This window comes from Lepisma saccharinum (assembly GCF_977018435.1).
Source record: "Lepisma saccharinum chromosome 12 unlocalized genomic scaffold, izLepSacc3.1 SUPER_12_unloc_1, whole genome shotgun sequence".
In the NCBI taxonomy this organism is placed as follows: Eukaryota; Metazoa; Arthropoda; class Insecta; order Zygentoma; family Lepismatidae; genus Lepisma; species Lepisma saccharinum.
Window position 1 is genome coordinate 2268531 of NW_028142891.1, and position 72089 is coordinate 2340619.

Consider the following 72089-nt stretch of genomic DNA (forward strand, 5'->3'; position numbering starts at 1 on the left):
TTTTAAAAAATGGGATAACGCCGCCGGGAATTACATATTTAAAATATATATATACAGGGTATTGAAATATGTGATCATTGAAGTAAATGTGATTTGCTTGCTGTTCTGCCTCGTTATTTTTATCGTGATTTACTATGTAAGCCAACCTCTTGCGCAGAAATGTTAATCGCCACTTTACCAAGAGTTTGAATTTGGATTCAATTCCTCCATGTGCCTGAATCAAACCCTTGTTTGTAGTAGCTTATAAAAGTGTACCTCTATTATGCAATTTTTACATTCTCTTATAATGTTGACTTTCTATTTTCAGAAGGAGAGACCGGGTAAGAGGAAGGCATACAGATGCCCCTTCTGCGTGAAATATCATTTTGTAACTGACCTAAAGGGACACTTACTGAAAGTACACCACCTTACCGAAGATGATGCTTCCTTCATCGATAAATCAAAAGCCGAGCACAAGCCACCTAACAAAAACTATAGGGGTGGGAAGAGGAGACCCCAGAAAGGGTGTCTTATTGGAGGTTGCGGGGCAATAGTCAGAAAATACGACCAACACCTAGTAGAAGTCCATCACATGAGGAGAGGAACAGAACAAATGAAGAATGAGTTGACATTGATTAACCCAATGAGACCGACGACGTAGGGAAAAATGTCGATATTTACATTGAGGAAAAAAAGGTCCTTCCTAGGACCAACAATTGACAATAGGAATTGGATGAACTTGTCTACTAACACACGTGCAAAGTAATCGAGTATTCAAATGCCGTGTTCAAATGTTTGTTTGGATTAACCAAAAAAATGGTAGTGGTGAACAAGTTGTGTGTTAAATAGGCATCAACCAAACAATTTTTCACCAGTACCAAAATATTTGGTCAAGTTCCATTTGTTTGTCGTAAACAATTTTTTGGTTACCAAAACCAAATATTATTTTGGTAAGTCTAACAAAATTTAGCACATTTTTATAGGAAAACCAAATAATTTATTCATAATTTATTATGTTATAATCTGGCTAATTATAGCTAGGGTGGAGAGTTTGTAGAAACTAACTTATCTCAAAATACGCATTCAGAATAGAAAGTCACAGGAACTAAAAGTTTTAGCTTTTACTTATATAGTCCAGAATCAAAAGAGGTTGCTCGTGGGAGATGCATTTTTATTCACTGCAGTGCATTTTCTTATTTAATTTGATGCTCTAATGTTCAAACATCTTTCGAAGAGTGTTAAGCACAATTTTGCACTATGATTACAATCAAATGTACCAATATTTGTTGTACGAAAACTTATGTTTCCTATACACATTTTTCGACAGAACCATCTAGCGGCCGGTGCAGGAAACTAAGTATAAATTAAGCTTTTTTTCAGAATATTAGGTTACACAACATGAACATGTATAATATGAACATGTATTAGTTAACCAGCATAAGATCGCCAAAAGAGAAGTCATCAGGAAAATTAACAAAAAATTCGAAAGGAATGTGTATGAGGCAGCCTATATATGCACAGATAATAGGAATAAACTTAATAGGGATGACGGAAACTTGGAAGACGGTTGGATAAACTTTTTTAAAAAATGGGATAACGCCGCCGGGAATTACATATTTAAAATATATATATATACAGGGTATTGAAATATGTGATCATTGAAGTAAATGTGATTTGCTTGCTGTTCTGCCTCGTTATTTTTATCGTGATTTTCTATGTAAGCCAACCTCTTGCGCAGAAATGTTAATCGCCACTTTACCAAGAGTTTGAATTTGGATTCAATTCCTCCATGTGCCTGAATCAAACCCTTGTTTGTAGTAGCTTATAAAAGTGTACCTCTATTATGCAATTTTTACATTCTCTTATAATGTTGACTTTCTATTTTCAGAAGGAGAGACCGGGTTTTGTAACTGACCTAAAGGGACACTTACTGAAAGTACACCACCTTACCGAAGATGATGCTTCCTTCATCGATAAATCAAAAGCCGAGCACAAGCCACCTAACAAAAACTATAGGGGTGGGAAGAGGAGACCCCAGAAAGGGTGTCTTATTGGAGGTTGCGGGGCAATAGTCAGAAAATACGACCAACACCTAGTAGAAGTCCATCACATGAGGAGAGGAACAGAACAAATGAAGAATGAGTTGACATTGATTAAACCAATGAGACCGACGACGTAGGGAAAAATGTCGATATTTACATTGAGGAAAAAAAGGTCCTTCTTAGGACCAACAATTGACAATAGGAATTGGACGAACTTGTCTACTAACACACGTGCAAAGTAATCGAGTATTCAAATGCAGTGTTCAAATGTTTGTTTGGATTAACCAAAAAAATGGTAGTGGTGAACAAGTTGTGTGTTAAATAGGCATCAACCAAACAATTTTTCACCAGTACCAAAATATTTGGTCAAGTTCCATTTGTTTGTCGTAAACAATTTTTTGGTTACCAAAACCAAATATTATTTTGGTAAGTCTAACAAAATGTAGCACATTTTTATAGGAAAACCAAATAATTTATTGATAATTTATTATGTTATAATCTGGCTAATTATAGCTAGGGTGGATAGTTTGTAGAATACGCATTCAGAATAGAAAGTCACATGAACTAAAAGTTTTAGCTTTTATTTATATAGTCCAGAATCAAAAGAGGTTGCTCGTGGGAAATGCATTTTTATTCACTGCAGTGCATTTTCTTATTTAATTTGATGCTCTAACGTTCAAACATCTTTCGAAGAGTGTTAAGCACAATTTTACACTATGATTACAATCAAATGTACCAATATTTGTTGTACGAAAACTTATGTTTCCTATACACATTTTTCGACAGAACCATCTAGCGGCCGGTGCAGAAAACTAAGTATAAATTAAGCTTTTTTTCAGAATATTATGTTACACAACATGAACATGTATTATATGAACATGTATTAGTTATCCAGCATAAGATCGCCAAAAGAGAAGTCATCAGGAAAATTAACAAGAAATTGGAAAGGAATGTGTATGAGGCAGCCTATATATGCACAGATAATAGGAATAAACTCAATAGGGATGACGGAAACTTGGAAGACAGTTGGATAAACTTTTTTAAAAAATGGGATAAAGCCGCCGGGAATTACATATTTAAAATATATATATACAGGGTATTGAAATATGTGATCTTTGAAGTAAATGTGATGTGCTTGCTGTTCTGCCTAGTTATTTTTATTGTGATTTTCTATGTAAGCCAACCTCTTGTGCAGAAAGGTTAATCGCCACTTTACCAAGAGTTTGAATTTGGATTCGATTCTTCCATGTGCCTGAATCAAACCCGGGCCCTCTTGTTTGTAGTAGCTTATAAAATTGTACCTCTATTATGCAATTTTTACAATCTGTTATGATGTTGACTTTCTATTTTCAGAAGGAGAGACCGGGAAAGAGAAAATACTACAGATGCACGGTCTGTGTAAAAGATCACTACGTTACAGACATGAAAAGACACCTACTAAGAGTGCACCGACTTAGCGAGGATGATGCGTCGTTCATCGACAAGTCCAAAGCAATTCACAAGCCGCCTAGCAAGAACTACAGGGGGGGGGAGGAGACCCCAAAAAAGATGTCTCATTGGAGGTTGTGGGACCCTAGTAAGAAAATATGACAAGCATCTAGTCGATGTACACCACATGGAGAGAAAAACAAAAAAAATGAAAATGGCATTGAAGATGATTAAACCGTTGAGACCGACGACGTAGGGAAAAATGTAGATATTTACATTGAGGAAAAAAAGGTCCTTCTTAGGACCAACAATTGACAATAGGAATTGGACGAACTTGTCTACTAACACACGTGCAAAGTAATCGAGTATTCCAATGCCGTGTTCAAATGTTTGTTTGGATTAACCAAAAAATGGTACTGGTGAACAAGTTGTGTGTTAAATAGGCATCAACCAAACAATTTGCCACCAGTACCAAAATATTTGGTCAAGTTCCATTTTTTTGTCGTAAACAATTTTTAGGTTACCAAAACCAAATATTATTTTGGTAAGTCTAACAAAATGTAGCACATTTTTATAGGAAAACCAAATAATTTATTCATAATTTCTTATGTTATAATCTGGCTAATTATAGTTAGGGTGGAGAGTTTGTAGAAACTAACTTATCTCAAAATACGCATTCAGAATAGAAAGTCACATGAACTAAAAGTTTTAGCTTTTACTTATATAGTCAAGAATCAAAAGAGGTTGCTCGTGGGAGATGCATTTGTATTCACTGCAGTGCATTTTCTTATTTAATTTGATGCTCTAATGTTCAAACATCTTTCGAAGAGTGTTAAGCACAATTTTGCACTATGATTACAATCAAATGTACCAATATTTGTTGTACGAAAACTTATGTTTCCTATACACATTTTTCGACAGAACCATCTAGCGGCCGGTGCAGGAAACTAAGTATAAATTAAGCTTTTTTTCAGAATATTAGGTTACACAACATGAACATGTATTATATGAACATGTATTAGTTATCCAGCATAAGATCGCCAAAAGAGAAGTCATCAGGAAAATTAACAAAAAATTGCAAAGGAATGTGTATGAGGCAGCCTATATATGCACAGATACAGTAATAGGAATAAACTCAATAGGGATGACGGAAACTTGGAAGACGGTTGGATAAACTTTTTTAAAAAATGGGATAACGCCGCCGGGAATTACATATTTAAAATATATATATACAGGGTATTGAAATATGTGATCATTGAAGTAAATGTGATTTGCTTGCTGTTCTGCCTCGTTATTTTTATCGTGATTTTCTATGTAAGCCAACCTCTTGCGCAGAAATGTTAATCGCCACTTTACCAAGAGTTTGAATTTGGATTCAATTCCTCCATGTGCCTGAATCAAACCCTTGTTTGTAGTAGCTTATAAAAGTGTACCTCTATTATGCAATTTTTACATTCTCTTATAATGTTGACTTTCTATTTTCAGAAGGAGAGACCGGGTAAGAGGAAGGCATACAGATGCCCCTTCTGCGTGAAATATCATTTTGTAACTGACCTAAAGGGACACTTACTGAAAGTACACCACCTTACCGAAGATGATGCTTCCTTCATCGATAAATCAAAAGCCGAGCACAAGCCACCTAACAAAAACTATAGGGGTGGGAAGAGGAGACCCCAGAAAGGGTGTCTTATTGGAGGTTGCGGGGCAATAGTCAGAAAATACGACCAACACCTAGTAGAAGTCCATCACATGAGGAGAGGAACAGAACAAATGAAGAATGAGTTGACATTGATTAAACCAATGAGACCGACGACGTAGGGAAAAATGTCGATATTTACATTGAGGAAAAAAAGGTCCTTCTTAGGACCAACAATTGACAATAGGAATTGGACGAACTTGTCTACTAACACACGTGCAAAGTAATCGAGTATTCAAATGCAGTGTTCAAATGTTTGTTTGGATTAAACAAAAAAATGGTAGTGGTGAACAAGTTGTGTGTTAAATAGGCATCAACCAAACAATTTTTCACCAGTACCAAAATATTTGGTCAAGTTCCATTTGTTTGTCGTAAACAATTTTTTGGTTACCAAAACCAAATATTATTTTGGTAAGTCTAACAAAATTTAGCACATTTTTATAGGAAAACCAAATAATTTATTCATAATTTATTATGTTATAATCTGGCTAATTATAGCTAGGGTGGAGAGTTTGTAGAAACTAACTTATCTCAAAATACGCATTCAGAATAGAAAGTCACAGGAACTAAAAGTTTTAGCTTTTACTTATATAGTCCAGAATCAAAAGAGGTTGCTCGTGGGAGATGCATTTTTATTCACTGCAGTGCATTTTCTTATTTAATTTGATGCTCTAATGTTCAAACATCTTTCGAAGAGTGTTAAGCACAATTTTGCACTATGATTACAATCAAATGTACCGATATTTGTTGTACGAAAACTTATGTTTCCTATACACATTTTTCGACAGAACCATCTAGCGGCCGGTGCAGGAAACTAAGTATAAATTAAGCTTTTTTTCAGAATATTAGGTTACACAACATGAACATGTATTATATGAACATGTATTAGTTATCCAGCATAAGATCGCCAAAAGAGAAGTCATCAGGAAAATTAACAAGAAATTGGAAAGGAATGTGTATGAGGCAGCCTATATATGCACAGATAATAGGAATAAACTCAATAGGGATGACGGAAACTTGGAAGACGGTTGGATAAACTTTTTTAAAAAATGGGATAACGCCGCCGGGAATTACATATTTAAAATATATATATACAGGGTATTGAAATATGTGATCATTGAAGTAAATGTGATTTGCTTGCTGTTCTGCCTCGTTATTTTTATCGTGATTTACTATGTAAGCCAACCTCTTGCGCAGAAATGTTAATCGCCACTTTACCAAGAGTTTGAATTTGGATTCAATTCCTCCATGTGCCTGAATCAAACCCTTGTTTGTAGTAGCTTATAAAAGTGTACCTCTATTATGCAATTTTTACATTCTCTTATAATGTTGACTTTCTATTTTCAGAAGGAGAGACCGGGTAAGAGGAAGGCATACAGATGCCCCTTCTGCGTGAAATATCATTTTGTAACTGACCTAAAGGGACACTTACTGAAAGTACACCACCTTACCGAAGATGATGCTTCCTTCATCGATAAATCAAAAGCCGAGCACAAGCCACCTAACAAAAACTATAGGGGTGGGAAGAGGAGACCCCAGAAAGGGTGTCTTATTGGAGGTTGCGGGGCAATAGTCAGAAAATACGACCAACACCTAGTAGAAGTCCATCACATGAGGAGAGGAACAGAACAAATGAAGAATGAGTTGACATTGATTAACCCAATGAGACCGACGACGTAGGGAAAAATGTCGATATTTACATTGAGGAAAAAAAGGTCCTTCCTAGGACCAACAATTGACAATAGGAATTGGATGAACTTGTCTACTAACACACGTGCAAAGTAATCGAGTATTCAAATGCCGTGTTCAAATGTTTGTTTGGATTAACCAAAAAAATGGTAGTGGTGAACAAGTTGTGTGTTAAATAGGCATCAACCAAACAATTTTTCACCAGTACCAAAATATTTGGTCAAGTTCCATTTGTTTGTCGTAAACAATTTTTTGGTTACCAAAACCAAATATTATTTTGGTAAGTCTAACAAAATTTAGCACATTTTTATAGGAAAACCAAATAATTTATTCATAATTTATTATGTTATAATCTGGCTAATTATAGCTAGGGTGGAGAGTTTGTAGAAACTAACTTATCTCAAAATACGCATTCAGAATAGAAAGTCACAGGAACTAAAAGTTTTAGCTTTTACTTATATAGTCCAGAATCAAAAGAGGTTGCTCGTGGGAGATGCATTTTTATTCACTGCAGTGCATTTTCTTATTTAATTTGATGCTCTAATGTTCAAACATCTTTCGAAGAGTGTTAAGCACAATTTTGCACTATGATTACAATCAAATGTACCAATATTTGTTGTACGAAAACTTATGTTTCCTATACACATTTTTCGACAGAACCATCTAGCGGCCGGTGCAGGAAACTAAGTATAAATTAAGCTTTTTTTCAGAATATTAGGTTACACAACATGAACATGTATAATATGAACATGTATTAGTTAACCAGCATAAGATCGCCAAAAGAGAAGTCATCAGGAAAATTAACAAAAAATTCGAAAGGAATGTGTATGAGGCAGCCTATATATGCACAGATAATAGGAATAAACTTAATAGGGATGACGGAAACTTGGAAGACGGTTGGATAAACTTTTTTAAAAAATGGGATAACGCCGCCGGGAATTACATATTTAAAATATATATATATACAGGGTATTGAAATATGTGATCATTGAAGTAAATGTGATTTGCTTGCTGTTCTGCCTCGTTATTTTTATCGTGATTTTCGATGTAAGCCAACCTCTTGCGCAGAAATGTTAATCGCCACTTTACCAAGAGTTTGAATTTGGATTCAATTCCTCCATGTGCCTGAATCAAACCCTTGTTTGTAGTAGCTTATAAAAGTGTACCTCTATTATGCAATTTTTACATTCTCTTATAATGTTGACTTTCTATTTTCAGAAGGAGAGACCGGGTTTTGTAACTGACCTAAAGGGACACTTACTGAAAGTACACCACCTTACCGAAGATGATGCTTCCTTCATCGATAAATCAAAAGCCGAGCACAAGCCACCTAACAAAAACTATAGGGGTGGGAAGAGGAGACCCCAGAAAGGGTATCTTATTGGAGGTTGCGGGGCAATAGTCAGAAAATACGACCAACACCTAGTAGAAGTCCATCACATGAGGAGAGGAACAGAACAAATGAAGAATGAGTTGACATTGATTAAACCAATGAGACCGACGACGTAGGGAAAAATGTCGATATTTACATTGAGGAAAAAAAGGTCCTTCTTAGGACCAACAATTGACAATAGGAATTGGACGAACTTGTCTACTAACACACGTGCAAAGTAATCGAGTATTCAAATGCAGTGTTCAAATGTTTGTTTGGATTAACCAAAAAAATGGTAGTGGTGAACAAGTTGTGTGTTAAATAGGCATCAACCAAACAATTTTTCACCAGTACCAAAATATTTGGTCAAGTTCCATTTGTTTGTCGTAAACAATTTTTTGGTTACCAAAACCAAATATTATTTTGGTAAGTCTAACAAAATGTAGCACATTTTTATAGGAAAACCAAATAATTTATTGATAATTTATTATGTTATAATCTGGCTAATTATAGCTAGGGTGGATAGTTTGTAGAATACGCATTCAGAATAGAAAGTCACATGAACTAAAAGTTTTAGCTTTTATTTATATAGTCCAGAATCAAAAGAGGTTGCTCGTGGGAAATGCATTTTTATTCACTGCAGTGCATTTTCTTATTTAATTTGATGCTCTAACGTTCAAACATCTTTCGAAGAGTGTTAAGCACAATTTTACACTATGATTACAATCAAATGTACCAATATTTGTTGTACGAAAACTTATGTTTCCTATACACATTTTTCGACAGAACCATCTAGCGGCCGGTGCAGAAAACTAAGTATAAATTAAGCTTTTTTTCAGAATATTATGTTACACAACATGAACATGTATTATATGAACATGTATTAGTTATCCAGCATAAGATCGCCAAAAGAGAAGTCATCAGGAAAATTAACAAGAAATTGGAAAGGAATGTGTATGAGGCAGCCTATATATGCACAGATAATAGGAATAAACTCAATAGGGATGACGGAAACTTGGAAGACAGTTGGATAAACTTTTTTAAAAAATGGGATAAAGCCGCCGGGAATTACATATTTAAAATATATATATACAGGGTATTGAAATATGTGATCTTTGAAGTAAATGTGATGTGCTTGCTGTTCTGCCTAGTTATTTTTATCGTGATTTTCTATGTAAGCCAACCTCTTGTGCAGAAAGGTTAATCGCCACTTTACCAAGAGTTTGAATTTGGATTCGATTCTTCCATGTGCCTGAATCAAACCCGGGCCCTCTTGTTTGTAGTAGCTTATAAAATTGTACCTCTATTATGCAATTTTTACAATCTGTTATGATGTTGACTTTCTATTTTCAGAAGGAGAGACCGGGAAAGAGAAAATACTACAGATGCACGGTCTGTGTAAAAGATCACTACGTTACAGACATGAAAAGACACCTACTAAGAGTGCACCGACTTAGCGAGGATGATGCGTCGTTCATCGACAAGTCCAAAGCAATTCACAAGCCGCCTAGCAAGAACTACAGGGGGGGGGAGGAGACCCCAAAAAAGATGTCTCATTGGAGGTTGTGGGACCCTAGTAAGAAAATATGACAAGCATCTAGTCGATGTACACCACATGGAGAGAAAAACAAAAAAAATGAAAATGGCATTGAAGATGATTAAACCGTTGAGACCGACGACGTAGGGAAAAATGTAGATATTTACATTGAGGAAAAAAAGGTCCTTCTTAGGACCAACAATTGACAATAGGAATTGGACGAACTTGTCTACTAACACACGTGCAAAGTAATCGAGTATTCCAATGCCGTGTTCAAATGTTTGTTTGGATTAACCAAAAAATGGTACTGGTGAACAAGTTGTGTGTTAAATAGGCATCAACCAAACAATTTGCCACCAGTACCAAAATATTTGGTCAAGTTCCATTTTTTTGTCGTAAACAATTTTTAGGTTACCAAAACCAAATATTATTTTGGTAAGTCTAACAAAATGTAGCACATTTTTATAGGAAAACCAAATAATTTATTCATAATTTCTTATGTTATAATCTGGCTAATTATAGTTAGGGTGGAGAGTTTGTAGAAACTAACTTATCTCAAAATACGCATTCAGAATAGAAAGTCACATGAACTAAAAGTTTTAGCTTTTACTTATATAGTCAAGAATCAAAAGAGGTTGCTCGTGGGAGATGCATTTGTATTCACTGCAGTGCATTTTCTTATTTAATTTGATGCTCTAATGTTCAAACATCTTTCGAAGAGTGTTAAGCACAATTTTGCACTATGATTACAATCAAATGTACCAATATTTGTTGTACGAAAACTTATGTTTCCTATACACATTTTTCGACAGAACCATCTAGCGGCCGGTGCAGGAAACTAAGTATAAATTAAGCTTTTTTTCAGAATATTAGGTTACACAACATGAACATGTATTATATGAACATGTATTAGTTATCCAGCATAAGATCGCCAAAAGAGAAGTCATCAGGAAAATTAACAAAAAATTGCAAAGGAATGTGTATGAGGCAGCCTATATATGCACAGATACAGTAATAGGAATAAACTCAATAGGGATGACGGAAACTTGGAAGACGGTTGGATAAACTTTTTTAAAAAATGGGATAACGCCGCCGGGAATTACATATTTAAAATATATATATACAGGGTATTGAAATATGTGATCATTGAAGTAAATGTGATTTGCTTGCTGTTCTGCCTCGTTATTTTTATCGTGATTTTCTATGTAAGCCAACCTCTTGCGCAGAAATGTTAATCGCCACTTTACCAAGAGTTTGAATTTGGATTCAATTCCTCCATGTGCCTGAATCAAACCCTTGTTTGTAGTAGCTTATAAAAGTGTACCTCTATTATGCAATTTTTACATTCTCTTATAATGTTGACTTTCTATTTTCAGAAGGAGAGACCGGGTAAGAGGAAGGCATACAGATGCCCCTTCTGCGTGAAATATCATTTTGTAACTGACCTAAAGGGACACTTACTGAAAGTACACCACCTTACCGAAGATGATGCTTCCTTCATCGATAAATCAAAAGCCGAGCACAAGCCACCTAACAAAAACTATAGGGGTGGGAAGAGGAGACCCCAGAAAGGGTGTCTTATTGGAGGTTGCGGGGCAATAGTCAGAAAATACGACCAACACCTAGTAGAAGTCCATCACATGAGGAGAGGAACAGAACAAATGAAGAATGAGTTGACATTGATTAAACCAATGAGACCGACGACGTAGGGAAAAATGTCGATATTTACATTGAGGAAAAAAAGGTCCTTCTTAGGACCAACAATTGACAATAGGAATTGGACGAACTTGTCTACTAACACACGTGCAAAGTAATCGAGTATTCAAATGCAGTGTTCAAATGTTTGTTTGGATTAAACAAAAAAATGGTAGTGGTGAACAAGTTGTGTGTTAAATAGGCATCAACCAAACAATTTTTCACCAGTACCAAAATATTTGGTCAAGTTCCATTTGTTTGTCGTAAACAATTTTTTGGTTACCAAAACCAAATATTATTTTGGTAAGTCTAACAAAATGTAGCACAGTTTTTATAGGAAAACCAAATAATTTATTCATAATTTATTATGTTATAATCTGGCTAATTATAGCTAGGGTGGAGAGTTTGTAGAAACTAACTTATCTCAAAATACGCATTCAGAATAGAAAGTCACATGAACTAAAAGTTTTAGCTTATACTTATATAGTCCAGAATCAAAAGAGGTTGCTCGTGGGAAATGCATTTTTATTCACTGCAGTGCATTTTCTTATTTCATTTGATGCTCTAATGTTCAAACATCTTTCGAAGAGTGTTAAGCACAATTTTACACTATGATTACAATCAAATGTACCAATATTTGTTGTACGAAAACTTATGTTTCCTATACACATTTTTCGACAGAACCATCTAGCGGCCGGTGCAGAAAACTAAGTATAAATTAAGCTTTTTTTCAGAATATTAGGTTACACAACATGAACATGTATTATATGAACATGTATTAGTTATCCAGCATAAGATCGCCAAAAGAGAAGTCATCACGAAAATTAACAAGAAATTGGAAAGGAATGTGTATGAGGCAGCCTATATATGCACAGATAATAGGAATAAACTCAATAGGGATGACGGAACTTGGAAGACAGTTGGATAAACTTTTTTGAAAAATGGGATAAAGCCGCCGGGAATTACATATTTAAAATATATATATACAGGGTATTGAAATATGTGATCTTTGAAGTAAATGTGATGTGCTTGCTGTTCTGCCTAGTTATTTTTATCGTGATTTTCTATGTAAGCCAACCTCTTGTGCAGAAAGGTTAATCGCCACTTTACCAAGAGTTTGAATTTGGATTCGATTCTTCTATGTGCCTGAATCAAACCCGGGCCCTCTTGTTTGTAGTAGCTTATAAAATTGTACCTCTATTATGCAATTTTTACAATCTGTTATGATGTTGACTTTCTATTTTCAGAAGGAGAGACCGGGAAAGAGAAAATACTACAGATGCACGGTCTGTGTAAAAGATCACTACGTTACAGACATGAAAAGACACCTACTAAGAGTGCACCGACTTAGCAAGGATGATGCGTCGTTCATCGACAAGTCCAAAGCAATTCACAAGCCGCCTAGCAAGAACTACAGGGGGGGGGAGGAGACCCCAAAAAAGATGTCTCATTGGAGGTTGTGGGACCCTAGTAAGAAAATATGACAAGCATCTAGTCGATGTACACCACATGGAGAGAAAAACAAAAAAAAATGAAAATGGCATTGAAGATGATTAAACCGTTGAGACCGACGACGTAGGGAAAAATGTAGATATTTACATTGAGGAAAAGAAGGTCCTTCTTAGGACCAACAATTGACAATAGGAATTGGACGAACTTGTCTACTAACACACGTGCAAAGTAATCGAGTATTCCAATGCCGTGTTCAAATGTTTGTTTGGATTAACCAAAAAATGGTACTGGTGAACAAGTTGTGTTAAATAGGCATCAACCAAACAATTTTCCACCAGTACCAAAATATTTGGTCAAGTTCCATTTGTTTGTCGTAAACAATTTTTTGGTTACCAAAACCAAATATTATTTTGGTAAGTCTAACAAAATGTAGCACATTTTTATAGGAAAACCAAATAATTTATTCATAATTTCTTATGTTATAATCTGGCTAATTATAGTTAGGGTGGAGAGTTTGTAGAAACTAACTTATCTCAAAATACGCATTCAGAATAGAAAGTCACATGAACTAAAAGTTTTAGCTTTTACTTATATAGTCCAGAATCAAAAGAGGTTGCTCGTGGGAGATGCATTTTTATTCACTGCAGTGCATTTTCTTATTTAATTTGATGCTCTAATGTTCAAACATCTTTCGAAGAGTGTTAAGCACAATTTTGCACTATGATTACAATCAAATGTACCGATATTTGTTGTACGAAAACTTATGTTTCCTATACACATTTTTCGACAGAACCATCTAGCGGCCGGTGCAGGAAACTAAGTATAAATTAAGCTTTTTTTCAGAATATTAGGTTACACAACATGAACATGTATTATATGAACATGTATTAGTTATCCAGCATAAGATCGCCAAAAGAGAAGTCATCAGGAAAATTAACAAGAAATTGGAAAGGAATGTGTATGAGGCAGCCTATATATGCACAGATAATAGGAATAAACTCAATAGGGATGACGGAAACTTGGAAGACGGTTGGATAAACTTTTTTAAAAAATGGGATAACGCCGCCGGGAATTACATATTTAAAATATATATATACAGGGTATTGAAATATGTGATCATTGAAGTAAATGTGATTTGCTTGCTGTTCTGCCTCGTTATTTTTATCGTGATTTACTATGTAAGCCAACCTCTTGCGCAGAAATGTTAATCGCCACTTTACCAAGAGTTTGAATTTGGATTCAATTCCTCCATGTGCCTGAATCAAACCCTTGTTTGTAGTAGCTTATAAAAGTGTACCTCTATTATGCAATTTTTACATTCTCTTATAATGTTGACTTTCTATTTTCAGAAGGAGAGACCGGGTAAGAGGAAGGCATACAGATGCCCCTTCTGCGTGAAATATCATTTTGTAACTGACCTAAAGGGACACTTACTGAAAGTACACCACCTTACCGAAGATGATGCTTCCTTCATCGATAAATCAAAAGCCGAGCACAAGCCACCTAACAAAAACTATAGGGGTGGGAAGAGGAGACCCCAGAAAGGGTGTCTTATTGGAGGTTGCGGGGCAATAGTCAGAAAATACGACCAACACCTAGTAGAAGTCCATCACATGAGGAGAGGAACAGAACAAATGAAGAATGAGTTGACATTGATTAACCCAATGAGACCGACGACGTAGGGAAAAATGTCGATATTTACATTGAGGAAAAAAAGGTCCTTCCTAGGACCAACAATTGACAATAGGAATTGGATGAACTTGTCTACTAACACACGTGCAAAGTAATCGAGTATTCAAATGCCGTGTTCAAATGTTTGTTTGGATTAACCAAAAAAATGGTAGTGGTGAACAAGTTGTGTGTTAAATAGGCATCAACCAAACAATTTTTCACCAGTACCAAAATATTTGGTCAAGTTCCATTTGTTTGTCGTAAACAATTTTTTGGTTACCAAAACCAAATATTATTTTGGTAAGTCTAACAAAATTTAGCACATTTTTATAGGAAAACCAAATAATTTATTCATAATTTATTATGTTATAATCTGGCTAATTATAGCTAGGGTGGAGAGTTTGTAGAAACTAACTTATCTCAAAATACGCATTCAGAATAGAAAGTCACAGGAACTAAAAGTTTTAGCTTTTACTTATATAGTCCAGAATCAAAAGAGGTTGCTCGTGGGAGATGCATTTTTATTCACTGCAGTGCATTTTCTTATTTAATTTGATGCTCTAATGTTCAAACATCTTTCGAAGAGTGTTAAGCACAATTTTGCACTATGATTACAATCAAATGTACCAATATTTGTTGTACGAAAACTTATGTTTCCTATACACATTTTTCGACAGAACCATCTAGCGGCCGGTGCAGGAAACTAAGTATAAATTAAGCTTTTTTTCAGAATATTAGGTTACACAACATGAACATGTATAATATGAACATGTATTAGTTAACCAGCATAAGATCGCCAAAAGAGAAGTCATCAGGAAAATTAACAAAAAATTCGAAAGGAATGTGTATGAGGCAGCCTATATATGCACAGATAATAGGAATAAACTTAATAGGGATGACGGAAACTTGGAAGACGGTTGGATAAACTTTTTTAAAAAATGGGATAACGCCGCCGGGAATTACATATTTAAAATATATATATATACAGGGTATTGAAATATGTGATCATTGAAGTAAATGTGATTTGCTTGCTGTTCTGCCTCGTTATTTTTATCGTGATTTTCGATGTAAGCCAACCTCTTGCGCAGAAATGTTAATCGCCACTTTACCAAGAGTTTGAATTTGGATTCAATTCCTCCATGTGCCTGAATCAAACCCTTGTTTGTAGTAGCTTATAAAAGTGTACCTCTATTATGCAATTTTTACATTCTCTTATAATGTTGACTTTCTATTTTCAGAAGGAGAGACCGGGTTTTGTAACTGACCTAAAGGGACACTTACTGAAAGTACACCACCTTACCGAAGATGATGCTTCCTTCATCGATAAATCAAAAGCCGAGCACAAGCCACCTAACAAAAACTATAGGGGTGGGAAGAGGAGACCCCAGAAAGGGTGTCTTATTGGAGGTTGCGGGGCAATAGTCAGAAAATACGACCAACACCTAGTAGAAGTCCATCACATGAGGAGAGGAACAGAACAAATGAAGAATGAGTTGACATTGATTAAACCAATGAGACCGACGACGTAGGGAAAAATGTCGATATTTACATTGAGGAAAAAAAGGTCCTTCTTAGGACCAACAATTGACAATAGGAATTGGACGAACTTGTCTACTAACACACGTGCAAAGTAATCGAGTATTCAAATGCAGTGTTCAAATGTTTGTTTGGATTAACCAAAAAAATGGTAGTGGTGAACAAGTTGTGTGTTAAATAGGCATCAACCAAACAATTTTTCACCAGTACCAAAATATTTGGTCAAGTTCCATTTGTTTGTCGTAAACAATTTTTTGGTTACCAAAACCAAATATTATTTTGGTAAGTCTAACAAAATGTAGCACATTTTTATAGGAAAACCAAATAATTTATTGATAATTTATTATGTTATAATCTGGCTAATTATAGCTAGGGTGGATAGTTTGTAGAATACGCATTCAGAATAGAAAGTCACATGAACTAAAAGTTTTAGCTTTTATTTATATAGTCCAGAATCAAAAGAGGTTGCTCGTGGGAAATGCATTTTTATTCACTGCAGTGCATTTTCTTATTTAATTTGATGCTCTAACGTTCAAACATCTTTCGAAGAGTGTTAAGCACAATTTTACACTATGATTACAATCAAATGTACCAATATTTGTTGTACGAAAACTTATGTTTCCTATACACATTTTTCGACAGAACCATCTAGCGGCCGGTGCAGAAAACTAAGTATAAATTAAGCTTTTTTTCAGAATATTATGTTACACAACATGAACATGTATTATATGAACATGTATTAGTTATCCAGCATAAGATCGCCAAAAGAGAAGTCATCAGGAAAATTAACAAGAAATTGGAAAGGAATGTGTATGAGGCAGCCTATATATGCACAGATAATAGGAATAAACTCAATAGGGATGACGGAAACTTGGAAGACAGTTGGATAAACTTTTTTAAAAAATGGGATAAAGCCGCCGGGAATTACATATTTAAAATATATATATACAGGGTATTGAAATATGTGATCTTTGAAGTAAATGTGATGTGCTTGCTGTTCTGCCTAGTTATTTTTATCGTGATTTTCTATGTAAGCCAACCTCTTGTGCAGAAAGGTTAATCGCCACTTTACCAAGAGTTTGAATTTGGATTCGATTCTTCCATGTGCCTGAATCAAACCCGGGCCCTCTTGTTTGTAGTAGCTTATAAAATTGTACCTCTATTATGCAATTTTTACAATCTGTTATGATGTTGACTTTCTATTTTCAGAAGGAGAGACCGGGAAAGAGAAAATACTACAGATGCACGGTCTGTGTAAAAGATCACTACGTTACAGACATGAAAAGACACCTACTAAGAGTGCACCGACTTAGCGAGGATGATGCGTCGTTCATCGACAAGTCCAAAGCAATTCACAAGCCGCCTAGCAAGAACTACAGGGGGGGGGAGGAGACCCCAAAAAAGATGTCTCATTGGAGGTTGTGGGACCCTAGTAAGAAAATATGACAAGCATCTAGTCGATGTACACCACATGGAGAGAAAAACAAAAAAAAATGAAAATGGCATTGAAGATGATTAAACCGTTGAGACCGACGACGTAGGGAAAAATGTAGATATTTACATTGAGGAAAAAAAGGTCCTTCTTAGGACCAACAATTGACAATAGGAATTGGACGAACTTGTCTACTAACACACGTGCAAAGTAATCGAGTATTCCAATGCCGTGTTCAAATGTTTGTTTGGATTAACCAAAAAATGGTACTGGTGAACAAGTTGTGTGTTAAATAGGCATCAACCAAACAATTTGCCACCAGTACCAAAATATTTGGTCAAGTTCCATTTTTTTGTCGTAAACAATTTTTAGGTTACCAAAACCAAATATTATTTTGGTAAGTCTAACAAAATGTAGCACATTTTTATAGGAAAACCAAATAATTTATTCATAATTTCTTATGTTATAATCTGGCTAATTATAGTTAGGGTGGAGAGTTTGTAGAAACTAACTTATCTCAAAATACGCATTCAGAATAGAAAGTCACATGAACTAAAAGTTTTAGCTTTTACTTATATAGTCAAGAATCAAAAGAGGTTGCTCGTGGGAGATGCATTTGTATTCACTGCAGTGCATTTTCTTATTTAATTTGATGCTCTAATGTTCAAACATCTTTCGAAGAGTGTTAAGCACAATTTTGCACTATGATTACAATCAAATGTACCAATATTTGTTGTACGAAAACTTATGTTTCCTATACACATTTTTCGACAGAACCATCTAGCGGCCGGTGCAGGAAACTAAGTATAAATTAAGCTTTTTTTCAGAATATTAGGTTACACAACATGAACATGTATTATATGAACATGTATTAGTTATCCAGCATAAGATCGCCAAAAGAGAAGTCATCAGGAAAATTAACAAAAAATTGCAAAGGAATGTGTATGAGGCAGCCTATATATGCACAGATACAGTAATAGGAATAAACTCAATAGGGATGACGGAAACTTGGAAGACGGTTGGATAAACTTTTTTAAAAAATGGGATAACGCCGCCGGGAATTACATATTTAAAATATATATATACAGGGTATTGAAATATGTGATCATTGAAGTAAATGTGATTTGCTTGCTGTTCTGCCTCGTTATTTTTATCGTGATTTTCTATGTAAGCCAACCTCTTGCGCAGAAATGTTAATCGCCACTTTACCAAGAGTTTGAATTTGGATTCAATTCCTCCATGTGCCTGAATCAAACCCTTGTTTGTAGTAGCTTATAAAAGTGTACCTCTATTATGCAATTTTTACATTCTCTTATAATGTTGACTTTCTATTTTCAGAAGGAGAGACCGGGTAAGAGGAAGGCATACAGATGCCCCTTCTGCGTGAAATATCATTTTGTAACTGACCTAAAGGGACACTTACTGAAAGTACACCACCTTACCGAAGATGATGCTTCCTTCATCGATAAATCAAAAGCCGAGCACAAGCCACCTAACAAAAACTATAGGGGTGGGAAGAGGAGACCCCAGAAAGGGTGTCTTATTGGAGGTTGCGGGGCAATAGTCAGAAAATACGACCAACACCTAGTAGAAGTCCATCACATGAGGAGAGGAACAGAACAAATGAAGAATGAGTTGACATTGATTAAACCAATGAGACCGACGACGTAGGGAAAAATGTCGATATTTACATTGAGGAAAAAAAGGTCCTTCTTAGGACCAACAATTGACAATAGGAATTGGACGAACTTGTCTACTAACACACGTGCAAAGTAATCGAGTATTCAAATGCAGTGTTCAAATGTTTGTTTGGATTAAACAAAAAAATGGTAGTGGTGAACAAGTTGTGTGTTAAATAGGCATCAACCAAACAATTTTTCACCAGTACCAAAATATTTGGTCAAGTTCCATTTGTTTGTCGTAAACAATTTTTTGGTTACCAAAACCAAATATTATTTTGGTAAGTCTAACAAAATGTAGCACAGTTTTTATAGGAAAACCAAATAATTTATTCATAATTTATTATGTTATAATCTGGCTAATTATAGCTAGGGTGGAGAGTTTGTAGAAACTAACTTATCTCAAAATACGCATTCAGAATAGAAAGTCACATGAACTAAAAGTTTTAGCTTATACTTATATAGTCCAGAATCAAAAGAGGTTGCTCGTGGGAAATGCATTTTTATTCACTGCAGTGCATTTTCTTATTTCATTTGATGCTCTAATGTTCAAACATCTTTCGAAGAGTGTTAAGCACAATTTTACACTATGATTACAATCAAATGTACCAATATTTGTTGTACGAAAACTTATGTTTCCTATACACATTTTTCGACAGAACCATCTAGCGGCCGGTGCAGAAAACTAAGTATAAATTAAGCTTTTTTTCAGAATATTAGGTTACACAACATGAACATGTATTATATGAACATGTATTAGTTATCCAGCATAAGATCGCCAAAAGAGAAGTCATCACGAAAATTAACAAGAAATTGGAAAGGAATGTGTATGAGGCAGCCTATATATGCACAGATAATAGGAATAAACTCAATAGGGATGACGGAACTTGGAAGACAGTTGGATAAACTTTTTTGAAAAATGGGATAAAGCCGCCGGGAATTACATATTTAAAATATATATATACAGGGTATTGAAATATGTGATCTTTGAAGTAAATGTGATGTGCTTGCTGTTCTGCCTAGTTATTTTTATCGTGATTTTCTATGTAAGCCAACCTCTTGTGCAGAAAGGTTAATCGCCACTTTACCAAGAGTTTGAATTTGGATTCGATTCTTCTATGTGCCTGAATCAAACCCGGGCCCTCTTGTTTGTAGTAGCTTATAAAATTGTACCTCTATTATGCAATTTTTACAATCTGTTATGATGTTGACTTTCTATTTTCAGAAGGAGAGACCGGGAAAGAGAAAATACTACAGATGCACGGTCTGTGTAAAAGATCACTACGTTACAGACATGAAAAGACACCTACTAAGAGTGCACCGACTTAGCAAGGATGATGCGTCGTTCATCGACAAGTCCAAAGCAATTCACAAGCCGCCTAGCAAGAACTACAGGGGGGGGGAGGAGACCCCAAAAAAGATGTCTCATTGGAGGTTGTGGGACCCTAGTAAGAAAATATGACAAGCATCTAGTCGATGTACACCACATGGAGAGAAAAACAAAAAAAAATGAAAATGGCATTGAAGATGATTAAACCGTTGAGACCGACGACGTAGGGAAAAATGTAGATATTTACATTGAGGAAAAGAAGGTCCTTCTTAGGACCAACAATTGACAATAGGAATTGGACGAACTTGTCTACTAACACACGTGCAAAGTAATCGAGTATTCCAATGCCGTGTTCAAATGTTTGTTTGGATTAACCAAAAAATGGTACTGGTGAACAAGTTGTGTTAAATAGGCATCAACCAAACAATTTTCCACCAGTACCAAAATATTTGGTCAAGTTCCATTTGTTTGTCGTAAACAATTTTTTGGTTACCAAAACCAAATATTATTTTGGTAAGTCTAACAAAATGTAGCACATTTTTATAGGAAAACCAAATAATTTATTCATAATTTCTTATGTTATAATCTGGCTAATTATAGTTAGGGTGGAGAGTTTGTAGAAACTAACTTATCTCAAAATACGCATTCAGAATAGAAAGTCACATGAACTAAAAGTTTTAGCTTTTACTTATATAGTCCAGAATCAAAAGAGGTTGCTCGTGGGAGATGCATTTTTATTCACTGCAGTGCATTTTCTTATTTAATTTGATGCTCTAATGTTCAAACATCTTTCGAAGAGTGTTAAGCACAATTTTGCACTATGATTACAATCAAATGTACCGATATTTGTTGTACGAAAACTTATGTTTCCTATACACATTTTTCGACAGAACCATCTAGCGGCCGGTGCAGGAAACTAAGTATAAATTAAGCTTTTTTTCTGAATATTAGGTTACACAACATGAACATGTATTATATGAACATGTATTAGTTATCCAGCATAAGATCGCCAAAAGAGAAGTCATCAGGAAAATTAACAAAAAATTGCAAAGGAATGTGTATGAGGCAGCCTATATATGCACAGATACAGTAATAGGAATAAACTCAATAGGGATGACGGAAACTTGGAAGACGGTTGGATAAACTTTTTTAAAAAATGGGATAACGCCGCCGGGAATTACATATTTAAAATATATATATACAGGGTATTGAAATATGTGATCATTGAAGTAAATGTGATTTGCTTGCTGTTCTGCCTCGTTATTTTTATCGTGATTTTCTATGTAAGCCAACCTCTTGCGCAGAAATGTTAATCGCCACTTTACCAAGAGTTTGAATTTGGATTCAATTCCTCCATGTGCCTGAATCAAACCCTTGTTTGTAGTAGCTTATAAAAGTGTACCTCTATTATGCAATTTTTACATTCTCTTATAATGTTGACTTTCTATTTTCAGAAGGAGAGACCGGGTAAGAGGAAGGCATACAGATGCCCCTTCTGCGTGAAATATCATTTTGTAACTGACCTAAAGGGACACTTACTGAAAGTACACCACCTTACCGAAGATGATGCTTCCTTCATCGATAAATCAAAAGCCGAGCACAAGCCACCTAACAAAAACTATAGGGGTGGGAAGAGGAGACCCCAGAAAGGGTGTCTTATTGGAGGTTGCGGGGCAATAGTCAGAAAATACGACCAACACCTAGTAGAAGTCCATCACATGAGGAGAGGAACAGAACAAATGAAGAATGAGTTGACATTGATTAAACCAATGAGACCGACGACGTAGGGAAAAATGTCGATATTTACATTGAGGAAAAAAAGGTCCTTCTTAGGACCAACAATTGACAATAGGAATTGGACGAACTTGTCTACTAACACACGTGCAAAGTAATCGAGTATTCAAATGCCATGTTCAAATGTTTGTTTGGATTAACCAAAAAAATGGTAGTGGTGAACAAGTTGTGTGTTAAATAGGCATCAACCAAACAATTTTTCACCAGTACCAAAATATTTGGTCAAGTTCCATTTGTTTGTCGTAAACAATTTTTTGGTTACCAAAACCAAATATTATTTTGGTAAGTCTAACAAAATGTAGCACATTTTTATAGGAAAACCAAATAATTTATTCATAATTTATTATGTTATAATATGGCTAATTATAGCTAGGGTGGATAGTTTGTAGAATACGCATTCAGAATAGAAAGTCACATGAACTAAAAGTTTTAGCTTTTATTTATATAGTCCAGAATCAAAAGAGGTTGCTCGTGGGAAATGCATTTTTATTCACTGCAGTGCATTTTCTTATTTAATTTGATGCTCTAACGTTCAAACATCTTTCGAAGAGTGTTAAGCACAATTTTACACTATGATTACAATCAAATGTACCAATATTTGTTGTACGAAAACTTATGTTTCCTATACACATTTTTCGACAGAACCATCTAGCGGCCGGTGCAGAAAACTAAGTATAAATTAAACCTTTTTTTCAGAATATTAGGTTACACAACATGAACATGTATTGGGGTGTAAGGGGTGCTGCTTCCACGTAGTGCACCCAAAAGTCAACCTCGCTTCCACGTAGTGCACCCTGGACAAGAGACTAACGAGGCTCTGGCGACTGGCGCTATTGCCAGTATAATTTTGTGTGTGTTGTCCTGTTTTATGTCCTTGTGTGTGCTGAGTGCGCGTCTACAGCCTCAGCTTTTAACAAGTCAGAACATTTTAAGGTTTTAAAGTTTTTAGTTATGCAACGTTTGAGTTGTAATTTGTAATGGTAAGGGGCTGGACCCCGTATAATGTGACGGGAGCAAATTAGCCTAAGTGCTGACGCTCCCAAAATTTTAAATTCAAATTCAAAAAAAATGAACATGTATTATATGAACATGTATTAGTTATCCAGCATAAGATCGCCAAAAGAGAAGTCATCAGGAAAATTAACAAAAAATTGCAAAGGAATGTGTATGAGGCAGCCTATATATGCACAGATACAGTAATAGGAATAAACTCAATAGGGATGACGGAAACTTGGAAGACGGTTGGATAAACTTTTTTAAAAAATGGGATAACGCCGCCGGGAATTACATATTTAAAATATATATACAGGGTATTGAAATATGTGATCATTGAAGTAAATGTCATTTGCTTGCTGTTCTGCCTCGTTATTTTTATCGTGATTTACTATGTAAGCCAACCTCTTGCGCAGAAATGTTAATCGCTACTTTACCAAGAGTTTGAATTTGGATTCAATTCCTCCATGTGCCTGAATCAAACCCTTGTTTGTAGTAGCTTATAAAAGTGTACCTCTATTATGCAATTTTTACATTCTCTTATAATGTTGACGTTCTATTTTCAGAAGGAGAGACCGGGTAAGAGGAAGGCATACAGATGCCCCTTCTGCGTGAAATATCATTTTGTAACTGACCTAAAGGGACACTTACTGAAAGTACACCACCTTACCGAAGATGATGCTTCCTTCATCGATAAATCAAAAGCCGAGCACAAGCCACCTAACAAAAACTATAGGGGTGGGAAGAGGAGACCCCAGAAAGGGTGTCTTATTGGAGGTTGCGGGGCAATAGTCAGAAAATACGACCAACACCTAGTAGAAGTCCATCACATGAGGAGAGGAACAGAACAAATGAAGAATGAGTTGACATTGATTAAACCAATGAGACCGACGACGTAGGGAAAAATGTCGATATTTACATTGAGGAAAAAAAGGTCCTTCTTAGGACCAACAATTGACAATAGGAATTGGACGAACTTGTCTACTAACACACGTGCAAAGTAATCGAGTATTCAAATGCAGTGTTCAAATGTTTGTTTGGATTAACCAAAAAAATGGTAGTGGTGAACAAGTTGTGTGTTAAATAGGCATCAACCAAACAATTTTTCACCAGTACCAAAATATTTGGTCAAGTTCCATTTGTTTGTCGTAAACAATTTTTTGGTTACCAAAACCAAATATTATTTTGGTAAGTCTAACAAAATGTAGCACATTTTTATAGGAAAACCAAATAATTTATTCATAATTTATTATGTTATAATCTGGCTAATTATAGCTAGGGTGGATAGTTTGTAGAATACGCATTCAGAATAGAAAGTCACATGAACTAAAAGTTTTAGCTTTTATTTATATAGTCCAGAATCAAAAGAGGTTGCTCGTGGGAAATGCATTTTTATTCACTGCAGTGCATTTTCTTATTTAATTTGATGCTCTAACGTTCAAACATCTTTCGAAGAGTGTTAAGCACAATTTTACACTATGATTACAATCAAATGTACCAATATTTGTTGTACGAAAACTTATGTTTCCTATACACATTTTTCGACAGAACCATCTAGCGGCCGGTGCAGAAAACTAAGTATAAATTAAGCTTTTTTTCAGAATATTAGGTTACACAACATGAACATGTATTATATGAACATGTATTAGTTATGCAGCATAAGATCGCCAAAAGAGAAGTCATCACGAAAATTAACAAGAAATTGGAAAGGAATGTGTATGAGGCAGCCTATATATGCACAGATAATAGGAATAAACTCAATAGGGATGACGGAAACTTGGAAGACAGTTGGATAAACTTTTTTAAAAAATGGGATAAAGCCGCCGGGAATTACATATTTAAAATATATATATACAGGGTATTGAAATATGTGATCTTTGAAGTAAATGTGATGTGCTTGCTGTTCTGCCTAGTTATTTTTATCGTGATTTTCTATGTAAGCCAACCTCTTGTGCAGAAAGGTTAATCGCCACTTTACCAAGAGTTTGAATTTGGATTCGATTCTTCCATGTGCCTGAATCAAACCCGGGCCCTCTTGTTTGTAGTAGCTTATAAAATTGTACCTCTATTATGCAATTTTTACAATCTGTTATGATGTTGACTTTCTATTTTCAGAAGGAGAGACCGGGAAAGAGAAAATACTACAGATGCACGGTCTGTGTAAAAGATCACTACGTTACAGACATGAAAAGACACCTACTAAGAGTGCACCGACTTAGCGAGGATGATGCGTCGTTCATCGACAAGTCCAAAGCAATTCACAAGCCGCCTAGCAAGAACTACAGGGGGGGGAGGAGACCCCAAAAAAGATGTCTCATTGGAGGTTGTGGGACCCTAGTAAGAAAATATGACAAGCATCTAGTCGATGTACACCACATGGAGAGAAAAACAAAAAAAAATGAAAATGGCATTGAAGATGATTAAACCGTTGAGACCGACGACGTAGGGAAAAATGTAGATATTTACATTGAGGAAAAAAAGGTCCTTCTTAGGACCAACAATTGACAATAGGAATTGGACGAACTTGTCTACTAACACACGTGCAAAGTAATCGAGTATTCCAATGCCGTGTTCAAATGTTTGTTTGGATTAACCAAAAAATGGTACTGGTGAACAAGTTGTGTGTTAAATAGGCATCAACCAAACAATTTGCCACCAGTACCAAAATATTTGGTCAAGTTCCATTTTTTTGTCGTAAACAATTTTTAGGTTACCAAAACCAAATATTATTTTGGTAAGTCTAACAAAATGTAGCACATTTTTATAGGAAAACCAAATAATTTATTCATAATTTCTTATGTTATAATCTGGCTAATTATAGTTAGGGTGGAGAGTTTGTAGAAACTAACTTATCTCAAAATACGCATTCAGAATAGAAAGTCACATGAACTAAAAGTTTTAGCTTTTACTTATATAGTCAAGAATCAAAAGAGGTTGCTCGTGGGAGATGCATTTGTATTCACTGCAGTGCATTTTCTTATTTAATTTGATTCTCTAATGTTCAAACATCTTTCGAAGAGTGTTAAGCAAAATTTTGCACTATGATTACAATCAAATGTACCAATATTTGTTGTACGAAAACTTATGTTTCCTATACACATTTTTCGACAGAACCATCTAGCGGCCGGTGCAGGAAACTAAGTATAAATTAAGCTTTTTTTCAGAATATTAGGTTACACAACATGAACATGTATTATATGAACATGTATTAGTTATCCAGCATAAGATCGCCAAAAGAGAAGTCATCAGGAAAATTAACAAAAAATTGCAAAGGAATGTGTATGAGGCAGCCTATATATGCACAGATACAGTAATAGGAATAAACTCAATAGGGATGACGGAAACTTGGAAGACGGTTGGATAAACTTTTTTAAAAAATGGGATAACGCCGCCGGGAATTACATATTTAAAATATATATATACAGGGTATTGAAATATGTGATCATTGAAGTAAATGTGATTTGCTTGCTGTTCTGCCTCGTTATTTTTATCGTGATTTTCTATGTAAGCCAACCTCTTGCGCAGAAATGTTAATCGCCACTTTACCAAGAGTTTGAATTTGGATTCAATTCCTCCATGTGCCTGAATCAAACCCTTGTTTGTAGTAGCTTATAAAAGTGTACCTCTATTATGCAATTTTTACATTCTCTTATAATGTTGACTTTCTATTTTCAGAAGGAGAGACCGGGTAAGAGGAAGGCATACAGATGCCCCTTCTGCGTGAAATATCATTTTGTAACTGACCTAAAGGGACACTTACTGAAAGTACACCACCTTACCGAAGATGATGCTTCCTTCATCGATAAATCAAAAGCCGAGCACAAGCCACCTAACAAAAACTATAGGGGTGGGAAGAGGAGACCCCAGAAAGGGTGTCTTATTGGAGGTTGCGGGGCAATAGTCAGAAAATACGACCAACACCTAGTAGAAGTCCATCACATGAGGAGAGGAACAGAACAAATGAAGAATGAGTTGACATTGATTAAACCAATGAGACCGACGACGTAGGGAAAAATGTCGATATTTACATTGAGGAAAAAAAGGTCCTTCTTAGGACCAACAATTGACAATAGGAATTGGATGAACTTGTCTACTAACACACGTGCAAAGTAATCGAGTATTCAAATGCCGTGTTCAAATGTTTGTTTGGATTAACCAAAAAAATGGTAGTGGTGAACAAGTTGTGTGTTAAATAGGCATCAACCAAACAATTTTTCACCAGTACCAAAATATTTGGTCAAGTTCCATTTGTTTGTCGTAAACAATTTTTTGGTTACCAAAACCAAATATTATTTTGGTAAGTCTAACAAAATGTAGCACATTTTTATAGGAAAACCAAATAATTTATTCATAATTTATTATGTTATAATCTGGCTAATTATAGCTAGGGTGGAGAGTTTGTAGAAACTAACTTATCTCAAAATACGCATTCAGAATAGAAAGTCACAGGAACTAAAAGTTTTAGCTTTTACTTATATAGTCCAGAATCAAAAGAGGTTGCTCGTGGGAGATGCATTTTTATTCACTGCAGTGCATTTTCTTATTTAATTTGATGCTCTAATGTTCAAACATCTTTCGAAGAGTGTTAAGCACAATTTTGCACTATGATTACAATCAAATGTACCAATATTTGTTGTACGAAAACTTATGTTTCCTATACACATTTTTCGACAGAACCATCTAGCGGCCGGTGCAGGAAACTAAGTATAAATTAAGCTTTTTTTCAGAATATTAGGTTACACAACATGAACATGTATAATATGAACATGTATTAGTTAACCAGCATAAGATCGCCAAAAGAGAAGTCATCAGGAAAATTAACACCTACACCTATAAATCATATATTTCACACTTTTTTACATTGCTAACATACTATTTTGGAATGCCGAACATTTCCTAAGGTGAAATAATGCATTTCTAACTAAGATAATGTCTATTTCTTACATTTACGAGTACTTACTGTGGTAAAAATTTATTATCCTTCGGACACCTCTATTTTTTTGGTTTCGTCAATTTTTGACATTCATACTTACGTATCTGCTTCGCGGAAAATTCCTGAAGGTGTATTAACGTTGTTTTGATGAAATTAATTGCAATTTTTCACATTAGCAGAACGTCTTGTTTTTCCTTCACTGAGACACAATATCGCGAATACACCTTCCTACATAATTGCGCGTCCGGCTTCTCTTTTGCCAAATTTTTGACATTCGAACTTACGTATCTGCTTCGCGGAACATTCCTGAACGTGTATTGACGTTGTTTTGATGAAAGTAAGAGCAATTTTTCACATTACGGCTACTTCTTCCTCCTACCTTTCCGTTTGCCTCACACACAACATGGCGCGGACACCTTCGTAAATAATAACGCGTAGGAATGACGCATCGGCCTTGTTTTTCTCGATTTTCAATTGTTATGCAGTGTTTCAACCTTCGGAACCCAAGAAATGCCCGTCGACAAACTTAATCACATCTATTTACGAATATTTTTTTCGAAACCAATTTTTAACTATTGAAACCTTTCCGTGGCCCTACTAACCTATCCACGCGCCAATGGTTCGTGGGGCTAGCGCCAATGGTCCGTGGGGCTAGCGCCAATGGTTCGTGGGGCTATTTTTTTCACTATTGAAACCTTTGCGTGGCCCTACTAACCTATCCACGCGCCAATGGTTCGTGGGGCTAGCGCCAATGGTCCGTGGGGCTAGCGCCAATGGTTCGTGGGGCTATTTTTTTCACTATTGAAACCTTTGCGTGGCCCTACTAACCTATCCACGCGCCAATGGTTCGTGGGGCTAGCGCCAATGGTTCGTGGGGCTATATTTTTCACTATTGAAACCTTTGCGTGGCCCTACTAACCTATCCACGCGCCAATGGTCCGTGGGGCTAGCGCCAATGGTTCGTGGGGCTATTTTTTCACTATTGAAACCTTTGCGTGGCCCTACTAACCTATCCACGCGCCAATGGTTAGTGGGGCTAGCGCCAATGGTCCGTGGGGCTAGCGCCAATGGTTCGTGGGGCTATTTTTTTCACTATTGAAACCTTTGCGTGGCCCTACTAACCTATCCACGCGCCAATGGTTCGTGGGGCTAGCGCCAATGGTTCGTGGGGCTATATTTTTCACTATTGAAACCTTTGCGTGGCCCTACTAACCTATCCACGCGCCAATGGTTCGTGGGGCTAGCGCCAATGGTTCGTGGGGCTATATTTTTCACTATTGAAACCTTTGCGTGGCCCTACTAACCTATCCACGCGCCAATGGTTCGTGGGGCTATATTTTTCACTATTGAAACCTTTGCGTGGCCCTACTAACCTATCCACGCGCCAATGGTTCGTGGGGCTAGCGCCAATGGTTCGTGGGGCTAGCGCCAATGGTTCATGGGGCTATATTTTTCACTATTGAAACCTTTGCGTGGCCCTACTAACCTATCCACGCGCCAATGGTTCGTGGGGCTAGCGTTAGGTACTAGCTAGTACCCAATCTCGCTGATTCTTGAAATCTACACGGAACTTTTTTAAACCGTAACTTGCCACGTCCCTGCACTCTCTTTGAACACGCATATACCCACATCCCATTCTTTCTAACGAGTAGCTTACATTCACTGCCACATTTTGGACATTTCTTTCCTCTCTTAACTACCCCGTGTTCAACCAAAAACTGCACATGGTTCTCCACGCCCGGAACAAACTTGACCACACACCCACCACACGCCATCCTTCTACCTCCCGTTCCACCGTTCTAACTCTCGTCGCAAACGCAGACAGTTCGAAACACTGGATACCAACAGAACACAATCACGACGCGTCACGACGGTGTACGAAGGTGATGGTGTACGAACGTGATGGTGTAGCAAGATGTACGCGCCAACCGCTATCTCCGTCGGAGAATTAATTTTCAACAAACAACATGAATTTCATCTATGAAACATTCCCACATCACACAAAACACCTTCCCGATGTTCAACAATGCTACAGGAACTAATTACGGTAAGTAGATTCTTCTGTAAAAATAAATAAATGTGTCCGAAGGATAGTAAATTAGTACCTAAAAATTAACAACGGAATGAAATTAATCGACAATGCATCTAAAAAATGAGAGAGAAAAAAGCAAAAATAAGACCGCCTTTGAAGTCTGGAATAGCCATTACTGAACGATACCTCGTGCAACCTATGCAACTAGGTAAATACACGTTTCCTTGTTCCCGGGTACTATGAAAATTAGTTTTGAAAACTGCCAACAAAGAGATACAACAAAAAACGACAAAAAATCTGGGATGGAGGGTTGTATCGCAGGTCAAGCCAACCATAGTTTTTAATTGTAATGGGCTTTTAATAACCCATCGGACATTTATGAGTATAAAATATGCCGCAATAAAGCCGTAGAGGAACGTTTTACGCAAGAATTCTGTATCTATAAACAAACTGAATTTGAAAGCCATCACGATACTGAGATTGCAATTCTCGCATATACGCCAATCCTGACGTGCATGGATACGAATTTGGCACACACACACACACACATATGCAGTTCGAAAGCATAACGAAGCTTGTACTTACAATATATAGCTGAAACTACTGCTAAATAAGGTCTTCTATGACACCAAGAAATGCAACTTCCTTTCACAAACACGAAAAGAAAGAACAATATGGATGCCGGACGTTTAAACTTTCCTCCGCACTCCTTACTCCTTATCCTCCAATGAAAAGATTAGATAGTAGTGACGTCATTACAGTTACACAACGTCACCACTGCGGCCATGTTCCCATCGATGACGTCACGACATTGTTTACTTCCGGTTTTAGGGGTGTAGCAGGAACGTCTACGTAACCGAAATCTAATCTGTATTTGTATAAATTTAAGTAAATTGCTCTGCAATATATTAAAATACAATTTTTTTTTCAGGTGTTAGATCCCCACCACAGGCCAGTTTTTCTGTGCTGTGGTTAGATGCAGAAAAATCCTATTGTATGCCATCCACAGGAGCAATTGAGGTGGAGTTAGTCGACATGATGGCAAGCCCAGGAGAAAAGAGAGCCCACACGCCCACAGCCACAAGTAAATGACTTAAATGTCTCTATAAATATATTTTGAGAAAGAAAGTTAGGTAGTCATTATCATCATAGATTTGTTTTCTTTGGCAACACAAATGACAAGGAACTTGTTAAGATTATTCATACTATGTACCACACTAATTACGTAAATATTCATGTTTATTTATTTTCTGCTAATTGACTGGATATTTGTTGTCTTCCTGTTGCATGCCCATGGGCATGTATATGTATTTTACACATATAATTTCATTTTAGCCACAATAATGTGTGTTAATTTTTGCATGAACATCATAAATTCAAATTTAAGCAATATTTTTGTAGGGAACAACACTTTTGCTGGAGAAAATGTGCCTTGTTTGCCCCCCCTCCTGGGAAAAAATAACTTCCTTGCCCCTCCCTGGAAAAAATCCTGCGGACGTCCATGTGCATGCCTTTTGTAGGCAACACAGAGTAGATTGACAAATGTGGCCACAGCATAAGTCATGTGTATCTTTTCATACAACAAATTTTTAAGCAATCAATTTTTCATTTTGCCTTGAATTTACATTGAAAAAAATAGGGATGCAGATAAATTATAGCTCGATCACAAGGAAAAAAACCTTCCGTCCAAAGCGTTCGCGCAACTTCCCTGCCGTTATCGGTGTTCGGGGTAGTGTTGCCAGGTCAGATTTGAAAAATTCGGGAGATTGTTTCTTGGGAAACCAGAAGATCTGCTACAAAATCCGATGATCTAATAGTAGCGGATGAACGACGTTCTTGGGGGCGGAGGGGCGGCATAGTCGTGCGCACACTGGGGGGGGGGGTGTAAAGTCACATATACTTTTGTAACAATGGTGCTGGGTTTAGCACCAATGTGTTTGGCGAAAATATACCGAAGATCTCCATTTCAGGAGTGGACATGTTTCAAACAAAAGAAAGTAAACTGCCCGAGGGAACCGACCGACATCTTTCATCTCTTCCGCATTTTCCGGTTAGAGGGTGCGTGGAAAACACCCTCAAATTTGTTCTTTCTCAGCACCGACACAAGGGGTTTGCGATGCCTCTATTATCACGAGGAATTTTTATCACAGGAAATGGTAGAAAGTTGTGTTCACAGATGAAGCTAACAGCCTTTCGCTGTCGGCGATTTTCCACAATCTTTCAAGTCGAATGCTAACAATAACAAATCAATTTGCCTTCTGCTGGTGTTCGGTGTACAGCTATCGATAGGGGTGGGCACGCGTCCTGCACCATAATGAGAAAATGCATTACGTATGTGAAATATATATTTGGTGAATTAGACAGCATGTCTTCCCCAATAATTCAAGATAGCAACGCTTATGCTAGGGTGCCACCCATCCTCCCCATCTGCTAGAAATACACACACACACACACCCACAAACACATACATGTATAACATAATTTGCCCACGCTACGAAGTCAGTGTTTCTACCTCGTAAGGCAAGGACGTTTCACTGTGTTTGTGTCACTTCATCCATTTCATCAGTTTTTCATTCATCCATATTGTCGTACTTACCTGTAGGGGCACAAAAGCGACGTAAAATAACTAAAATAGAAATAGAGTTTAGGGTGGGATAAAATACAGCCATCTAAAAATAGTAATGTAGTAAAAGTAATAAAATAATGTCCTAGCACAATTGAGTAGCGTTTGACATAATTTCACAGTTCAAACAGCACTTTTCACGGCTGAGTGGAGTTCCACTCCACATCTCCCCTCCATGTTCACGTAAGATGAGCAGGAAACGTGTTTTTAAGCTGGTCGTTGGAGGTTCCATAGCAATAGTTTATTAAGGAATTCTCCCGAGAAATCAATAGGCCTGGCAACGCTGACGTGAGCCAGTGCGAATGTTGCTTCCCTCTGCCCTTTCCCGCACCCGCCGGCGCGATGTGCTTCTGTGCAGGTTTTTTTTGCTTGTGGTTCCACTATAGTAGTCAGTTAGTGTGAATTGGTACAGATCAGTATTTCAAGTAATTTCAATGGTCCAGAAGTTCTGTATGTAGGTGTATTATTTTTATATAAAGGAATAATGGTCAATCCATACCAATTTTTTTATTACCACTATTTCCATGAGTAATTCAAAATTGGCATTTTTGAATGATTTCGTTGACAATGGTGACCATTTTTGTGTCATTACTTCCTGCATTTTTGAGCCTTGATAGTGTAGTTAGTAGGGAGTTGAAATTTTCACGGAGCCTGAAATAAATGATTTCCATTCTTAGTTGCTTGTAATTTGTTTTTCCAAAGAAACCAGATATATGACGATAATGAGTTACTTACCTTAGAAGTAAACATGACTGGAGCATGGTGCTGATTACAATATATACAATTCAAAAATATGTAGATTGTGAATGTACTCCGCACATCCCTTAAATATGCCTTAATTGCATGATGAAATTTATATGGGGAACTACCTTCCTGCAATGTGGGCTTTTGCAGACAGTCACCATAAATTTGAAAACTCTCCTAATAAAAATTGTGGTATTCTTGGGTACAAAATATTGTTTTCAGTATGTTTCAAGCTAGATTTTATGTCCTATAGCTTTCTTTTTACCATCTATAATGCAAATGGCTGAAATTTAGGGTCATGAGTGGTGCTCGCTTGAATATAGGGAAGGGAAGCAATGTAGTTTGAATTTTCTTAGGATGGAAGCTTGTTTACACAATCACTGTGATATCTTATCATTTTAAGTCAGAAATTCATTGCACTTGCAACCAGTCATATGAAGCGGGAGTCGAGATTGGCCACAAGTAGTAGCAGCTTCCCAGTAATGGTACTCCGCTTGCAAGTTTTAAACTGTTCAGACAAACCTCTCCCTTGCACACCTTTTCATTCATGACGGTTAATAATTTGCTTACTATGCCAGTCATATGATGCAATTAATGAATATGATAATTCATATTAAATGGTGGTTTATTAATAATTAAATATTTATTTTAAACTAATAACATACATGTTCCCTTTTTGACTAACTTCTCCGAATTGTAACTATGTTTGCCAAATATGATTTTTTTTGGTCATTCACCAGAGATATTGGCATAGGTGCCGACTCCATGGGGCTTGGGGGAGCTAGAGCCCCCCCAAATAATTTTGCTTAAGAGGATCTAATGTATTATTTTGCTTCTCTTGTAAAGTTTACTCTGAATTGTGCCACATGAACTTAACTTTAAATACACATTTGAAATGTACTAGAATCTAGACCATCAACTTCGGGGGGGCTGAGACCGCTAAACCATCAACTTTGGGGGGGGGGCTATGACCACAGACAGCAAAACACATGACTTATTACTGTAATTATGAGTATTGTTAAAATTTTTACTAAAAAGTGTTTCAAAAGACGATGTGCATAAACTAGGAGAGTGGACGGGACATTTGGGCTACAAATGGCTCACACGACATTCAGAACGAGATCATTCACATATTAGGGATATCTGTTTTGCGCTCCGTGCTAGTAGATATTAAAAATCTGGAATATTTTGCTATTATGGTTGACGAAACTTGTGACATATCCATCCGTGGACAATTAATATTCTGCATTCGAACTGTGAATAAAAAAATTGATATTTTTAAGGAATTCATGGGCTTTTATGAGATTCCGAACACTGAGGCCAAAACTTAAAAAAGGGAGAGAGTGAGTCATTCATTAATTTATTTCAGTGATCAGAGGCCCCCCCCCAATAATTTTGACAAGTCGGCGCCCCTGGATATTGGGACACAGATTGTGTAAAAGAAATGGAAAACCTAGCATTTTCAAAGAGCTGTAGCTAGAAGAGAATAGCAGTAAAAGAGCTGTAATATTACTTTCTGCTAAAACTTTGCATGTATATCTTCCCTCTAAAAATATTATACCTCTAGTTTTACATTATTTCCCTAATTAAAAAATTTAAACATTGATTTTTGTTCAAGAGCCAGAATCAGTTTTTGGGCTAGAATGTGAGCCATTTATTTGCATTAGAGATGGTAAAAAAGTAGTACAGATCATAAAATCTAGGTTAAAATGTATTGCTTACTACCATTTTTTTTAGTTGAGTTATCAAATTTATATCAACTGGCTTCAAAGACCACAGTTGCCTGAAGCTATGAATCAAGAGTGGCGGTAATTTTTTTAACACAGTCCAAAAAATTTTTAAAAATGTCTGTTTTTTTTGCTGCCCTTGCACAGAGGTTCCAACAGCAACATTTTTTTATACAAAAAGGGAAATGAATTAACTACTCAGGTTCTTCACAGAAGGATCAGTACAAGAAAAAAAAATCCAATCATCAGTTCACATGTAGAATAATACTATTAGATTTGTGATTGTAATTTTTAAATTGACAGAATATGTATTACGGGCTCATACATTTCCAGTGTGGCTTGAAACAAACAAAGAAACAAAAAAATAGCCTATGCTGGCTTGGAAGTCACCAAACACTTGTTTCAAACTTGTAAGGAGCAAAGAGTGGAGTGCATGCAGGGAAGAAAGTATCATGTTAATGGTAACTTGAGCGTGTAGCGAGTGTTGCTGTTGAGAATTTTTTCTCATTTTCTATTCATCAGTTGTTAGCAAGAATTAATGTAACAAAGGATGGACTTTTGTTTAGTGCATTAAATAAATGAAATGGATTTTCCATGCACGAAACTGATTTTCTGGAATGGAATTGTAGTGCATTCTGGCTCACTTTAAGCCTTGAATGTACCACATTATAATACAATTTATGCTATTTCTCATATTTGTTTTTGCTATGTTTAGAGCAAACAAAGTGTAAGAATACCATACCTTGAACATGCATCTTGTTCAGCACAGGGTGCGAGAGATTTCACTTGTTCCTATACTTTATTTAATCTGAAGATGGCAACGACAACTTAATGAAGTGGCACCAGTTTTAATATAATATGGTATATTGTGTAGAATATTTACTGTAAAAAGTAGGAAATAAGTTTTTCAAAGATTTTATTGGAGATTCTCTATTCTGCAGGTACACCACAGCCCAAACGTAGGCATGTAACTGCCAGAGAGAGAAACACAAGTGCCATCCTGAAGTTTGAGGCTGCACAACTAATCCAGGCAGCAGCCCTGGAAAAGGTTGCTGCAGCCATTTCTGCCTTCACCGAAGTGAAGAAGTGGCAGCAATGAAGGAGATGGCTGCAGCAGAAAAAACAAAGGCAGCTGCATTGAATATAATTTCAGATTCGATGTGCAGTAACATTGTATAGTTAAACTGTAAAATAAAATTGTATGTTGTTTTTTTCAAATTTTCGTCTATTTCTTTGTGCTTTCTTTAATATTTCATGCCCATATCTTGAAAAATCATATAAGATTGATCCTTGTCACTTAAATAGAGACTATAGAGACTTATATTGTTAGTTAAGAAAAGGAATCAACTTTTGTGTTAGATATTTTTTTAGCCATCTTGATGGCAAAGGCTATTCAATTATTAACTCGTAATCTTTTCATAGAAGGTTTTGCGTAGTCCAAAGCCATGACTGGTTGTATAAATGCTCTTTCATCTAATTCTCAAATAGGCAACAGTGGGAGAAAGGAAACTCAAAATAAGTAAAATGCAACAAAAAAGTCATGTCTCTGAAGTGTCACACCCATCACAATTACAAAAAAATGAATTTTCTGTAGCTGAGAATTGAGATGAGGAAGAAATATTTCGAAATTAAGTAACTTCCCTCAAGAAAAATTAACTGACATGATGTATAGAGTTGCATACTTAAAGGTGCTAAGAAAGTAATTAAAGAATGAACGTAAATTTGTCTGAATGTCGCACCCATCACAATGGAAATGCCCCTTAACAATACACAATACATTGATATGTGAAATTAAATAGGTGATTGTGGTCTGAAACTGCTAGAATGGATATTTACATGTGTGTGTATAATTATTGTCACATTAAATTGACGCGTTGCGGATACGAAGGGCGAATTCAACAAACTTACATTGTGAGGGAAATGAGTTTCAAGTTGTCAGGCACAGTGCAAACTCCACAAAAACGTGGTAAGAGTAGATCGGAAAGTTTCCTGCGTGGTTTCCAAAGTTTTTTTGTTGAGTGCCCCATGCCTCACAACTTGAAAGTTTACTTTTGTTCGCCCTTCGTATCCACAACGCCTCAATTGATATTCCATTGCAAACACTCCACTGTGGAGAGTACAACCGAGCTAAAGTGGTCCCATGCAATACTCTAGTGTACAATACATGTAAGACTATCATATTCATCCAATAGATTGACAATCTTATTTTCTACTGGTGAATATGAAAGAAGTGCCAATTAAAAAACAGGCCTTTTGCAGATTGATTTTAGTTCTGCTGGCACCTTGCTTCTTTATAATGTAGACAGTTTTTTCTTAAAACTGCTGGTGCTGGGATCAATATCAGGTGTTTACCATTGTTAACAAGACTGAATTCTTGAGATGGGCACCTGAAAACTTTAGATACTTGGATGCATTCTCCTTGGTAACTTTTTTGGTAAGCACAAAGGTTCTAATTTAAATTTTAAAATAAAAGATAAGGGATAACTAGCATCACATGCCATCACTTCACTAAATAGCTTAACTTAGGGGTTCCCAAACTATTTTGTTTCATGGTGCCCTTAGTTTTTCAAGATTTCTCCACGGCACCAAAGTCTGAACGTAGGCCTATCGAACACTTGCAATGCTCAGTTAGTGGTGGTTAGGTTGCTTCCCTTAAGTTAAAAAAATAAACACATTTCATGTGGAAAAGGTATTAAATAACCACATATTTGGAACAATCAAATCATTGATTGAATATATTGGAACATTCCGAGGTGCCCCTGTAAGCCAGCAACGGCGCAAAGTTTAAGGAAAGAGAGAGAGACTTCTTTCTCTCCTTTCTTTTCTCTTCGGGAACCACTGGCTTACCCCCTGTTTAGGCACGTATTTACTTCAGCTTTCACCATATGTGGTTTGCTCAGTAGTTAGGGCAAGAATAGTAAAAGTTTGAAATATATAAAATTTAAGTTGGGTTAAAACGTTTAAACAGAAGATAAAAGTCAATCCAGAATTCCTTGTCAATTGCTTTCTACTTACTTGCAGTTGTCAGCCTGAGATTGTGTAGGAAACAGTGGCAGGGTGCTCTGGTTTGACTTTCACAGAGTATTTTTAACCCCACATACCTTTTACATGTTTCAAACTTTTACTATTCTTGCCATAACTCCTAAGGAAAACCACATGATGTGGTGAATGTTGTGTAACAAAGAAATAAGTACATGCCTAAACTGAACTATATTTAGAAAAATAATCAAATAAAACACAAATGTGTTTTTCAGAACACAATATAAAACTGATCATTGCAGAAAATTAATATTATTTTATTGATTTCTTTTCACATAACACACAATTTTACAAGATACATTACACATGGTGGATGAAAATGATGGAGAAAAACAACTTGGAAGACCTTTACGTACGATCCTCAGCTTGGCAGATGTCCGACCGGAAATTTGTAAAAATGTTTCAATTAACAAAGGGAATACTGATAAGTTGGTGGGATATTTACATTAAACAAACACGTACACAATGATAAAATATATAAATTAGGTCAGGTGCAGATATAGCTTGTACTTAAGCTTAATACTTATACCAGGGGTAGAAAGAACAACTATTTCAGGTGACAGCTGATTTTTTTTTTCAAATATTAACAAAGAAAGGCATGATTGCAACTAAGATAAATCTACACGTTTTGAAATATTATCTTAACATTTCTTAATTAATACAAGACTGGATTAAAAGTAATTAATTATTGCGCCAGAGTGATCTTCCCAACAAATGCTCGACCGGTAGCATCATGAATATGCAATACATCTTAATATATGGCTGACTACAATATCGCCGAAGATCTTGAAATTTGGACACCAACAATATTGCCACAACTCTTAAAATTTGGCTACCAACAGTACAAAAATTTGTAATAGCATGTGTATTATTCTGAAGTCATGATACACATGATACAGAAAACACAAACATCAAAGAGAATATAATATCCTCGTCATTTAAAAGAAAGAACAAGTTTATGGGAAACTGAGAATTCAGATGTTAGGTGAAAATTTTCTTGCACCATGGCGAATGGATGACCTGTTTTTTCTACTTCTGCTTATACTATAAAAAATGCACATGGGATACCATGCATCTCAAAACAATAAGGTGTAGATGCACCAATAGTGCCAAAAAGTTTCCGCACACACTAAAATCCACAGAACACCAGGAAATAATGATTAAAGTAAATTTTACCAGCTTTTCACTGGCATTGCCAAGAAAAATTGGAGGAAGGATAGAAACTGGTAGAGAAGAGGAGGCAATCAAACAGATACTATTCTGTCCTTTACCATTTTTTAGCCTCCTTCCAATTTTGCTTGGCAATTCCAGTGAGAAACTGGTGAAATAGGTACTTTAATAATTATTTCCTCGTGTCCTAGGCTTTTTTAATGCTCTATCCAGCATGTGACAAGATCATTTCAACGGGCAAAATAACGCCACACAACAGCATCGCGTGTTTGTTGCCCTAATGTGGCAACCCTGTTGCCTCTCCGTGCCACATGCTCAATGTTTGGTAGCTCTTCATCTTCATATTGGATGCCATCTTCCTCAAAAACAGGCATGTTGTGATGCATGCAAAAATTGTGCAATGCTATGCACAAATTTATAATTTTTGAGGCCACTGGTGGCCGGTAATGCAGCACTCTGTGTTTTAGAAGACACCACCACCGTCGTTTTAGAGTGCCTCTTGTACACTTCACTATACTCCTTGATTTTGATTTGATTTTGAATTTAAAATTTTGGGAGCGTCAGCACTGAGGCTATTTTGCTCCCGTCACATTATACGGGGGCCAGCCCCTTATCATTACAAATAACAACTCTAGAGTTGCATAACTTAAAATGTTCTGACTTCTATTAAAAGCTGAGGCCGTAAACGGGCACTCGGCACACACAAGGACAACAACCAGGACAACACACACAAAATTATACTGGCCATAGTGCCAGTCGCCAGAGCCTAGTTAGTCTTTAGTCCAGGGTGCACTACGTGGAAGTGAGGTTGACTTTTGGACGCCTACGTGGAAGGTCACCCCTTACACCCCACTATACCTGCACGAGACAAACACGACACATTAAAAAGTCAGAACAAACTAAAAACCTCCTTACAGACGGTGGAAGAGTCCAGCTCTTCGCAAAAAACTAAAAACACGTGATAAAATACTGCTGTCATCGCCCAAGAGGGATGAGAAACAGCCGGAAAGGTTAAAAGTCTGCCGGAGTTAAGCAAGATCGACACATTCAACGAGAATGTGTCGGATGCTTAAAATAACATTACAAGCACGACACAACGGAGGGTCCAGCCCTTGCAGTAGGGGACCATGCGTGAAACGACTGTGTCCTATACGCATGCGGGTAAGAATAACGTCTTCTCGCCGAGAGGGACGAGACGAGGAACGCCAAGCACCTATGGTAGGCTTAACAGAGTGAAGCTTGTTCCCCGTTTCCATATCCCACTCGGTCTGCCAAGTGTCAAGAAGGCGACAACGGAACACATTCTGCAGGTCACTAGCTGGCAAAAGGTGGACGAGAACGTCGCCATCTGCATCAGCAGACTTGGCGGCAGCATCAGCTGCTTCGTTCCCCTGGATGCCCACGTGGCTAGGGACCCAACAGAAGTGTACATCTGTGCTGGCAGATAAGGACACAAGCCGTCTGAACATGCGTTGCGCTACCGGATGCCGGGAATTCGGCAAATCCAGAGACTGTAACACGCTGGTCGAATCGCAGCACACAAGGACTTTCTTCAGCCCATTCACGTCTGCAAAGTCCAGTGCCTTTAGAATGGCGTACAACTCTGCCGTAAAGATGGAACAGGCAGGATGTAGCGAGAAACCGGAACTTTGAGAGTCTAGGACGAAGGCGCAACCAACTGATTCGACTGTCTTGGACCCATCCGTGTAAAACACATTAAAATTGGGGTGCTTCGCACAAAGTTCTAAAAACCGTTGCTGGTATACAACCATTGGTGTTTCTGCCTTTGGAAGGGCAGTCAGGGAAAAATCGATAGAAAGTGCAGGAAACTCCCAGGTAGGGAGAGGCGGAATGAGTGGAGAGACGCCAGGAAGATCACTGTCAACACCAAGTGCTGACAGGATCTCATCTGCACGAACACCAAATGGTCTAGTGACACTAGGGTGGAGCCGATACCTTGCCAGTCTACTCTCGTCGGAGATGGTGTCAAATGAAGGATGTGAAGGCATCGAGCGAAGATGGTGGAAGTAGTTCACTATCAGCCGCTGTCTTCGCAGAGACAGCGACGGCTCAGATGCCTCTACCTACACACTAGCGACTGGACTCGTACGAAACGCACCACAGCACAAACGTATACCAGCATGGTGGACGGTGTCTAGGATGCGAAGTCTAGATGAACGGGCAGAAAAATACACAACTCATCCATAATCAAGCTCCGACCTGAGGAGTGCACGGTACAGGCGAAGCAGTACCGTCCTGTCAGCACCCCAGGAAGTATGAGATAAAACAGGTTGAGAAGGTTGAGAACTCGAAGACAAGAGAACTTTAACTGGCGAAGATGAGGTAGCCATGTTAATTTCTTATCGAAAATGAGGCCCAGGAAGCGGACCTCATTCACGAAGCACAGGGGAGATTTCCCCATGTACAGGTCAGGATCGAAATGACATGTACGTTGACGACAAAAGTGAACACACACGGATTTCTCGGATGAGAAGGTGAAACCTGTTTGGGAGGACCACTCAACCAAACGGTTTATCGTCAGTTGGAGTTGACGAGAAGCTGACGCGAGATTCCGTGAGCGACAAAAGATCGTGAGGTCGTCTACATACAGAAGACCATGTACACGGGCAACAATGCTTGCCATAACACTGTTGACTGCTATGGCAAACAGAGTCACACTTAATACGCTGCCCTGCGGGACACCGTTCTCTTGTTCGTGAAGATCCGAAAAGGAGTTCCCAACACGTACGCGGAAAAAACGATCAGATAAAAAGTTTTTAATAAAGTACGCCATATGGCCACGGAGGCCCCAAGAATGGAGCTGCTTTAGGATGCCAAAACGCCACGTTGTGTCATATGCTTTTTGGAGGTCAAAGAAAACTGCAACTAAATGTTCCTTGTTGAGGAATGCATCCTGAATGTGTGTTTCCAGCTGAACCAGATGGTCCAGTGTGGAACGGTTGGAGCGAAAACCACATTGAAAATTACTTATCAATGAGTTTTCCTCCAAAAACCAGGCGAGACGCTTGTTGATCATGCGTTCCATCAACTTGCACACACAGCTAGTTAAGGCAATAGGCCTGTAACTCGAGGCTGCGGTGCGTTGTTTACCTGGTTTCAGGATGGGAACAATAATAGCTTCTTTCCAGGAAGTGGGGAAAGAGTCCTCCAACCAAAGCCTGTTGAATACCGCCAAAAGGAAATTTCTTGCTCCAATGGGCAGATGACGAAGCATCTCATAGTGGATCTTGTCCACTCCGGGAGCTGTATTCTTAGAATCTCGAAGTGCCTGATCGAACTCCCGTTCAGTGAATGAAGAGTTGTATGGCTCGGTGTTATGACTTCGAAAAACTAGAGGGCGTCGTTCCTGACGGTCCTTCTCACTTCGGAAACGTGGTTCATAATTTACAGAGCTAGACGCACCAGAAAACTGCGTGGCCAAGATATTAGCTATGTCTCCGGAATCTGTGTACAACGTCCCATCGTGCTCCAGAGCGCTCAGAGGAGTAAATGCACCCCCCTGGATTCGACGTACTTTGGTCCAAACAGCTTTCGACGAAGCCTGCTTCGTCAGAGAAGACACGTATTGGACCCAGCACGCCTTCTTACTGGCTCGAATAAGCTGACGGGCACGGGCACGTTTAATGCGGAACTGCTTGAGGTTTGCGGCAGTGTGGTTCCTATTAAATCGATCGAGAGCATGATTGCGGTCCTTGATGGCTGCACCGATCTCCACAGTCCACCAGGGGACTGGGCGTCGCCTCGTAGATCCACTGGGATGTGGAATGGAGGTGCGTGCAGCATCATGCACTCCTGACACAAAGACATCTAAGGTGTCGATTGGTGGTAAAGTCGACGCAAGATCGACTTCAAGGTCCACTGCACGCTCGAAGGCTTCCCAGTCGGCCCGACTGAGATTCCAGTGAGGGTGTTGTTCACGTGAGTGCTGAAGATGTTCGAAGGTAAGAATGAGAGGGAAGTGATCACTCCCACAGAGATCAGGATGAACGCTCCAAGATGTGGTAGGAGCAAGACTGGGAGTGCAAAAGAACAAGTCCAACGCAGAGTATGTGCCAGAGCAAGGACTGAAATATGTGGCAGTTCCATCATTCAGCAACGTTAAAACTGATGCCTCACGGAATTGATCTACAATTTGACCCCGGGGCTCTGTACGAACGGAGCCCCACAAACGATGGTAGGAATTAAAATCGCCCAAAAGAACTACAGGAGACGGAAGTTGTTCGAATATACAATGGAGGTCCTCAAGAGAGAATCGCTCCTCCCTTGTGATGTAGACACAGCACACAGATATTGGCTGTGGTAAATGGACCCGCACGGCGACAGCTTGAAGGGGGGTGGTGAGAAAGATTGGTGTTGAGTGGAAGGTATCTCGAACACCGATTGCAACACCACCGTGTGCACGACGACCCTCAGGAAGCTTGTCGGTGCGGTTAATCGTGTATCCGTTCAGAATCACTGATTCATTTGGACGAAAATGTGTCTCTTGGAGACATACGATGGCAGGGTCAAATTCAGATATTAAGATTTGCAGTTCCTCAAGATGAGTACGGAAACCGTTAAGGTTCCATTCGAGACAATAAGCCACGGCTGGAAGTATTATAGTTACCTTTTGAGGCGTACCCTATTCCTAGGCCCTGTCACCTTGATGAATTCTTCATCCGTGGCTTCGTCCTGTATCATGTCCTCGGGTAAGGACACAGAGGGCGATGGGGATGAAAAAGGGTTAGTGGGGAGGGTGCTTTTAGCGCCCACCGGGCAGCTTTCAGCTGCGCCTTAAGTTTCAGGGTGGTGGCTGCCACCCTGACTGGAGAGCTAGTAGACTTCAGAAAATATTCCTTTGAATGCACCTGCCTGATCTTCTTTTCTGTGGAGCGAGGAGTGGTTGCTAGTTTCCTGGAAGCAGGGCGGGCTACTATGGGAATCGTTGGTGTTTGAGTTGACACGTCGCTGGTTTGTACCCCTACACTGCGACGGGTAAGAGCAGCTGCAGCAACTGTAGCGAATGGCACAGGTAGAGTGGTGCGTTTACTTTCCCGGATACGTTGTTTTGCTTCGCCAGCACAGATTTTCTCTGTGACGACCAACTCTCTGATTTTCTTCTCTTGTTGGAAAGAGGGGCAGTCACGATGCCAGACTGGGTGCTCGCCTTGGCAATTAATGCATTTGGGACCAGAAGAACAAGGTTCGGTCCCATGATCAGGCTTACTACACTTACCACAAAGGGTGGTAGTGGCCTTGCAGGAAGGCTGACTGTGCCCAAACTGCTGGCATTTGAAACATCGCATCGGGTTAGGGATGTACGGACGGACTTTGAGTCTCAAATATCCGGCCCTTACCCTGTCTGGGAGAGTGGTCGTTTGAAACGTCACTATGAGTGAAGCAGTTGGTACTAGTTCTCCGGACTTACGCGTCTTTATTCGCTGCACTGCGGTCACATGTTGGTCTGAGAGTGCTTCAAGAATCTCTTCCTCCTCAGCATTTAGCAGATCCCAGTGGCGAATCACACCTTTACTACTGTTAAGTTGACAGTGAGGTTCAACATTAACAGGGAAGTCGCCCAAAGATCTTAGCTTTAAAAGGTTGTTTGTCTGGCGATCTGTGCTGGTCTGGATCAGTAGACTCCCGTTTCTCAGCTTCTTTATTTCTGCTACGTCTGAACCAGCGGCGTAGTCTAGCTGTTTCTGATAAGGAATGGTGACAAGTCCTTCAATGTAGCAGCTCCGTGTTTCTTTGTTGTGGCAGAAGCATCGTTACTATCGGTCTTCTCAACAATACTGATAACAATTTAACGTGGCACGTTACTTGTCTTTTCCACTAATTGGAGCGGGCTCGAAGGCCGCGCTCGTTTTGGGGGTTTCCCCCCGTTTGAGTTGTTTTTTGTAGCCATATACAAAATTTTGTGATTGTGGAGGGTCCATAAATTGTCGCCTCGACATGCCCTCTATGCCGAGGAAGGCCTACCCCCAAAAATGGAGGCAACTCGAGGACCAAACCGAAATCCTCGAGGCCACGTTCGCGACAGCACCTACCCCTGCAGCCAACACTGTCCCATCGGCACGTGCAACTCACACCTTGGGATAGGTTTTTTTTTATCGAGGTTGTCTCCTCTGGCAGGACCCTTAGTTATAGGGAGGTCAAAGATATGGAGATGAATGACGTGATGGAATGGTGAAAACGTGAGATATGGATGTGAAGAATGAGTGAAATGATGAGATGAAAATGACCTCCCTACCTTAGTTTTTTAGAGGGAGGTCAAAGATATGGAGATGAATGACGTGATGGAATGGTGAGAACGTGAGATATGGATGTGAAGAATGGGTGAAATGATGAGATGAAATTGGCCTCCCTACTAAGCCCCCTCGCCCCGTCAAGGCAGTCCTACGTGGAGGGGGCATTCTCTTTCACCTCCGACATGGCAAGAGCACGAACTTCCGCCACCTGCCTAATTCCATGGCTGCATGATTAGGTTTATATTTTGTGGTTTTGTTTTGGAGTTTCATTACCGTAGTTGTTTTCTCAAAATTGACCATCGTCATGTCATTAATAGCAGCAGATAATTTTTGTTGCAAGCAAATAATTATGTTGAACATTTCCTTCTCATCTGTGCTGGAATCTCCTTTATTTACACCACTACTCTTGTAATTTCGGTTCAGAATGTTGCTTTTTGTTATTTTTTCTGATGTGCATGTAAAATATTTATTGAAAGTTGGAAAACCTTCATGTTTTACTGTTACATTTTCCTTGTACTTTTTTCTCACTATACCTAGCTCCATAGGCAAAGTTTCATGCATCCAATGTCATGGGGAAAAAACGTTATTCATGCTTTTATCCATTTTGAAAATCATCACGGGTATTCTTGTTGTCAAATGATCCCTCATCATGTTATTCAAGAGAATGCAATTTATTGGTTGCAAGTGACACTTTTACGGAAGGTTTGAATGGTTGATTTTACTTTGCTTTTCTTTATTTGCACTTTTAGCATTTGGCTAATCCCGAAGGATGCGGATGAGTGATGAAATTGATTATGCCCAGGATCCCTGTGCTTACCACCCTGGCATATTAGTTGGCACTTTTATGAAAGCAATAAATACACAATTATTAATCTTTAGAATGAAGAAGGTGGAATTTTAATATGTTCCATCATCATTGGGTGATTCTGCATTCATAGCAATGATCAATTTATGATGCTGAAAGGATTTAAAGCACACTCTATAGAAGTAGTGTGGGGCCCTAACTCCATGCCTTGATGGTGTGTTGCAAGCACAGGGAGCACTTTACTTTTTACCTTTTACTCCACAGAAGTAATGAAATAGTAAGATTTTAAATTACCTTAATTCCTCTACAACAAAACGTTGCATTTTCCTAATTTCACTTCAACTGAGAACTATTTGCGATTACATTTGTGGAAGAAACATTAAGAAATTCCACCAATTATGTAACTGTATTAACTAAAAATGCATTGGAAGGGCTCTCGTTTTATACTGTATAATTGCCTGGGTACTTCATTGTCAGACACTACAATCTCCCTTTCTTTATGTTCAACTGTGATAATGATAAACATCTGTGTTGCCCATGGTTGACCTTAGACATGTCTCATTGCAGATAATATTCATTCAGCTGTGACCGCAGACACTGGCAGGCAGTGTGCAGTCTTCAACATTTTGTGGTAGCGTCATCCCGTTGTAAGCAAGGGGTCCTGGGTTCAATTCCCTGTGGAGGCACACAGTGGTTCTGATCCCTCTTTAAACTGTAGTTCCAGTCCTGATTAGCCTTACTGTGCATACAGTCGACTTAAAACACCAACTCAATCAATCAACCTGGAATCATTTATCTTGTAGTCTATGGTTATTACAAGCACAAGAATACAGTTTTCCGTTGTGACGTTTTAGGAGAACACACACTCCCTTCATCAGACTAACTAACTAACTAACTCCCTAGTCTTCTTAAACCCGAAGGTTCATGGCTGCAGCAACACAGGCCTTCCATCTTTCCCTAACTTGAGCAAGTTCTATATACTCTTTTCCATCCCTACCGATTTCCTTTAGGTCCATCTCAACGTTGTCCCTCCATCTTCGTCTTGGCCTTCCTACAGGTCTCTTACCATCAGGTTTCCCAACAAGAATCCTGTGAACTCCTCTTTCCTCTCCCATTCGTGCCACATGGCCTGCCCACCTAAGTCTTCTTGATTTAATTATTCTAATAATATCTGGACATGAATACAAATTATGTAGTTCTAAATTATGTAACCTTCTCCACTCACCTGTCTACTCATCCCTTTTAGGTCCAAATATTTTCCTAAGGATCTTATTTTCAAATACTCTCAATTTATTTTCCTCTTTCAATGTAAGGGACCAAGTTTCACATCAATATAATACTACAGGCAAAATTACTGTTTTGTATACTTTAACTTTTAGTTTCTTAGATATTAAACGAGAAGACAAAAGTTTATGAAGAGAGAAGTAACATGCATTTCCTGAATTAAGCCTACTTTTTATTTCCTCTTTAATATCATTTTCATTTGTTAATATTACTCCTAAGTATTTGAATTTGGAAACTGGTTCAAACGAGATGTTATCAATAATTAGATTTTGATTATTACCTAACACTTGGTTTCGGCCTGTAAGCATATATTTAGTTTTCTCTTTGTTAACTTCCAAACCTAACTCTTTAGCAGTTTTGAAAAATATTTTAGCATTATTCTTAATTGTATTCACATCATCCCCCAGTAAGTCTACATCATCTGCATATGCTAACAACTGAGTCACACCATTTAATTTTAGTCCTTCTTTAGTTTCTTTTACCTTCCCAACAGCATATTCTAAGGTAAAATTAAAGAGCAATGGAGATAATGCATCTCCTTGTTTTAACCCATCATGAATTGTAAATTTGTCAGACATATTAATACCCACACGAATTTTACTTTCTGTTTCACTGGTGCATATTTTTATCATACTAACAAGTTTCTTAGGTATTCCAAACTCTACTAATATATAATTTATCTCTTTTGACCGAATCATATGCTTTTTTGAAATCAAGGAATAGCTGATGGACATTTTGATTATATTCCCACTTTTTTTCAAGTGTCTGTCTGATGTGAAAAATTTGATCTGTAGTTGATCTGTTACGTTTAAATCCACATTGATAATCACCTATAATTTCATTAGCATATGGGGTTAGTCTTGTTAAAAGAATGTTAGACAATATCTTGTATGTTGTTGAGAGTAGAGAAATTCCACGGTAATTATTGCAGTTCATTTTATCACCTTTTTTAAACACAGGAACAATTATGGATTCTTTCCACTGTTGAGGGATTTCTTCTTTATTCCATATTAAACAAATTAATTTATGAATTTGACATATTAATGAATTTCCACCATATTTAATTAACTCAGCTGGTATTAAATCAATGCCAGGTGCTTTGTTATTCTTTAGCCTTTTAATAGTTTCTTTAACTTCAGTCAAGTTAGGTTCTGGAACTAAAGGTTCATCAGACAGTTATTATTTTTCCGATGAACGTTGTTAGAAGCAATATCGGGTGGGTGCCATGCAGAGCATGTCTTTGACAACCAGCCACTTCAAGGTTCATCATAACATGGAGCAAGACATTTTGAACCTGACTGTCAAAATCCCATAAATTTCCGTTGCCTACAGCCAGAGTTATCGTTTGTTGAAGAAACAAGGGAAACAGCACATCTCAACACACACACACACAATAACCCTTTCATTTTCCTTCCATCTGTTTTCTTCATTGCCACCGTGTTGACGCCGATGCGTTGTTGTGTCTTGGAAAAAGATGGGTGTTAAATTCGGCTGACTATACACAATGGCGCTTGATTGCCATGGACATTCACGGACATTGCGAGTCTCAGTCAGTTTGAGTTCAGCTTTTTCGTAGCAAGGGCGGTGGAAAATTATTTTACTTGTAAGCCACGAACTCTCTCTCTTTCTCCCCTCTCTGAGGGAGAGAGAGAAATAAAGAGAGGAACAGTTGTGAGAGGATTCAATACAGCCTTTATTGATTGATTTAGATTTATTTTACTTCACTTTTCTGCCACTTTTGGCTAGTCATGAAGGTGAGGATGAGTGATGATATGATGGAATTGAAGAAGGGATACTTACAAACACCCATGCCCGGGCCAGTATTCCAATCCGGGACCCCTGGCATCATAACGTGGTGTGTAGTATATCCCTTATGTTCGATTGTTGTGCAATAGTGTGTGTTCCGGGAGTGTTATTTATTAATGTGGAAACCTAGCACCAGTAGTACAGGCACCAAGGGTTAAATAACACACATCTTATTTTTAAAGTGCATGCTGAAACAGTATTTTCTCATAGTCGAGAACTTATGGCTAAAGCATGTGGTGTAGGTGTGCATACGGTGTTGCGTATTATAGAACGGTAAAATATCTACCACAGAATTCGGTGATCCCTTATTCAAATCTCCTGGGATGCATGCCAGGAAACAGAAACGAGAGCGATGATGATGATCTTGCAGTTCTTCTACAATAAATACCTTGAATTTGAATTTGAATTTGATTTTAAAACTTTGGGTGCGTCAGCACTTAGGCTATTTTGCACCCGTCACATTATACGGGGTCCAGCCCCTCATCTTTATGAAGAACAACTCTAACGTTGCATAAGTAAAATCTTAAAATTTTAAAATGTTCTGACTTTCGTTAAAAGCTGAGGCTGTACAGGGGCACTCAGCACACAGAAGGACAAAAAACAGGACAACACACACAAAATTATACTGGCCAGAGAACCAGTCGCCAGAGCCTCGTTCGTCTGCAAAACGCAGTCCAGGGTGTACTAACGTGGAAGTGAGGTTGACAGTTGGGTGTACTACGTGGAAAATCACCCCTTACACCCCTCAATAAATACCTTCAAACTTCTTTCAGGTACGAGTTTTTCTTACATGCTGCAGTGATATGATATTTTAATCCTCTGTAGAAATATTCACTATATTATTTTACTTACATTTTGTGAGTATCTGGTTTTCCTTTGAACGACGTTTCGAGAACAACTGTTCCCTTCTTCAGGTTCTTAAGTTACATAGGCTATCGAAAATACACCATAGCCACGTCAATTCTTTTTCTCCTAAAATTCCAGGAACAAGGATATAGGTTTGGTTATTAAAAAAGGAAAAATTGGAATTCATATTAAAACACTTTAAAACTTACAAGCCCTTCGTAGAGGCATCCTACAGTCAGTATGGGGGAGTAAAATGGAAGTCACATTTTTATATTTTTATCATTTTTAATTGGAAATGTTCTTTTAGCCTGAGATGGTTTTACACTGTTTTAACAATAATGAAGGGCTTGTAAGTTTTAAAGGGTTTTAATATGGATTCCAATTTTTGCTTTTTTATTAACCAAACCTGTATCCTTGTTCCTGGAATTTTGGGAGAAAAGAATTGACCTGGGTATGGTGTATTTTGGATAGCCTATGTAACTTAAGAACCTGAAGAAGGGAACAGTCGTTCTCGAAATGTCATTCAATGCAAAACCAGATACTCACAAAACGTAAGTAAAACTTTTTTGTATTTTTGAAATATGTATTTAATTGATAATAGTGAGTAATTCACACAACTATTAACTGGATTATTTCACTGTACTTATGAGTCAATTGGACCTCCACCCCATCAAACCAGAAGTCTGCCAATCAACCAAATTATATATATATATATATATATATATATATATATATATATATATTTCTCCTCACACCGATGATGCTACGAAATTAGAGAAAATTTTGAATTTTTCTACTGTTCAGTGAGTGTTTCCTTTTACCTTCTTTGATTTATATATATATAAAAATCCTAATTTACTTTTCAAAGAAACCACACTTTATCAATTACTGAATTTATTACATCTCAGTTCCAAAAATACCCATCACCGAAAGTAACACAAAGTGAAGATTCTTGTTTAGTACATTACAGATCTCAAGCATAGTTGGAGAAAAATGAAAATATAGAAACTTCTGGTCATGTTAAAAATAAAAATTTACTTAATTTTAATTGTCTGGTAAGAAACTTGATACTGAATAACCATAAAGCCAAGAGCTCTCCCTTTTCTACTACATATCCTAATCCTTTAAAGATTTTAAACAACCGTATGGTAACTTGGTTTCAACAACTGGGTATTTTAACAATCTCACAAAAGGTCGAAGTTACAACTGGTATTCAAGACTTTGCCAGAACAAAATATATTAATAGATTATCAGTCATAAACTCAATATCCCTGCTTCTATAATCTTTTCACACTTACATTATGATCTTTGGAATTCAACAGCTGTACTGGGGTGTAAGGGGTGACCTTCCACGTAGTACACCCAAATGTCAACCTCACTTCCACGTTAGTACACCCTGGACTGAAGACTAACGAGGCTCTGGCGACTGGCCCCATGGCCAGTATAATTTTGTTTGTATTGTCCTGTTCTTTTGTCCTGAGTGTCCCTTTACAGCCTCAGCTTTTAATGAAAGTCAGAACATTTTATGATTTTAGTTCTGCAACGATAGAGTTGCTATTTGTAACGATAAGGGGCTGGACCCTGTATAATGGGACGGGTGCAAAATAGCCTTAGTGCTGACGCACCCACAATTTTAAATTCAAATTCAAATTCAACAGCTGTACTACCAACTTCAGGGTCTACACGAGGGTTGTCGAAAAGTAATTTGAATAGCAATGAAATTTACCAAAATTTCTCAATCGTAACAACCTGCCAGTATTGTAAAAATTCCTAGGAAACATCTGATTTCTATTTCGTCGGAAATTTCCAAAATTAGTAGCATTATATCTCGAACTCTAAAATTGATTTACATTGCCTTGCAATGGAGACATCTAATTTATCAGAAGATACAGTTTGAGCAGAAGTAGTACTAGTATTTCTTGGCTGATGTACATTTAATCTTTGATGTTCACTCTTCTTAAGACCTTTATTAGACTTGTCGCAATCCAAATCTTCAGGTAAATAAATAAGACCTTTCCTACTAGTTCTAACAACATCTAACTTACGAATCATATTTGTAAGCTGATCCAGAATCTGAACATTATGACAAGTGATCTTGTTAGCAACATTTTCTGGAAACTGGCTTATTATCAACTGCATAACACCAACATGTTCGGATTGTCCACTAAATTACAATTTGTAGAATGTGCTTTTAAGGCAAATGTGTCTAAACTTACGTGCGCATTTTGGTCATATTTTTGATTCCTTAAAACAGCTAACTGTGATTGTAACATTTCAGGCAAAGCAAACTGTTGAATAAATTTGTTTTCAAAATCAGAATTAGAATAAAAGTATATTTTGTGTGTTCTAAACCAGTAAGCTGCTCGATTTGTGAAACAATTCTGAATTCTCTGCAGTCGTTTATCAGCAGGCACTCCTACCAGATTGAATTGAATTGAATTGAATTTAATTGAAAAGTCTTTTTATTTACTACAGAGTGAGATTCAGCCTTGGGCTGCTCTACCACCTAACTCTGGTGAATAAAAGTTACAATACATACATTTATAATACTGAAATCAAATAACATAACATGAATGAATATGACATAAATGAAAAATAATAAAATTATAAGAGAATACAATGACAGATACATTAACACACACACACACACACACATACACACGTGTACATACGCAATTTCCAGATCGATACTAAAATAGCAAGCACACAGGTTGAAATATTCGTTGTGTCAGATAAGTGTTTGCAAAATACATGGTTTTACTTTACTTGATTCCTGTTGATTAACCATACGAGCTGATGCTCAATTGTTGTTTTTGCAATAAAAATAATACGACTTGTTCTTTGAAGTTTTTGGGTGTTGTAGCAAAAGAAACATAATCGGAAAGAGCATTCCAAACCTTTGCAGACCAGAGGAAGAATGAGCCTTCGAAACTGACAGCAGAGTGGCGGGAAATGTCGATTTTTCGCCGACCTCTAGTATTGTATGGATGTATGGAATTTCTAAATGCTAGTTTCTCGTGGAGATAGCTAGGTGTTTGCAATTTTAATACTTTATATATTGTAGAACACTGATGCAGAAGGCGTCGCCTAGACATGTTAAGGATTTTGTATGTATTGAGCAAGGGTAGGATGTGCTGATTTCTCCTGATCGAGAGAACGTAACGAATGCAAGAATTCTGTATTTTTTGTATTCTGTTCGATATTTTACGTTGTAAATTCGTGCCGTACACCACATCACAGTAATCGAAAATAGGATATATTAGAGTTTCGACGAGAGATAATTTCGTTTCTCTAGTGAAAAAGTCTCTCCTCCTGTAGAGTGATCTCAATATTTTTAGTGCTTTTGTGCACTGCTCTGAGATATGCCCTGCCCAGGAAAATTTGGGATCAAAAGTAAGGCCTAGATTTTTAACGGTTGGTGCATAAATTATGTTTTGGTTTTTAATTTTGATGTTAATTGTATCATAATTTACTTTTTCAAGATAATAGTTAGAGCCTAAAATTGTGTATACGCATTTATTCTGGTTAATTGCGAGCCCATTTGCAGTGAGCCACTTGTTAAGGGCATGTAAATCATTGTTTAGATTATCTATCTTGTTTAACAAATCCGATGGTGATGACGATATCATCAACTGCGTATCATCCGCATAACAATGTATATTACAATGGCTGATGGTCTTTGATATATCAGCGACGTATAAGGTCTATAAAAGGGGGGCCAGAATGGAAACTTGCGGGATTCCTCCATTTAATTATCGGTGATGATCCGGTGTCGGCAGGGTAAAAAAACTCTGTCTTCTTTCGTGTAGATAAGATTGAAACCAGTTTATTACAGGCTTCGAAAAACTGTAGTATTTCATTTTTGCTAGGAGAAGGTTATGATTGACAAGATCGAAAGCTTTAGAAAGGTCTAATAATACTAGTATAGTTAGTTTTTTATCGTTAATTGAACGTAAAATATTGTCCGTGACAGATAATAATGCCGTGGTTGTACTATGAGAAGTACGGAAACCTGATTGAGAATCAGGTAAGATTTTATATTTTGCAATGTACTCTTTTAATTGTATACATACTATCTTTTCTGCGACTTTTTAAAATATTGATAGAATGCAGAGCCACGTTTCCGTTATTATTACGATATCGTAAGCACATTGGCGTACCACGAACCTCAGTTCGTCTATTTTCGGGATTAAAGAATGAACGTTTACGTGTGCTACGCTGAAGTCAGATAAATTTGGCAACCTCTGCTTCCGAACCAGGGTGTCGTGGGTCTTTGACCGAGTAACGGGGGTTGAGACTGTTTGATGGTCAAGCGGGTAGGGGTCGCTCTCTCTCATGACGTTTTCACCCATTCTTGAAAGAAAAAGGCGCTACTGTTTCTCCTTCCCTCCCCTCTCTCTGCGGCCGATCGGAATACGTAGCTGTGGGGACATTCTTTTAACGAAAAAGCGAACAATATATCAAGGCAAGCACTTACCTGACTTACACGAAAATTTCTAAGTCACACATCCAGGTTATTTCTTCTCTTCATCGGGTGGAAACGAGTACACAAACAACGACACACAATCACACACACACATTTACACACACTATTGCTTGAGACAAAAACACAAACACATAATATTTTAATGGCAAAATAGAATTAAACATATTTAGATTATTAGTTTTCATGGCTCTTGTAGAATACACTTCCTACGAGCGACATAGGAGGCACTTGCTGCTATCCCAGAGTTGTTGTTTTTTTCCGCATATTATGGCTAGATTGTTTTACAGGTTTGATAGTTGTCTACACGATGTGACAGTGTTTTGTGTTACCTTTCCTGATCACTATTTTCCCATCTTCCGTATACACCTGTTAGAGACCGAACTTCTCTATGGCCTTCCTGAGAAGCTGCAGCCGTGCACTGCAAAGATCTTCTCTTATGGAGATTCCAGAGTTTTTTAGTTTTCTTTTGTTCCTGAAAACTAGCGACCTTGCCCTGTAATTTGTAAATTTCATGATGATGCCCCTGTGCGACCCGGGAGACTTCGGACCTACCCAGTGCGTGCGGCACAAATGACCGTTGGTTACGTGAACCCCTAAATGCTCCTCAAAAAGGGACAGGGCGATGTTGTCGGTACTTTCCCCTTCGGTCTCTGGAATTCCGAAGATACGTATGCTATTTCTTCTTTGGTATTGTTCCAGATCCTCTGTTTTTTCTTGCAAATTTCGGATGTTTTCGTCTCTGTCCGCGAGTTCCGCGCGAAGGGAGTTGACTTCTTCCGAATTGAACTTCATCGTTTCTGTCAAACGATCCACCACAGCTTTTGTGATCGATTCAATTATGGAACATATACCATAGAAATGTCTAACTTTACGATGGATATATTAGAAGTTACCTAGCAACATTAGTGTTGCCAGTTCCAGATACATAAATAGCAACCTATGTATTTGATGTAGTTTTAGGAAATGCAATATTTGAGTAAATGTCAATGTTATTCTCAGTTTGTGCTCTATGTTTGTTTAAATTACAATTAGATCTATCAATACAAGAACAATTAGGGTTTACTTGTGTCTTCCTAGCATTATGTAAAATAGATTGTTTGCAATTTTGCTTCCAACGTACATGCTTAAGATGAGGTTCTCTTACATAAAGAGTCTTTACTTGAGTAGTATATGTAGAGTTAGTAGAACTTCCATCTGAATCATTCAAACCAGAATTATGCCTATGACCAGTTCTAGAATCAAGCCTTACATTTAACCTTTTCGATTGGCGAGTTGCAACATTATCCTCAAAACCATACCCTGCATGCCCCCCTTCCTGTTTAAAGAAATGAAGTTGGATCCAAGATGGCGGATGTTGTCATGACATGCACCAAAAAGTTTCCCCCTCGGTCTAACATATTACTACCATGACCAATTGCTGCAATCTACACTCCCTTTCATTTTATAGGGGGTAGTCGGGGACTTTTATCACTCTGTACTACTTCTTAGCATGTTAAACGTCATTGTGGCAGCCTGTGAAATAATTCATTTTACAGTTTGTTCGCAGCAACTTTTGTCACTGATGTTGAGCAGTTAATAGCTCTAGTGCATAATGGTTCTGTTATTTGAGAAGAAAACTTTAAATAAGCCCAGCAACTAGTCATCAATTTCTCCTCTGTAAATGATATTTATTCTAAAAATGCAAGTGATGGAAATACATTAGTTTTCCCCTATGTTGAGAAATGATATTACCCAGGCACGCAAGAAATGTGGGCCTTTAGATGGGAATTCCTTCAATATTTGGTATCATGTGAGATGTGTCATGCCTTAAGAGTATCCGTGAGGTCATGAAGTGAATATGGACCATAATACAATTCCTAAGGTGTTTTGTTTTTTAATTTTAATGTATATTTTGATGTTTATGATGCATATGAATCTGCCCAACCACGTACCACATGTAGCACACGCGAATGAGTGAAGCTTGTGGTTCTAATGAAGTTTCAGTCTCCTTTCTTGAAGAGTTGCGTCGGAGTAAAATTCATTTATAATTTTTGACCTGTTAATATCATATGTATGTTACATATACAAAACAGCAAGAGGTTGAAGTATTTAATGTCCAGTAGTGCTGAGTAAACAGTGTATTCATCCTGAGCCTTTGAGGGCAAAAAAGAATGCTCACACCATCCTGAACTCACGGAGGTTGTCAAGAATGTTTTTGAACAATTCATTTCAAATTTCGAAAATATTCTCTTAAATGATGTTCCTCACTCACATACATAAAAAGTTCTGGGTTGAAACTCCTGATCAGAGCTACTTGTCACACATCCATGACAACACGTTGAGATCTGAAGTATATTCTGTCTCCGACATTTTATGGTTGGCAAATTCAGGTGTAGGACATTTTGGTGCAACATGTAACTTCATGCATATTAAGAAAATAATGTTCTTTTGAATTGACCTCTATTGTGTGCCTTTATACAAGCGATTTTCCATGGAAAAGTTATTAGCAACACCTCGTAGCTAGCGAATGATGTCTGTCCTATCATATGCAGCAACCAGTGTTTCAAGTCGAACACAACAGTCTTTGCATCTCTTTCTTGGCCGCTCGACATTTCCACTGATTATCTGTTCGTAGTGAGTTTCGTTCAGAGCTACTCTCGACACAGGATGACGGCTTCCACCTCCACTTAGCGACATACACATTGTGCCAGGTGGGAAAAACGAAACTTCACTTGTATTCCTTGGAAGACATGACGAAATACGTTTGATGATGCCACTTCCATATCGAGCATTACATGATGTGGTCTTGCATTTGGAACCAAGTCAGTGACCTGAAAAAGATAGATAGATAAATAAATAAATAATAAATGCAATACTTAAGAATAAATAAATAAACAAAAAATAAATAAATGTACCACTACATTAATAGTAATTACACTAAGCAAATCCACATATGCATAAAACGATATACAACTGCAGTCTTGACAACAAACTATAACAAAAGAAATAATTACCTTTTCCAGTAATTCTACGTATGTTTGTTGCTGTTTGTTTGCCATCAATACGTACAACACTGGTAGTACCGAGCGCTCTATCTGCACGTGGATTGTATACAGCTGATAAAAATAAAGTACGTGCAACCTTAAATGGCCAATCCGCAAACCATCTTGATGAGCTCTTGATAAGTTCCAGGCTGGTGTTAGTTCCAAATAGAAGAATCCTATTGGTCTTCTCTTGGCCAGAATTGTACAACAGAAATTGCTGTTTTTTGTTTTTTTTTTATTCTGTATTCTTCTGGAATCCCCAATTCAGAAAGGCTGGTAAGCAGTGGATGTGCCATAATAGACTGGTGCTTCTTTCTGCATAGTGTTCTTTTGATCGTGTCCAATAGGCGGCAGATGAGATGCCACTTCAGGTTCAGCAGACTCCAAAAATCTCCCCAAAAGTTGTTGACTGCTTTCTTGAGTTTCCCTTTCACTGGTGTTCATTTCAGTGTGTAGTAATCGGGCGTTTAGTCCACAAACATCTGGTGCATGTGTGTGTTCATTTACAAATTTCATCGTTCACAGTGTGGACACGGGCCTTGCACGACTTTTTCAGAGAGCACTGCAGCTATGGGGTTCACCCAGCCTCAAATTAATGAGTACCTGGGGCAACCCCTGGTAGGTAAAGGTGGCCGGAGAGTGATGCTGATCATATCATCTCCAAAATGGCCGACTAGAATTTGACTAGAATTTGACTAGAATTTGAATTTAAAAGTTTGGGAGCGTCAGCACTTAGGCTATTTTGCTCCCGTCACTGTATACGGGGGCCAGCCCCTTACCATTACAAATAACAACTCTATCGTTGCATAACTAAAAAATTTAAAATGTTCTGACTTCTGTTAAAAGCTGAGGCTGTAAAGGGGCACTCAGCACACATAAGGACAAAAGAACAGGACAATACAAACAAAATTATACTGGCCATGGGGCCAGTCGCCAGAGCCTCGTTAGTCTTAAGTCCAGGGTGCACTAACGTGGAAGTGAGGTTGACATTTGGGTGTACTACGTGGAAGGTCACCCCTTACACCCCTCAAAATGGCCGAGATCGAGAATGTGTGTGGCCCTACCCCCACATCTCCTAAATGTGCCTTCATGACATGGTGCTATATGCACAGGGAACTTTATCTTTACTTTTGCATGTAATATTCTTTTTCGTATAATGCTATCTTGCATAAAATAGAAACAAGTGTGTTTTGGGCATGATTGACCAAAGATAGTATTTTTATTAACTTTAATTTTTTAAAAAAAACTTTGTTCGCCACATGCCACGGCTACCGACAAAGTTAATAAATTCGAAATTCTATTCACATTAGGTGCAAAATCATGACCTTTTATCAGTTTAAGGTCTCCTTTGGATTAATTGTTTTATTACAGCCGAAAGCAATTTTAGTTCATCTTTTAATTCAGTAGCCTTGATGTGTTAACATTCCGGCAAGTTTTCTACACTTTTCAGACAAAAGATCAGATGGCATGTCTTTATGTTTACTTATATCATAAAAGAAATTGAAAAATTCACTATGATGTTCAAGCTGCTCAAATCTTTCTCTTAGAGCTAAAATAATCGTCTAGGACCTGGTAATAAAAATCAACTTTGTACCGTTTTTATGGATCTTCAACAGTTTCATCACACTGAAACTGTTTCTTCTTTCGATTTCGGCCTATCTTTGGATCATCTACATGCAAATTCGATGCCAGCATTCTGGCTCGCCAACCGAGACTCACAGGTCACCGCCCCCCGACGGCTCCACGAGTGGAGGAAGCGAGGCTGCCAGGAAGTCAAGTGGTGTCTAAGAAACTTTGAAATTTTTCTTCACTCCTGCTTTTTTCAAAGTGCTGATACATTTGGTCATTACATTACGTGAAGTAAAAAGTCATACCAGATAACTAGTGAGCAAAGGAATGTAAAGCCACACAACTGGTTTGCAATACACTGAGCCTCATGTACGACCATTTGGACAGTTTTATTGTCGCCAATTATTTGAAGGAGCGCATCATAGACCTCTCCCACTTGATATCTCAACGTAGTTTAGGCATCCAATATCTACTTTCCCACCTCCGTGGTTTTAAAGTGAGACTACTGATATGTTCCATCAAAACGGTGGGTTGGCATATATTAACTTCCAAGTTATACTAGGTATAGTATAATATTATATTATAACTTTCAAGTTTTCAGTAATTTTATTCACATTTTGACGCCCTGAAAACTGTAAAATCACCTCATGCGACAAATTAAAAATGGCCGACAGATCTAAACGCAAGCCTGAAATGTTGATTTGAACACTTGAAGGATATAGAAATAAGTTACTAAATTATTAATATATTTTTAGAAAATATGATACAACAGGGGTTGGTCGAAATGGTATGGAATTGCCTTATATTACGTGATTTCTCACCACTACACAATCGTGCGCACGCTCGAGAGCATGCATGAATGCACAAAATGTTACCAATAATATATTTGATGCTTTACAGGTTTCCTGAAAAACAACAGTTAGAGACAGTGTGGCCAGTGTAACGTATTTGACAGTAAAAATTTAAAAAATGGAACATTGAGGACATTTTTTTAAAAATTGTGCCCGGTTACACACAAAAATATTGCAAGGTCTGATAGCACCTCCTGCAAGTACAATATCCAAGGACTATATTGTACAATTTTCAGAAAATTTGAGATGGCCGTTTTTGAGAAAATGCTTTCTAAAAAATGGTCAAAATTGATTTTTTTTATGTTTTACATACAATTTTCTACATAACGTTAGAAGTTAGTGCAGAAATGGCATTGCAAATAGATAGTCCAGTTTCCATATTGTATTGTCACAGCAAAACTCATGTCCTCTGGTTCTTCACTTTTTGAAAGCAAAATTTAGAACTTTTCTTTGTGAGCTTGTAACATACATACATATATATATATATATATATATATATATATATATATATACAGGGTGACTGGTAATTAGATGTATTCCCTGAAAGGGGTTAAAGTAGAGACAATTTGCAATAAATTTGACCATATGATACCCCATCCGAAAATTAGTAGTTTTCGAGATAATCGAATTTCAATTTGTTTTTTTTTTTAAAAAATGACAATTTTCCACATAAAAAGATGAATTGAGAAAAAAACTGCTCATTGTATGGAACTTATTTCAGCGTTTTCTGATAGCTAACAAATAAGTGGTTCGTTGAAAAAAAAACGTTTTTCCCAAATAACCATATGATACCCCATCCGAAAATTAGTAGTTTTCGAGATAATCGAATTTCAATTTGTTTTTTTTTTTAAAAAATGACAATTTTCCACATAAAAAGATGAATTGAGAAAAAAACTGCTCATTGTATGGAACTTATTTCAGCGTTTTCTGATAGCTAACAAATAAGTGGTTCGTTGAAAAAAAAACGTTTTTCCCAAATAACAATCACATGTATGTAACGGGTGGGTCTAAACTTACAAGTGATGATAAAAAATTGCACTTCGCAGAGACAACGACGTCTCAGATGCCTCTACCTATAAACTGGCGACTGTATCTTCCTGTAATTTTGTTTTGGTATGCATTTGCCAAGCGAAGAAATTATCTATTGCAAACGAAACGGTTCAATCTTTATACTGTATTACTTTGAAGACTAACTGGGAGAAGAGAGAAATAGAAACTTAGAACACAGGACCTGCAGAAAATGAAAACTAAAGCACCGCTGTGTCAAAGTCTCGACACTTCTATCTTTCCCTCAACCCAATCTTGCTCAATTATATGGATTCAGTTCATAGGTATGCTACAGTAGGATGAAGTGAGTTTCAGTGTTCATGTTGTTCTCATTGCCAGTTCGAAGTCGCTAGAAAATGAAATAAATTATTACGGTCTTTCGATTGGTTACATAAAAAGAAGTGTAAACTTGTTAAGATGGGAGTTCTCCAAGAACGAGGTGAGATGCTGGTTGACCATACTCTACATCAACTTGCACACGCAGCTAGTTATCGTAATTCAGGAAGCAATACATTCTTGAAGAACGATGTGGATTGTTATTTTAGTACATTCCACATCCCTCGAGCATTGTAAAGAATGATAATTCCCGTAGTATAGGGCTACCATATTTTGAAATGCTAAAAAGAGTACATTTTCTTCGAAAGCCACACACACCATCAATTTATTCACAAACGCGAAAACATTACATAAATTACACAATTTATCACCATTAAATAAAATATTATTCTTCATGATATTATACTGCCACTAACCTAACCTGACTTTATAGTATTGACGTCCACCCTGTTATATTGAACTAACCTATTCTTATGATTGTGTATTCTGGATTAGTCTTTTTATATATAGAAACACGGTACCTCGTTATTTGTTTCCTTCCAACTGCTGCTTGTTCACAGTAGCCCAAGCATACTTTTCTGTAGAATTATCTTTTTCAACAATTCTTTTTCATTCATCAGGTAGGCATGACATTCTTTACAGTTGATGTCCTTGTAATTGTACTACAGTTGCAAAATTCCTCGAAGTGACTCCACAGACAAACTGTTTCTTTCTTTTGTCCACTGACTCTGCATTAGGGAGAAGAGTCTTTTTACATTTGCATTGTGGGATGGAATGGCAAAGAAAAACAGCAATTTTCAGCAATTCCGAATGGCAGGAAGAATGTTTGTACTTCTCAAAATACACAGTCCACTTTTATGAGCTTGAAGGTTAAGAAAATCATGGCCGTGTTCAAGTTCTTCGCTCACAAATTTCTCGAGGTTGCATACTTGATCAAAACACCTCTATCCAAAAGGTACTTACAGGGTTCCCACGCAAACTCCATATCCATTTTCCCTGAGTTTTCCAGAATTCTCATATTTTTTCCAGAGTATTGAATGCACAGTAAAATACTACTATAATTTTACAATGGCCTGCTCCATTTACCTCATAGCCATACTATCCTCATCTTCTTTATTACTGTTGTTTTCTGATGAAAGTAACAAAACTAGTTCAATAATAAAATAAAATTACACTTCTTTGCATGTAATTAAGAACAAAGATGACCAGTTTTCTAGAACTTTAAACAACTCTGAAACAATTTCTAACATATCTGATATAGAACATTGAAATATTTTCACACTTTTCATTCATGTTTAGAAATGGATACAATATCAATTAATCTGTAATGCGTACAATAATAGTTAAGACAAACAAATTATTGGAATTTCTAAAATATATAAAAATGAAGTGACAATTATTAGTATGGATTTAAAAAGGAATAATAAGTTACCGAGACTGAAATATAAAACAAGGAATGTACTTAAGGTCTGATACAGCAAATTAAGAAACAACTTCTCAGATGCTTCAAGTTTTTTTTAATTGTTCTGCAATAGCCTTTGCTTCTTCTTGCATCTTTTGTTGTTTGGCTTGTAAAGCACGGATCTCACTTGCTTTACGTTTCATTTCTTTCCTTTGGTTTTCTTTGTGATCACATTTCTTTCTCATCTTCTGCAATGCTTCTTCGTATCTAATATGTGCACCTGTAACACTCTGGATCATATCTTTGCTTACTTCTACATTTGACACTCCCCCTACCACTTTCACTGCATCATAAACTTGCCGAATAGCCACAACAGACTCTTGTTTCAAGTTTTCTATTAAAACCTACTTATTTACAGAAAACCCAATTTCCACATATGCATTGTCATATGATAAAATCAAAACCAACTTAACAGTGCTCCATAACTCAGAGGAGTCATCCTTCTCCTTCATGACACCTGTAAAAAAAGAATCTAGTGCATCAGTTTTGATTGAAAAGTTACAAAACTTCTCTTTCAATTCCTTTTCACTACTGACATTGTGCAACAATGTCTTAAACTGGCGAATATCACCAGTTACAGCCTTCATTCTCTTTCTCCTGAGAAGTTCCTGTATCAGGTCTTCCATGCGCTGAGCACATCGCTTTGGAAACTGAGTCATTTGCTTCGGAACTAAACAACAAGCGGCTTTCACCAACCTGAACCTAAGGGGACTACGTTCCACAATCTTCTCTGTTGTTGGTTGCAAAAAAATTCTGCAGCTAGTAAAAAACATAAGCTCCTCCTTGTCATTCACCTCTTTAGCTTCCAAAGCTGCTTTGGCACAAATTCCAATATCAATCTTTGTCAAAGTTATCAAGTTGTCAGAATTCCTGACATCAATTTGCATTAATTTAAAACTGTGTTTTGCATTGTTCAAGATGTCTTTTTGTAAAAAAAGAAGCAAGAAAAAACTTAAAAACTACTCCCTAATAAGGGAAATCAGATGAACACTCGTTAACTTTAGACATCAGGTTATCTTTATTATGCATTTTCCACATCTTGAAATATATTTTACATTATGTAAAAGATCGAAATCTCTTAATTAAATTTTAAAAAGCGCAACATTTATGAGGGTATACACTTGGTCACCAGCCCTGGAATCACATTTAAAAGCAAGAAACAGACAAACAAATACAGAAGATTGTTTCACGTTGATGGTAACGATTTTGATCACCAGGGAGCAGCACGTAGGCACAGCACAGAGCAGCCAGAACCAGTAGGACAAAATACTGACTTGCAAAGACGATGGTTGGTGTGTGAGTGAGTGTTTATATTGCACCAAAAATTCCAGTCTTTTTGGAGGGGTACATCTGTGCCCTTTCCGACGTTGGTTATAGTTATAGCAAGATAATTAAACAGTGCCATATGAAAGCATTCCATGTTTCAAAGAAGGGCATCAATGCAGTGTTGAATCGCCATAAAGCTTGCACTGGACCTGTTGCTGGAACCAGTCAAAGTGGGCCTCGGACATACCGGAAGCCCAAGTATTCCTCCGATGTTGTGCGGAAAGTGAGATCCTTTGTGCGATGTGAAAACTCTACAACGCAAGGAGTGATTGCACAGGCAGTGCAATGTTTCCCTGCAACTGTAAATCGCATCATAGCCCAAGATTTACAACTTCTGCGGAAGCACAAGGCTCAAGTTCATAAGTTGCGTGCCTCGCATGTCCAGGAGAGGAAGACCAACAGTCGGAAGCTCTACGAACACCATCTGGCAGGGGACCACTGGAAGTATGTGGTGTCCCTAGATGAAGCATGGGTGTATTTGTCGGGATGTGGTAAAAAAGAAAAAAAAGGGCCATCTACTATCGTCCACGTGATGCAAGAGGTCGATCTGAGTGGGTACGTGAATGTGCTGAAAGTTTTCCACGTGGGTTCATGGTTGTTGGTGGTTACTGCCACAACGGCAAACTTCCACTGCGCAGAGTGGAAAAAAAGGCTGAAATAAATGCAGCCTATTACCAGACGAATATTTTGGAGCCACTTCACAGACATGATATTCCTTCTCTCTATGGCAGCGACACATCTCGTGTTGTCATCCACCAGGACAAGGCTTCCAGTCATACGGCAAAGTCCACGCAGGCATACATGGATCGGATGGCACGTGAAACGGGCATTCATGCAATCCCCTTTACAGACATCCTTGTGAAATCCCCCGATGCCTCGCCCATGAATTTTGGTGGGTTTCCGTTGTTGAAACGAGCCTTGGGAAACAGACGGCCCCGCACAATTGAGGGTCTTTGGAAAGCTTGTCAGGAGGAATATGATCGTTTGGACCAATGTGTTCTTCAACGCAGTCTCCTCCAATGGAAACTCCGCTGCAGGGCCATTGCTGCAAGACAAGGGTATCACGTGGAGCACCACCGCTTGTGGCGTCATGGTTTTTCTTAAGGTGAGGTGGGTTCTAACTTTGTTACCATGGATGTGTAATGACCTTCTGTAGATATGAGTTCCTTGCTGAAAGAGAAATGCTACAACAGCTTGGATTACACTGGGGAACAGTGAAATTGCGGCACAGTGTTTGACAGCTAATTTAGGGCGATTTCATGCTGCTGAATAGTGATATAATAATATATTTCCTGAATTGACTCTAATTTATGAAATAAATGCAACTTAATGAAAATGGCGGAAACATAAGACATACATATAAATGAACTTCCAACAATTTAATATTTCTTTTTGTGATTACAATAATTATTATAAAAATAAATTTATATAGGCCTATGATCATAATAATTAAGAAAATATTCTCTACAATATATACACAATGAAGTAACAAACTATGTGAAACGTTTTCTATACGATTTCCTGCTGTATTGCTTTTTAGGACAATCCCTCTGTAAGCTCCAACAGTAGTCGGCCATCATGTGGCGATCCCACCCCTGGTACCTTTCTTCCATTATCCTTATATCCTGATGGAACCTTTCTCCCTGTTCTTCACTAAAATTACAAAGGTTTTCAGGGAATCTGTCAATGTGTCTATGTAGAAAATGTATCTTTACACTTATATTAGCTCCCAATTTCTAAAACTTTTTCAACATATTTCCAACTATATGGGGGTAGTTTTCTGCTCTGTGATTCCCCCAAAAGTTTTTGACGACGGACACAAAGCTCAGCCAGGCCTCAGATTCGATGTAAGATATGTAAGTTGTAAAATTGGCATCATTTATAAGTGTACGAATTTGTGGTCCGTCCAAGATTCCTGCCTTCAATTTTTCGATACTTAGTCCTGGAAAAGTGTGGCATATATATTTGAAACAATCAACACTTGTATCTAAGGCCTTGACAAACTGTTTTATCAACCCAAGTTTAATATGAAGTGGCGGAAGGATGACTTTGTCCCTATCTATCAGCGGTTCATGAATGATATTAACTTTTCCCACTGTAATATTTTCCCTTGGGGGCCAAACTTTTATCGTCCAATGCTTTTCTCTAGCACGACTATCCCACAAACATATGATATACGAGGTTTGGCTAGAAAAAAACCGGACTGATGCTATGAAATCTTTTATTCGGCATTTTCTACAACAGGAACTTTATCTCCTTCAAAGTACTCCCCTGCACGATCTGTACACCGCTTCATACGAATTTTCCATTGCTGGAAGCAGTGTTGCCAGTCATTTTCGGAGATCATGTTCATTACATCCGTCGCTTTTCTTTGCACAGCTTCTACTGTCTCAAATCTGGTTCCTTTTAGGGCGGACTTCACTCTGGGGAATAAAAATAAGTCACAGGCAGCAAGGTCCGGCGAATACGGCGGATGTTCTAACACTGGGATGCCATATTTAGCCAAAAATGTCTTCACTGACAGGGCCGTATGGAATATGAATTTAAAATTTTGGGAGCGTCAGCACTTAGGCTATTCTGATCCCGTCACATTATACGGGGTCCAGCCCCTTACCATTACAAATAACAACTCTAGCGTTGCATAACTAAAAATTTTAAATCTTAAAATGTTCTGACTTCTGTTAAAAGCTGAGGCTGTAAACGCGCACTCAGCACACACAAGGACATAAAACAGGACAACACACACAAAATTATACTGGCCATAGTGCCAGTCGCCAGAGCCTCGTTAGTCTCTTGTCCAGGGTGCACTACGTGGAAGTGAGGTTAACTTTTGGGCGCCTACGTGGAAGGTACCCCTTACACCCCATGGGCCGTATGGACAAGAGCATTGTCTTGGTGCAGAATCCATTACTTCCGTTGCCACAAATCAGGTCGTCGTCTTCTTACTCGCTCACGAAGGGTTTTCAGCACATTAATGTAATGATGTTGGTTTACAGTTTGACCCTCGGGTACCCAATGAACGTACACAATGCCTCGAATGTCGAAAAAGACAATCATCATGGCTTTGAATTTGGACTTGCTCATGCGAGCTTTCTTGTGACGTGGCGAACTCGAGGTCTTCCAATGCATTGATTGGCACTTTGTGGCAGGGTCGTACGTGAAAAACCACGATTCATCACAGGTTATCACTCTCTCTAAGAATGTAGGGTCTGTTTCAATGTTCTTCAAAGTGTCCGTACAAATGTTCACTCGAGCTTCCTTCTGTTCCAATGTCAGGTTCCTTGGCACGAGTTTTGAACACACTTTACTCATGTTCAAATTCTCGTGTAAAATTTGTCGAACACTTTCTTTGTCTATTCCTGTGATTTCAGCAACTGCTCTAATGGTCAATCAACGATCTTTTCGAATCAGATCACTCACTTTTTGAATGTTTGTTTCGGTTTTCGACGTGCATGGTCGTCCTGAACGTGGGTTGTCTTGGATCATTTCCTGTCCTTCTTTAAACCATTTAAACCACTCAAACACTTGTGTGCGTGATAAACACTCATCCCCGTACACAGATTTTAACATGTCGTACGCTTCTGTTGCGGATTTCCCCAGTTTGTAAAGGAACTTCATATTGACACGCTGTTCCATTTTAATACTCAGCATTTTTCCGACGGAGCACAGATGCACGTTCCGCTTTGACCAAGTGCCACAGCGAAACTGAGAGGCCTGCACCCAGGGCAATTAGTCATTCTGTAGGCAAGGTATGGTAGTATAGAATCATGCATTGCTCAACCTTCGCGCATTCGTTGTTTGCCAATAGCAACATCAATCCGGTTTTTTTCTAGCCAAACCTCGTATATTGCCTAGCAATGCTTCATAAGTTGCCTAGCAACAATTTAAAAATAAAGCGTGTTTGAAAAAGAACTCCCTAGTTTTAATGTGTCCTAGAATCTGTACAAAGTGACATACAGTATTCTAGTTTGTGGTGTTTGATTCATCAACTCTCCAAGTTTGGCACCCTTGCAGTTGGTAGGTCTGCTTGACCTTGAGATGGCACCAGTGCTGTGTTTTTTCCTTTGTTCCCTCAGTTCAGTTCCGGCGTTCGTGTAGTGCAGAGCAACTCAGCAACAATGTGTACTCCGCAACAGAAAGCGCAGTGTGTTATTTGGTTTGTGAAAACTGAGTCAGTTATAACAGTGCAACGTAATTTTAGACGTCAGTATGGTGGTGAACCACCTACAGCAAAAACTATCCGTCATTGGCTAAAGTCTTTCAAGGAAACCGGTAGTGTTTTAAAAGGTAAATCACCAGGTAGACCGAGAACTTCCGAAGATGATGTTGAACAGATCCGTGTTTCGTGTGTTTGGAGCCCGAAGAAGTCATTGGCCAGACGTAGTCTACAATTAGGAGTGCCTAAAGGTACAGTGTATGATGTTGTTCGGAAAAGACTAAAGTTGCGCGCCCACAAATTGCAACTGTTACATGAAGCGAAACATACTGATAAAATCCAAAGGTATTAGTTTGCTGTTGACTTTCTACACAGAATTGATGATGATGACATTTTTTTTACCAAACATTCTCTTTTCTGACGAGGCTACATTTCATGTCAGTGGAACAGTTAATCGTCATAATTGTAGAATTTGGAGGGCAGAGCATCCACACGAAGTTATTCAGCATCAACGTGACTCTCCCAAACTTAATGTCTGGTGCGGTTTGATGGAAGATCGTGTGGTTGGTCCTTTCATTTTTGTAGAAAAAACAATGAACGGGGACGTTTACCATGACATGTTGACAGAGTACGTCTTTCTTCAAATGGACGATATTGAGGCGGAAAAGGGGCTTGTGTTTTTCCAACAAGATGGCGCCCCACCTCATTTCAAACACCCTGTATATTGATAAGTTTCTTAATGGGAATTTCAGCCCATTATCAAATTTTGATATTACCGAGAAAGTGTGGAGTAATTTTACCTCCTACATTTTCCATGGTGTGTTTATTTTTTAAACTGGAGTCAATTCAACTGAACCAATCATACATTTGGCATCTTTTTTTTTGTTCCCCAGTGTTATCCACAGACAGGAGCATATTATAATCCCTCAGTTTTGCTTCATTGGGAACCATTAATCAATTACAAGATTTTCCCTGAGATTTCCAGGTGTGTGGGAACCCTGTACTTAATAGTTGATTCAACATCCTTCCACTCAGGTGATTTTTCAAGAGACATCCACATGAAACCAGTAAACTCTTGCATGGGTGCCATCCATTTTTCCAGATATTCTATGCAGCTGTCATACAGTCCAACTGCTGCTGCCACGAATTCATCACATTCAACATCCAGTCCATTTTTACGCCTTTCTTCCAGCAGAATTTTCACCTTTATTGACATGAATTCACTTGCTTTACTTTCAGTGAGCACGGGCTTAATGGACAACAAGATTCCAATTATAACACCATTAAGCCTTGTTTCCATGATTATGAAAACTAAATGTGCTGACCAAGACAGTAATTTATTTTATTAAAAACATAAATTAGATGTAACGTTTCAACCTTCTAGCAAGGTCTTCTTCTACTTGATACAGTGTCTGAAGAAGACCTTGCTAGAAGGTTGAAACGTTACATCTAGTTTATGTTTTTAATAAAATAAATTACTGCCTTGGTCAGCACATTTAGTTTTCAAGATTCCAAAAACTTCCACAAGTGAATTTGTTTCTCTCTCAAGTTCTTCTGTACGTGAATGAAACATACTTTCCAGTGTTTTTAGGTGGTACAAATAAATTTCACTGAATTCATTTTCAAAGAATTTCTTGATCACTGTAGGTGGCTTAGGTTGCGAAAGAAAGAAAGATTTGAGAGCTTGAAAGCTGGGAACACATGGATGAGTCTGGTTATGCCTGGGAGTAATGACAACCATCTTGTCTTGCTATGTCACAACAACTTCTTATATTCAACGTCAGCAAATTCTGAGAACTCTTTAAGTTGCTCAGTCTGGACTGTGTAGATGTTAAAATACTGATACAATTTGAAGATGATGCCTTCAATATCAAAATCCAATGTGTCTACAGCTTGATGTACACAATTATTCAAGATGTGTGCAGGACACCCCACACCTCTTCAGTTTTTAGAAAACATTTTTCCCTTCTGCATCCCGGCGTAGTCCTCCAAACATGGTATGGCAATTGTCTCCAGTAAATGCTATGCACTTATCAAGCAGCCCCTTACCCTCAAGTGCATTCCTTAAAAAGGAAGAAATAGTGTGTGCAGTCTCATTATGTTGCTGATCTAGTTCAATTAATTTGGATTGCAAGCCACCAGTTTCCCAATCAAAATACTGAATAATGATTGGGAAGATTTTTACTGAACCATGATTACTGCCATCAGTAGAAACACCACAATAAGCAATCTTATTATCTTGAATTCTCTTCACGGCACTATCAATAGAATGAGAACCTAGCAGAGAGTTTACAGTTGCTTCTGTTTTTGTTCTTGCAGTTGAGAACTTTCTAGCTACATTGGAATCAGGAAATAATGATTTTATCAAGCTTGATGTGCCATCCATCACTTTATAACTGTTGTGATGCTTAACCTTCTGCAGCACTTACTTTATCTTCATGTTCACTGCCAGGTTTCGTGAAAAACGGAGTCAGTTTTGTAGATGAAGCTTCACCTCTGACAGCTCTTTTGTGCTTTTCACACTCCACGTGTGCTTGCAAGTCTAGCCCTCCTTTGTTTGCCACAGACACGTACGTACCGGGTTTACAAATCATACACCCGCCTTCAAAATAGTCTCTAAAACATGAATATTTTCTTGTAACTCATTAGTAAACTTGCACTTTCTTTTAGGCATATTAGTAGCTTACACCGTGTTCACTAACTTCCAGTACGAAACACGAACAAACGAATGACGCGGAAATCACATCGACCAGAACTTGAAACTGTAACAACAAACAACTAACGCTTAGCCGTCCAGTACTGCCAACATCAGACATTTAATGATTCGCAAAGTTGTAACTTCGTGATCTCTGATCTATGATGAGTGGATAAAAGTAAAATCCTGGACATTCTAACAGAAAGTAAAAACCTGCCCGGATGCAAATTTCAGGGTCCGAAAAGAGGACATGTCCAGAAAAAACAGGAAGTATGGTAGCCCTAACGTAGTACTCCTAATTGTCAACCTCACTTGCCTGGATTGCATTTTGCCGACTAACGAGGCTCTGGCATCTGGACCTACAGCCAGTGTAATCTTCATATGGCTGTGTGTATTGTCCTGTGTTTTGTCTTTGTGTACTAAGTGCCTCTTTACAGCCTCAGCTTTCAACACGATAAGAATATTTAGTCTTCTGCAACTAACTAACTAATTAACTCCCTAGCCTTCTTAAACCCGAAGGTTCATGCCTGCAGCAACACAGGCCTTCCATCTT

General features: G+C 37.8%; 1 protein-coding gene across 1 annotated transcript; it reads left to right on the plus strand.

Annotated features, from left to right (window-relative positions):
* Positions 1-30274: 30274 nt before the first annotated feature.
* Positions 30275-36483, plus strand: LOC145982128 (uncharacterized). Its single transcript, XM_083115695.1, has 3 exons — positions 30275-30305; positions 31222-31374; positions 36326-36483. Exons 1-3 carry the CDS (start codon positions 30275-30277, stop codon positions 36481-36483), a joined length of 342 nt encoding a protein of 113 aa, XP_082971821.1.
* The last annotated feature ends 35606 nt before the right edge of the window (positions 36484-72089 follow it).

What these genes read in the sequence shown, in the direction of transcription:
- LOC145982128 (XM_083115695.1), top strand. Translation starts at nt 30,275, where the DNA reads ATGTTCAACAATGCTACAGGAACTAATTACG. An exon ending in TGCTACAGGAACTAATTACG is followed by an intron (nt 30,306 to 31,221) that starts GTAAGTAGATTC and finishes TTTTTTTTTCAG; the next exon opens with GTGTTAGATCCCCACCACAG. An exon ending in CCACACGCCCACAGCCACAA is followed by an intron (nt 31,375 to 36,325) that starts GTAAATGACTTA and finishes TCTATTCTGCAG; the next exon opens with GTACACCACAGCCCAAACGT.